Source organism: Bubalus kerabau, chromosome 5 (genome assembly GCF_029407905.1).
Source record: "Bubalus kerabau isolate K-KA32 ecotype Philippines breed swamp buffalo chromosome 5, PCC_UOA_SB_1v2, whole genome shotgun sequence".
NCBI classification, from domain to species: domain Eukaryota; kingdom Metazoa; phylum Chordata; class Mammalia; order Artiodactyla; family Bovidae; genus Bubalus; species Bubalus kerabau.
In genome coordinates, this window is record NC_073628.1 from 13,174,894 (window position 1) to 13,246,982 (window position 72,089).

The 72,089-nt window shown below is 41.8% G+C and overlaps 1 pseudogene; it reads left to right on the plus strand.

Annotated features, from left to right (window-relative positions):
• The first annotated feature begins 13,616 nt into the window (after positions 1-13,616).
• Positions 13,617-53,028, plus strand: LOC129653643 (pregnancy-associated glycoprotein 1-like; annotated as a pseudogene).
• The last annotated feature ends 19,061 nt before the right edge of the window (positions 53,029-72,089 follow it).

Genomic DNA, 72,089 nt, shown 5'->3' on the forward strand with positions numbered 1-72,089 from the left:
AGCTATCCCCTTCCTCCAGGACTCAGAATTCCCCTTTCTTGGCCTCCAGTGCTGCTGGAGAGAATGCAACACATGTATCGTGGGACCCAGAGTACACAGAGCCTTCAGCCTTTCTAAGCTTCTCCATGGGTGGGGCTACAAACTGTTTGCTTGGAGCTGCCATGGTTAGGCACTTTTGCAGTGGAAGCATCCATTCTTTCCACCTGGAGGCCTTCAGTAGATGCCTCAGCTGAGTCAGCAGGGGTCACAGGTTGATTTCCAATCAGATTGAATGGTTTGATCTCCTTGTTGTATAAGGGACTCGCAAGAATCTTCACAAGCACCACAGTTCAAAAGCTCAATTCTTTGCTATTCACCCTTTCTTATGGTCCAGATCTCACATCTGTACATGATTACTGGAAAAATCATAGCTTTGACACCAGAGACCTCTGTAGCAAAGTGAGCCTCTACTTTTTTAATACGTTGTACAGGTTTTTCATAGCCTTTCTTCCTTCCAAGGAGCAAGTGTCTTTTAATTTTGTGGCTGCAGTCAAGGTCCATAGTGGTTTTGGAGACCAAGGAAATAAAATCTGCCACTGTTTCCAGTTTTCCCTCATCCATATGCCATGATGTGGTGGGACTGGATGCCATGAATGTTGAGTATATTTTTGTGAATAGTTTTTTGAATGTTGAGTTTTAAACCAGTTTTTACATTTCCTCTCCTCATCAAGAGGTTCTTTAGTTCTTCTTTGCTTTCTGCCATTAGGGCAGTGCCATCTTCATATCTGTGGATGTTAATATTTCTCCCAGAAATCTTTATTCCAGCTTGGGATTTATGCAGTACAGCATATTGAATGATGTATTCTGTATAGAAGTTAAATAACTAGAGTGAGAATGTTCACCTTGTGATGCTTCTTTCCCAGTTTTAAATCTTTCAGTTGTTCTGTGTCTGATTTGAACTGCCACTTTTTGACCTACATACAGACTTTTCAGGAGACAGGTAAGGTGATCTGGTACTAGCATTTCCTTAAAAATTTTCCACGGTTTGTTGTGGTCCACACAGACCACAGCTTTAGCATAGTCAGTGAAGCAGACAGAAATGTTTTCTGGGATTTCCTTGCTTTCTCTATGATCCAGTGGATTTTGGCAATTTGATTTCTGGTTCCTCAAACCAGTTTGTACATCAGGAAGTTCTCAGTTCATATAGTGTTGAAGGTTAGCTTGAAGGATTTTGAGCATTACCTTGCTAGCAAGTGAGATGTGCACAATTGCATGATAGGTTGAACATTCTTTGGAATTGCCTTTCTTTTGGATTGGATTGAAAACTGACCTTTTCCAGCACTGTGGCCACTGCTACATTTTCCAAATTTGCTGACATATTTAATGCAGCATTTTACAGCCTCATTCTTTAGAATTTTTAAATAGCTCAGCTGGAATTCCATCACCTCTCCTATCATTGTTTGTAGTGATGCTTCCTAAGGCCCACTTGACTTCATACTCCAGTACATCTGGTTTTACATGAGTGACCCAAGCATCATCACTATCCCAGTCATTGTGATCATTTTTGTACAGTTCTTCTGTGCATTCTTGCCACCTCTTCTTAATCTCATCTGCTTCTATTAGATCTTTGACTTTTCTATTCTTTATTGTGCTCATCCTTGCATGAAATGTTCCTCTGGTAGCTCCAATTTTCCTAAAGCAATATATACTCTTTACAGTACTATTATTTTCCTCTAATTTTTGCAGTGTTCACTTATGAAGACTTTCTTATATCCCCTTGCTATTCTCTGGAAGTCTGCATTCCATTGAGTATATCTTTCCCTTTCTCTTTTGCCTTTCACTTCTCTTATTTTCTCAGCTGTTTTTAAGGCCTCCTCAGGCAACCCCTTTTCCTTCTCCTATTTGTTTTTCTTGGGGATAGTTTTGGTCACCACCTCCCGTACAATGTTACAAACCTCCATCCATAGTTCTTCAGGCTAACTGACGTAATCCCTTGAATCTATTTTTCATCTCCACTATAAAATCATAATGGATTTGATTTAGGTCATAGCTGAATGTTCTGCTTGTTTTCCTTACTTACTTCAATTAAAGCCTGAATACTGCTTGCTTCTGCCTAAGCATTGTTGCCAGATCACCACCCACCACTCCCAGTCGGTGTGGAGCAAAAACACACAATTTGAGGACTGTTACCCTGGGTTTGTGCTTGGCTTTTCATGTGATTAGATGTGTGACCTTGATCAAGTCCCTTAACCTCAGTTTTCTCATCTGGACAATGGGCACCATGATGATAATTCCACCTCTAGATGCATGTGTGCCTGCTAAGAACAAGTGGCCCTGAGAGGTCTTTCTGGGTTCCTGAGTCTGGAACATATATGAATTATTCTGTCACCTGGGGAGAAGGAAATCTTCTGTTTGTAAGTTATGGCTGCCATCCCCAAGGCTAACTATTGATTCAAGCCAAATGACATCTATCTCTGAACCCTGACCCAGAACTCTGACTGAGCTGATGCTTCTGTTTTCTAGGCCCCAACAAGAGCTAATGATTACTGGCTCATATTGCTGTTCCCAGCCTTACCAGTCAGCTTTTCCTTGTCAACTACTTCTAACCTGAATCCACACTGCAAGGAGAGTTGTAAGGCTCTGGTCTCTTTTCAGTTTCCCACATCTCCAGTGTAGCAAGAGGTAGTTGTTATGGCTAATTGTCATAGCAACAGCTATGGCAACCTGTACAGTCCAATCTCAGCCTGTTAAATGAAACTGCCCCATTTGGCCCCTCATGTTTACATTACCTACAGTTGCCTTAGAACCCTTCCTATGCTTGCTGTTTAACGACCAAATATGTGTAGACTTGACCTAGTTTTCTTTCCCAAGCCTGATTCCAACAATGCAATGAAGTAACCAGACATTTAGTCATCTAACTACCTACAGGAATTGACAAAAGCAAACCACCCATCCATTTCTTGCTTGCCCCAAAACAACATTGAACTGACCTGCTGAAAAAAATGTGATACATTGGCATGTACACTCCACAAGGGTCACTTTTTCTGGATTCGTTTTCCACCTAAAGCAGAATGTCTACCACAAGCCTCGCCCTCCAGCAGCTGGTCACCTGGTTTTTGCAGACTCAGCCCACTCCAGATCCCTTTAAAATCCCTCAATAAAATCTAGAGCACAACTCAGTCAAAGCTCTCTCTCCTTGAGAAAATAGTTTTTTGTTTGTTTGTTTGTTTGTTTTTAAACAATGTTTGGTAACACATTCAAAATCTTGTGCTCCTTGCCTTGGATTCAAGGACCTGCACCAGAGGATGGGAAGCCTCCCCTTCCAACAAAATATTTCTCAACTCCATCCAGGACCAGAGCCTTCACTGAATCCTGTGTCCTCATTGGTATTGTTCAGTTGCTAAGTCATGTCTGTCTCTTTGTGATTACGTGTTCGGCAACAAAACAGGCTTCCCTGTCTTTCACTATGTAAAGTTGTGTAGTTTCCTCAACTCATGTCCTTTGAGTAGGTGATGCCATCTAACGATCTCATCATTTTATTCCCTCTCCTTCTGCCCATGATCTTTCCCAGCATCAGGGTCTCTTCCAAGGAGCTGGGTCTTGACATCATTGGCCTAAGTGTTGGAGCTTCATCTTCATCATCAGTCCTTACATTGAATATTGCTCTACCACTTCCAAAAGAAAACTCATGTTTCCAATCACCTGACAATAATGAACATTGATAAAGTTTAATAGAAGAGGGATCTAGTCCTCTGGGAAATCCCAGCATTTCCACCCTGCCTTTCTCTTACCATTCTCTCCACCTGACATAGAATTACTTCCCTACAGCTTCTCCAGTTTGAAGTGGCATGCTGACCCCAAATTGTCACCTGTCCAGGAATTGTTCTTTCCTCCTTCCTTAAAGACTTCTGCCTGCTCCCTGATTGTCCTCTGTACATCAGTTCAGTTCAATCTCTCAGTCATGTTCAACTCTTTGCTATATCATGGGTGTAGCATGTAAGGCTTCCCTGTCCATCACCAACTCCCATAGCTTGTTCAAACTCATGTTCATCAAGTTGATGATGCCACCAAACAATTTCATCTTCTGTCTTCCCCTTTGTCTCTTGCCTTTTATCTTTCCCAACATCAGAGTCTTTTATAATGAGTCAGTTTTACCCATCAATTGGCCAAAGTAATGGAGGTTCAGCTTCAGCATCAGTCCTTCCAATGAATATTCAGAACTGATTTCCTTTTGGGTGGACTGGTTGGATCTCTTTGCAGTCCAAAGGACTCTCAAGATTTGTCCAACATGTCAGTTCAAATGCATCAATTCTTTGGTGCTCAGCTTTCTTTATGGTCCAACTCTCACATCCACTCACGACTTGTGGTAAAACCATAGCTTTGACTATACAGACCTTTGCTGGTAAAGTAATATCTCTGGTTTTTAGTATGCTGTCAAGGTTTTTCATAGCTTTTCTTCCAAGTACCAAGTGTCTTTTTTTTTTTTTTTTCTTCAAAGCTGCAGTCACTATCTACAGTGATTTTGGAGCCCAGAGGAAAGTCTGTCACTGCTTTCATTGTTTCTCCATGTATTTTCCATGAAATATGGAACTGGATGCAGTGATCTTAGTTTTTTGATAAGTATGTACCTCATCAAGACCATCCCCAAGAAAATAAATGCAAAAAGGCAAAATGGTTGTCTGGAGATGCCTTAGAAATAACTTAGAAAAGAAGAGAATCAAAAGACAAAAGAGAAAAGAAACACATACCAATCTGAATGCAGAGTTCCAAAGATAGCAAGAAGAGATTTTTAAAAAGCCTTCCTAAGTGATCATTTCAAAGATATAGAGGAAAACAATCGAATGGGAAAGACCAGAGATCTGTTCCAAAAAATTAGAGGTAGGGAAGGATCATTTCATGCAAAGATGGGCCAAATGAAAAACATAAATGATATAGACCTAAGAGAAGTAGAATATATTAAGAAGAGGTTGAAAGAATATACAAAAGAACTATACAAAAAGGCATTAATGACCCAGATAACCACGATGGTGTGATCACTCACCTAGAGCTGAAATGTGAAGTCAAGAGGGCATTAAGAAGCATCACTACGAGTAAAGCTAGTGGAGGTGATGAAATTGCAGTTGTGCTAATTCAAATCCTAAAAAGATGATGCTGTTAAAGTGCTGCACTTAATATGTTAGCAAATGTGGAAAACTCAGCAGTGGCCATAGGATTGGAAAGGTCGTTTTCATTGCAATTCCAAAGAAAGGCGATTTCAAAGAATGTTCAACTACCACACAGTTGCACTCATCTCACATGCTACCAAAGTAATTTCTCCAAGCAAGTCTTCAACAGTACATGAACTGTGAAATTCCATATGTTCAAGCTGGATTTAGAAAAGACAGAGGAACCAGAGATCAAATTGCCATCATTCGTTGGATCATAGAAAAAGCAAGAGAATTCTAAAAATATACCTACTTCTGCTTTATTGATCATGTAAAAGTCTTTGACAATGTGGATCACAACAGACTGTGGAAAACTTACAGAGATTGAAATACCAGGCCATCTTACCTGCCTTCTGAGAAATCTGTATGCAGGTCAAGAAGCAACATTTAGAACTGAACTTGGAACAGCAGGCTGGTTCCAAATCAGGAAAGGAGTACATAAAAGCTGTATATTGTCACCCTGCTTATTTAAATTATATGCTGAGTACGTCATGCGAAATGCCCAACTGGATGAAGCACAATTTAGAATCACGGTTTCTGGGAGAAATATCAATAACCACAAATATGCAGATGACACCACCCTCATGGAAGAGGGTGAAGAGAAACTCTTCTTCAAAAGAACTCTTGATGAAAGTGAAAGAGGAGAGTGAAACATTTGGCTTAAACTCCACATTCAGAAAATGAAGATCATGGCATTTGGTCACATCACTTCATGGCAAATAGATGGGGAAACAATGGAAACAGTTACAGACTTTATTTTGGGGGGCTCCAAAATAACTGCAGATGATGACTGCAGCAATGAATTAAAAGATGCTTGCTTGTTTGAAGAAAAACTATGACAAGCCTAGCAGCATTTTTAAAAGCAGAGACATTACTTTGCTGAAAAAGTTCAATATATTCAAAGCTATGATTTTTCCAGTTGCCATGTATGGATGTGACAGTTGGAGCATAAAGAACATTGAGTAATGAAGAATTGAAAGTTTTAAACTGTCGTGTTGGACAAGTCTCTTGAGAGTCCCTTGGACTACAAGGAGATCCAACAAGTCCATGCTAAAATAAATCAACCCTGAATATTCACTGGAAGGACAGATGCTGAAGCTGAAACTCCAATACTTTGGCCAACTGATGTGAACAACTTACTCATTAGAAAAGACCCTATTACTGGGAAAGATTGAAGGCAGGAGGAGAGGAGGATGACAGAGGATGAGATGGTTGGATGGCATCACTGACTCGATGACATGAGTTTGAGCATGATCCAGGAGTTGGTGAAGGACAGAGAAGCCTGGCATGCTGCAGTACATGGGGTTGCAAAGAGTCAGACATGACTGAGCGACTGAACTGAACTGAACATACCCCATAGCATATGCTACTTGTAATTGTCATGTTTCTCCAGCAAGACAGGGCTCCCCAAAGCCCCACACATATCCCTAGTTAGTCTGAACCCATGCACAGAAGTCACTGCCTCACATTTACAAGGCATTCAGTGAGTTCTGTTGGCAAGGGGACCTCCATTTTTGTAGATATAGAGGAACAAAGGACACATTTATCCTCCTGTCTCAAACAACTTGAAAGTAGAAGAGATAAATGAAAAAGAAGATTTTTACATCAAATGTCAGGCAGCAGAGAATGGATTCCTGAGGTGGGGAGCAAGCAAGGTGAGTTCTACAATTGCCCCGATTCTGGAAATTGTTTTCAACACATACATGGAAGGGCTATCTAGGCAGAGACAAATGGTCTCCCCAGGAAGACAGATTTGAGACTCTAGATAGTTAGAGTTCATAGGTGAGAGCTACACACAGAGAACTGTGTGAGTGTACAGGTGATACCCTTCCAGTTTTCAGCAGAGAGTTGATAGTACTGGTCAGGATTATAGGGAACAATCCTTGAGTCTCAAATTGTGCCAAGCCTAATGGTGTCCCCACCCACCTGCATGGAAGTTAATAATTATTCCCATGACATCAGTATGGCCTAGAAGACTATATTGCCTTACTAGTGGGGAATACTAAACATCTTCTAAAGGTTGGTCTTATATCAGCTAAAAAACCTGAACAGCAAGCCTTCAAAAAATACAGCAATGAGGCATGTCAGCCTTCCCAAGAAGAGAGAAACTGGGGCTATTACGAGGCTGAATATGCTCTAGACTCAGGGACGTTTACACAAACTGGTTATCACCAGGAGGATCAGGTGCCAGGGGCGCCACCAATGCCTCTGACTATCTCCATGCACTTGTTCTCAGGAGTAGAAATGCCAAGGAACTGATAGAGCAAAGAAACAAGTAATGACTCTTGTTTCATCTTGCCCCGTGTGATACCCACAATCCTTCGACCACACTACACTCTGCTCAAAAACTCTTTCCTCTTTTGCTTCCTTAAAGGTGGCTTGTGAATTACTTCAGCACCTGATTGTAAAGCCTGGTGGCTGGAACACAACTCACAATCAGCTGGGACCCAGAGATGTCCAGCCTTGTCCTGAGTTTCTGTCCTTTTTCTCCAACCAGATTCATAAAGCAAAGTCCTTAGAAAACATAAGGGTGATTGTAATTCTCTCAAGGCCTTTGAATCTCCAAGGACTATTTGGAGCATCAAAGAGGGAACACATCCCCTGCATGCAGGCTAGTCTCAGACCTCAGCCTCTCTCAGCCAAGGGTTCCCTGAGGAAACATAAGACATTTATCTAAGTTGCCAGAAGGTTGAGAAGAGAATGCTTCTCACTGTGAATGCAGGTTCATGCTATCCAGTCACTCAAAGGTCTTTATTGTCTGAATGAGGATTGGGAGCTCTGAGGATTCTGAGTTGGGAGTAAGTCAGTCACCACCTGCAAGACTGCCTCCTGGGGTCACTACAGCTGAGGCTCCCCCACTGTGCCTGGAACCCAGAAGAAACATCCCTGAATATTGCTTTCCTGCTACTACAAGAAGGTAGGTCTGCTGATAAAATCAGAACCAGACTTGAGGGGCAACGGGAAAGGAATTTCCACCCTGGTGCCTGCAGATATCTGAGAGCTGCCCATCAGTGGATGCAATTGAGCTTTCTCTCATTTTTCCCTTCCAGGAAGTCTTCTGGCCTGAGAACCAGAGTTCCTGGGTCTCAAGTCTTCACTAATGTACCTGCAGCTTTAGAGTGAGTCATACAACCCAGGGTTCAGTTTCCCACCTCTTGGATGAGGGAGACTGGACTGGCTCCAGAACACTTGTTCTCGCCTGAAGCTCAGTGCCAATCAGTGGACAAGTGGCTCAGAGGTACGTGTTGCTGAGGATGCTGAGACTGCCTGTGGTGGTCAGGGGGCTGTAACTGGTGATGTTCATGGGTCCTGGGCTCAGGACTGGGAGTGGCAGACCACTTGGAACACAGCTACTGTGACACTGAGGACCTTAAAGGCCTTGCCCACTGGAACTTACCATCATTTGGGTTCTGTGGGATGAGATCAGGTACTTAAAAGTCAGAAGTTACCCACAGGGAAGTCTGTAGATTCCTCAGCAGAACCCAAATTAGGCTGATGAATCATCTCTGCTAAAAAACTCAGGGAACTAGATATGCTAGGACTCTTAGACAAATTTTGTTGTATTTTAAATACTATTTAAAGTAAGTCATCTTTTTTTCTTTTTCTTTTTTTTATTTTATTTTTCTTTTATTATTATTATTACTATTATTATTTTTTATTTTACAATATTGTATTGGTTTTGCCATACATGACCTGCAATTTGCTCTCCTACTTGTGATGATACCCATAGTTAGAGTGGAATCAAAGGGCTCTGGGGGAGGCTGTCCCTATCCCTGTGACTCATTAGCAGTGAGTACAGCTCTCTCCCCTCCACTTCTGGAGCAGGAATTCCACCAGGATGGACATGACCTTCAAGTTTAACCAGAAGACTCAGGTACGTCTGGCCCTCAGGTAGGCACTATTTTTTTCCCAGTGCTTCTTCCTTCCCGCCTGGGTCCTGTGCAACCTGCCCACCTCCTGGTTCCTGGGTTCTGAATTCCTCCTCCGTTCTCTTGCAAATATTCAAGCAGTCCCACTTGTGGCTTCCTCTCTACCCAGGCCCAATCCCTCACCTGCAGATGGCACTAAAGAAGGGAAAACCAAGGACAGGTCTGACCAGTTCATTCTTTCTAAAAATGTCTGCATTCCTTCTGCTTCCAGACCCTGTGCTGTATCATTAACATCTCCAGCTACGTGACTCAGCTTAGCAGGGTAATGGAGATGCAGATTGTGGGGGCAGTAAGGTTGTCAGATGTGGGGGACGGTTTTCAGATGACAAGACATGAGTTGGAGTAAGGAGCATGTTGTCCTCCAACCACTCATTCATTGGGGACCTGCCTGAATCTGCCATATTGGGCTCCTCAGGGTATCTCTAAGACAAAAATTTCAAAGTGGACTTGCTATAAACTTTTTACTACAAATGATTTCAAACATAACAAATATAATAAAGAAGAGTGTTATAAACCATGTATTTTATCATTTGGCATCAATAACTACAAAACTAACCTCTTAGTCCCACAGGTTGTCATAGACTGGTGACTATGCAACATCAAGGTGATGGCCAATTGAGTTCCCAGTGAAGACATTCTTGACTTGCATCAGTCTTTCTCTTCTTGCTGTCTTCTCACATGTGATGGTTGAAGGGAAGGAGGAAGAGGGAGAATAAGAGAGAAAAAAAAAAGGGAGAGGATAAAACCATCATGAGGGACCACCATCAAAAACCCATGTTAACCTGGGTACCTCCCAAAGGCCCTACTTCCTAATACCATCACATTGGGAGTCAAGGGTGGACACAATTCAATCTATAGAAGCTATGCAGACCTGTTTTTAAATCAAGACAAGCACTCATTTCATTCTCTCTTTTACTTGTTATTCATTTTTTCCTGAAGCATTTTAGGGATGAGATGAACAAGTCACAAAATGTATATAATGAGTGTTTGGGGTAAAATAATGGAATGTTAAAAAAATTGCTCTTTGTTCCCAATAAAATGAGCATTTAATATCCAGTTCATGTACAAATTTCCCTGATTCTCAAAAAGCAGATGTCTTTTCACAGTTTATTGAAAGAATGCATTCAAATGTTGCACTTGGTTGTTCTCCTTTAAGATGAAATAACTTTTCCTCTCACAATTTTAATGTAATTCATTTGTTCAGAAACTGGGCAGAAACAGGTTGGTTTGTCTTACAGAATGTCCCACTATTGGGTTTAGAGCAGGAGTCCACAATACCAGCACAGTGGGTCAGGACCAGTACCAGTACTTGGTCTATTAGGAACCATACCTCCACAGCAGGAGCTGAGCTGCAGGGTAGTGAGTGAGGCTTCATCTATACTATAGCTGCTCCCCAATACTCTTTCATCACCCCCAGAAGAGACAATCTAGCTTGTGTTCCTGGAACTGTTTGTAGTTGCTTAACCTATTCTTAATAGAAACAAATATAGCTTAAATATTGATGATTATTTTCATTTCTCAGTGCTCAGAATTGTGAGTTTGTGCCCTAGAAATCTATCACAGTGACAAATAAGATGTTGCCTGTTAACATTTGGACACATTTGGCCAGCTTAAAATTAAATATTAGAAAACTAAGATCATGGGATCCAGCCCCATCCTTCATGGCAAATAGAAGGAGAAAAGGTGGAAGCAGTGACAGATTTCTTCATCTTAGCCTCTAAATCCACTGTGGATGGTGCCTGCAGCCATGAAATCAGAGGACATTTGCTTCTTGGCAGGAAAGCTATGAGAAACAAACATAAACAGTGTGTTGAGAAGCAGAAACATCATTCTGCCTAACAAACTGGTAGATGTTTGGCTTCTTCATTTGGATTCCTAAACTTTCTGTCCAGTCCCCATTGGTCTGTGAAGTCCCTTAGCTTTCTGGTCCTTCACGATTCCCAAGAACATTTTGTGTATTTCTTTACCCAGTCCTGAAATCAGCCATCTCTTTAAGAATCCATGCATCGTCTGATGGGAAATATATTTAGAAGCTACATGTTAGACCTCAGAATAGTCACTGGTATCAAGTTGTCATTGCTTGTAGGCTTTACTTTGGTCAGATTAGGAAATAAATATTTTCCTTAAAAAACAAAATAAAAATGAATATAATTAGTTGGTACAAACTTATGCTTTCAGTTCAAGATTTAAGACAGTAAGGTTTGAATTAAACTTCTTTATGTTATATGTGAACCTCTTTTTCTAGCCACTGAAAGGCTTACTTCAGAACATTAGTTTTAATTACTGTCTTGCTTTTACCTCTTAACATATATATGATTCTGTCACAATAATAGAAGCAATATGAGGAACTATAAGTTGTTGAATATAGTTTCAGATTTCTTTCCCGTACATAGTTTGATTTTCTTTGGTTTTGTTTTGGATGGGAAGTATTTTTGTTTTTCCTTAGAAGATATTCCACTCTGAATGCAGTCATAATTCTGAATTTTAAAGCCACTTAAGTAATGTGTGGTTATGGGCAACTAGTCACCAACTTGATGCAATTCGATTTATCAGTCTTTGTTCTCAATTTGTTCAGTTCAGTTCAGTCCTTTAGTCATATTGGTCTCTTTGCAATGCGATTGACTGCAGCATGCCAGGCTTCCCTATCCATCACCAACTCTCAGAGCTTACTCACTCATGTCCATCGACTTGGTGATGCCATCCAACCATCTCATCCTGTCTTCCCCTTCTCTTCCTGCCTTCAATCTTTCCTAACATCAGTGTCTTTTCCAATGAGTCAGTTCTTCCCATCAGGTGGGCAAATAATTGGAGCTTCAGCTTCAGCATCAGTCCTTCCAGTGAATATTCATGACTGATTTTTTTTAGGATGGACTGGTTGGATCTCCTTGCAGTCCAAGGGGCTCTCAAGAGTCTTCTCCAACACCATAGTTCAAAGGGCATATATGTGTGTCATTTGTCAGTGACATCATATTCCCCCTGTTGGGATTTAACCACCAAAACTGAATTTAAACAATGTGCAAAAATGAGTGTTAAGACACAGTGCTGCATCTATACACATCTGGTGATTAGGAGAGGCTCCTGTTGTATTCAAGGGACAGTCACTGGTAGATCTCATGCAGGAATAGGCCCTGGGAGTCCTGGATGAGTCATTAAACACCATTGTCTTTACTTTGGCTGCCACAGTTGTTTTGTCTTCGATTGGGAAGACATTTCAAAATTGTTTTTTTGGAGGTTTGTTTTGGCACACAAAATTTTTTATGGCATAGACCCTTTGAGGAAATTATATCAGAAATATATCCATTTATCTTCAGCAGTTAAATTCATTGGTTTTAATGTCCATGGTGATATTTCTTTATAAATAGAAAGGAAACACACATTTTCAGTATGCATTCAGTCTCTTTGTAAATCAACCGACATGAATTAAATTCCTCTCTGTCCCCACTGTACTCCCAACTCTAGGCGAGAAATAAAAACCTGCAGAGACTGAAGGCTGATTCCAGCACATTGCTGTGGAGATTTCATTGCCACTGTTTTTATTTTATTTTATTTTTTAATAAATTAGTTGCTAATATTAAAATCAGTACATTGTACATAAATATCCAACTTCTGACTTCTCTTGAAAACATGGGCAACTGGCCTGCTTTCCAGCATGAGTGAAGTGGAAGAAAGGCTGCTCCCAGTGGTAAGGCCTGTGCTGCCCAGGGTCCCACATGGCAACCGGGGGCCATGAGTTTGTGAGAACTAGACTGCTAGCTATCTGAAGATAAATACTATTTTTGTCTTGATCAACTTTGACTTTGAAGCCTTTAACCCAGAACCCAAAACACACTTCTCCCTTGTACGTTTTTTGGATGATATAAAATATCTTGTGTATGCATATGACATTTCTTTCAATACTGAAACCATGCAATTGAAGTATACTACTCTGCCCTAAATCTTTGATGCAGAGTGGCATCATAGGTGCCCCTGATATCTGCCATTAGACCCACTACCTAAAGCCAGTTGCATGTCCCTGGGCTGTCCCTGAAGTCTTCACTTTGCCATTTGACAACTTATCTTCCTAGCAATGTCCTCTCCAATGAAGACAGCAATGCATTTCTCATGAGGTGGCTAGGAAGATGACATGAAACCAAGAATGCTGAGCATGGCCTTTAGTCTTCATTTTCATGATGTTCTGAGCAGTTTTTTTTTTTTTTCCTCCAAGTATGCAAGGTTCTCCATCTTCTTAGATGTCCATACAGATCAGTTTGATTTTCCAACCAACCTTCAAGGAAGAGATTACAGTTCAATTCTCTGTATTCTGAGAAGCTTCAAAGTCCACTCGCCAAGGACACTGATGAAGGTTAACATTTTATCAAGACCTTTTTTTTTTTTTCCCCAGACCTATTATTGGCCTAAAGGGCTAAACTAGGGCATGTCAGAGCATATATAACTAGGCACTCTCAGTCACCACTACATGTTAAGAACCTGAACTTCCCTGAGTACTTGGAGCCAGGAAAGAAGCATGAAGTGGCTTGTGCTCCTCGACTTAGTGGCCTTCACAGATTGCAGAGTTATGTAAGTATGGAGACTAAGCCACATCATCTTCCTTTTTGTGATTTTTCTTTTCATCTGATTATTCTATTCATCAGGTTTAGAAGGGAATGGAATATTTCCCCGGCAATTTTAAAGTTCAACACTTGCTCATTGATAAGTACATTGCTATAGGAACTGTGGGTCCCAAGGGACTTGGTGTAGATTTGCATAGCTGCACAACTCTTCGGGTCCAGTCATGTCATGACCTATTGAAACTGGAGCTCCTTGCAATTGTTCAGAGCACAGTCAATGCAGATGTAGGTGTGGTCCTGTGGAATAGTACTTTTCTACATTTTATATAGCATGTTCTCTTTGTTCCCTCTCTACTTCATGTCTATGTCTGCATCTCTGTATCATTGTCATTTATCTCTCCATCTCTTTGGAAGGCTCTGAGTGTATTTCTCTCTTGCTGTTTTCTTTTAATTTTTCATTTGACTCATCCTTCCTTCTTGAGCCTCTACATTTCCCTAATGTTTTCCCTATCTCCTGGATTATTTTGTCAACTATGTTTTCTTTTTCAAATTGGAGAAAGATTCGGAGAGCTACTTATACACTGTTTTATATCTGACAAGCAGTGTGACCACAGCCAATTCACAGGACTCTTGCATTTCTAATTCCTCCCTTGTAAAAGAGACAGGAATCCCCCTTCTACCTCCTTCACTGAGCTTCTATGAGAAGGATACAGTGGGGTGGCAACAGCAATGCTAGTGGCTGTCATGTTGAGACTTCCTATTTATCAGGCGCCTTATATGCATCACTTCACTATCCCCAAGATATCCTATTTGGAGGATTTGAATCGTTACATTCCACCATTTTACCGAAGGGGACACTGAGACCCTACATGGTCATATGGCTTACCCAACATTACAGAACAAAATCTTTATTCAAATCTATGTATTTTCCATAGAATATGCATAAAAATCTTATAATAAGGTGACTCATAAAAATGATTGGAAAGTACACAGTGCCATTACAATGACAGTTATACCTTAACACTGAAAGATAATTTTAGCATCTTCTTTGTTTTCTTTGTCAAATGTTCAGTGAAAGAATACCTCTAAGGAAAGTGAAGACGGTGAGAAATACCCTCGGTGAAAAAAAACATGCTGAACAATTTCCTGAAGGAGCATGCTTACAGACTGTCCCAGATTTCTTCTCGTGGCTCAAATATAACTATTCACCCCGAGGAACATCATGGATGTGAGTGTTTTGGGAGGATGGTGCTACACAGCGCCCCCTGGTGCTTTAACCTAGCACTGGGGCTCATATGGAGGTATCACGTAAAGAGTAAATACATGTCAATTCAAAGGGTCACCTGTGTGGTGTTGATTGGATGTGGTCTGAGTTTAAAGGGAGTGACTGCAGTTGATCAAGAAGGACCTCCTGGAGAAGGGGTGCTAAGCTTGGTTTGAAGAGACTACAGAGCTTCCCAAACGAAGGCACCAGGACTTCCCTGGGTGTCCAGCGGTCCTGGAGGCCCAGTGGTTATGCCTCTGGGCTTCTCATGCAGGAGGTTCCACTTCAAAACCTGGTCATAGAATCAATATCCTGCATACAATGTAGCACAGGGAAAAAATAAATGCAAGCACCTCTGTGATCAAATGCTGTGAGCTGCACAGTGGTTATAAAGTTATCTCAAGAGATATGTGACACTCAAAGGGAGGTAGCAATGTGGGAATAGAGGGTAGCCAGTTCTGCATTAACCCACTGCCTCCTTCTCCCTGTAGATGCTCTACGTGGGTAACATCACCATTGGAACACCCTCTCAGGAATTCCAGGTTGTCTTTGATACAGGCTCATCTGACTTGTAGGTGCCCTCCCTCTTTTGCCCCAGTCCTGCACTGCAAATGGTGACTGAAGCCATGAAATTAAAAGACGCTTACTCCTTGGAAGGAAAATTATGACCAACCTAGATAGCATATTGAAAAGCATAGACATTACTTTGCCAACAAAGTTCTGTCTAGTCAAGGCTATGGTTTTTCCAGTGGTCAGGTATGGATATGAGAGTTGGACTGTGAAGAAAGCCGAGTGCTGAAGAATTGATGCTTTTGAACTGTGGTGTTGGAGAAGACTCTTGAGAGTCCCTTAGACTGCAAGGAGATCCAACCAGTCCATTCTGAAGGAGATCAGCCCTGGGATTTCTTTGGAGGGAATGATGCTGAAGCTGAAACTCCAGTACTTTGGCCACCTCATGCGAAGAGTTGACTCATTGGAAAAGACTCTGATGTTGGGATGGATTGGAGGCAGGAGGAAAAGGGGATGACAGAGAATGAGATGGCTGGATGGCATCACCAACTCGATGGACATGAGTTTGAGTAAACTCCGGGAGTTGGTGATGGACAGGGAGGGCTGGCCTGCTGCTATTCATGGGGTCACAAAGAGTCGGACACGACTGAGCCCCTGACTTGAACTGAACTGAACTGAGCCTGTTGTGAGTACAGAGACCCCGTACCCTGACCATCTTTCACTTGCTATGCCACCCTGTTTCCACCTTTGGCACCTGATGACACTCATCTCTTGTGTCTGCAGCTATACAAGTTAAGTTTAGACATTACAATTCTTCCACCTTCCAGCCTACACAAAAGACCTTCAGGATAGCTTATGGATCTAGAAACATGATGGGATTTCTTGCTTATGACACGGTTTGGGTAACATATAAACAGAAGCTGAGTCAGGACTGGTTATGGAGTGACCACTGCTTGCAAGACAGATGCAAGACCATCTGACAGGACCCTTCCTAGCCTAACTCCCATAGATATTGGCCATATTACCCACAGGATCATGTCTCTGGGGAGCAGTGCCCCTGGTGACACAGGAGCAGATTAGCTAACCCAGAGAGTGGCTTGAGGTGTGGACATGCAGCTCCTCTGCCCATGAGCAGTTCAAGGTTCATTTTTCTGGGAGCGAGAAGAGGGGAAAAAAGCACACACTTTTATATTCACAGACTGTTCCAGGCACTTTCAGGTGATAACTGGTTTAATCCTGCAACAACCCCACACAGCAGTTACTCTGATTAGCTCATGAGACATATGAGGAAACTGAGGTGCAGACAGCAAGGGCATTGCTGAGGGCACACATGTGGTAAAAGGTGTACTTAGGCTGGCTTTTCAGGACTGAAGTTGCTGTGGGGTGTTTGGGGACAGAGTAAAACTGACCTGGGGACTCTGGGGCAGTCAAGGACTTCAAGTATTCAGAATGGGAAACTGGAGGCCAGAGATGTCAGGGGGCCTGATAAATGAGTTCTCACTCTAGGGGACCTTTAAGAGTCTAATGAAACCTATGGCCTGCCTCTCCAAAGTACTTGAGTAGGTCCCCTCTCTCTCTTTGTCTTTCATACACACAGAAATACACACATGTCCCCAGAAGTGAATTTCCAAGCAGTAATTTCATAGAACCCTGTAAGTAAGATTGCATTTTTGGCTTCTGTCTTCCAAGACAGATGCAGAATCCATCCACAGTACCTTACAGAGAATGCAGTCCATTCCTGTCATTAGGTCATGTCCAAGAGAAGGCTATCTTGCTCTCAATCGTTTTGTCCACAAGGTGGCACCAATGGGTCCTGGCCTGACTCTTGGTTGCCCCACCTGGACAGAAGCCACAAGGCCAATTTGACTCACTCAGGTGGTGTTTTTCAGAGGGGCAGATGTTTTAAAATTCACATCCTCTCACAAATGGAACCCAAATTCCCCTCCCAGCTTGGTCTAACCATCTGAGGTCCACCAGACACAGCCCAGCCTCAATTCTTTGAGGATGTAACAGCAATGCACCCCAGGTCAGTCATAGCCCCACTTCACATATCTGTAAGTGGGAACACTCTTCTCTCCCACAGATTGGGGACCTTGTAAGCACTGACCAGCCATTCGGTCTAAGCCTGGCGGAATCCAGGTTTGAAGGTATACCTTTTGATGGCATCTTGGGCTTGAACTACCACAACATATCCTTCTCTGGAGCCATCTTGATCTTTGACAACCTAAAGAATCAAAGTGCCATTTCTGAGCCTATTTTTGCCTTCTACTTGAGAAAGTAAATCAGAGATGGACAATCACTTTCTCCAAATTAGCTGTAAGATACTTTCAGTTGCATCAGAATTATAGAACACTTGATAAAGAAGTATCCTGAGAGATAACCTAACCCAGGATAACTATGGCCCCAGAGCCCTACCTGGTATCACCGCTGGTTTTTATAAATAATGTTTTATTGGAACACATCCCTGCCCCTGGGCTCAAGACCAGTAACTTGGTCTAGGGGGGTGAGTGAGGAGGAAGATTAATGGAAGGCAACACAAAACAAGTTGGAGGAAAAAGCTGTATGATTTGCTTATGAATTTGATAAGGAAGGAAGGAGAAGGATGGTGGATATCTGTCCTTCCTCATTAGGACTGGGAGCCCAGGACCAGCTACCCAATTTTCAGGAGCCAATGAATAATAAAAGTGCGGGACACAAAACAAAATGTGTGATCCCTTGTTCAAGAAATATTAGTCATTTTAAGACAGGGAGAGCAGAGGTGGGGGTCCTTTCTGAGTGTGGGGCCCTTTGGACAGTAGAGGTCACAGGCTAGTAGAGTCAACTCTGGGTGACCTGACCCCACATCCTTAGCACACTCAGGCTTTGATTTTCCTGAAAAATGACAAGCTGGACAAGGGGAAAGCAAAAACTCTTCAGAACTGTGTCATCTGAGGGTTTCTGAGCACACAGGTAGCAGGAGGTCCTGGGCCTCTTCAGAAGACATAGTGGGTGGAGCCCAGCCATGTGACTCAGCTTCTAACCTCCTCTTTGACACTCATTAGCCTGTTACTGACCTCAGTCTGGATCTCAATTGCTCCTAGCCTTGATTTCTGCATCTGTAAATGGAGACCTTATTAGGGCCTTGGTGGGTAGACAAGCACAAACACAAGCTCTCCAACAGTGCTGTTGTTACTGTCCTCCAAAGATCTCCCCTTCTTTTCTCTCTACAGATGCAGTGTGGTGATGTTTTGTGGGGTGGACAAAGCCTACAACCAGGGAGCACTCAACTGAGAACCATTGATCCAAGCGGGAGACTGGCCTATACACATGGACTGGTAAGCCTCTACCTCTGAGGGTCAGCCCTAGTGATGCTCCACATCTGTACACGGACACAGGCAGACACACACAAATGGATTCTCAGACACATAGTGACATAGACATATACACCACCCACAATGACACAGACAGACACACAGACACATGTAAACACACAAGCAGACACATATAAACAGAGACACATATAATCACGCATAGCTAGTCAGAGACACAAAAGCACAATTAGAGACACGTACAAACACATATACAAACAAACATATAAACACATAGATACGCAAACAACCCATGGGTTCATAATCCCCAGGCCTTCTGAGCATGGCTCTGATCAGGGTCCTAAAAGGATTCGGAGTGGTCTGTTCAGCTGGGAGAGGGCTGCACGCACTGCCCTATGAGGCATGGAGCATAGTTAGAGGACTCTACAGTCTGGTGAACAGAGGATCAGGGAGGATTATACCAGCCTGAACAGATTTATAAGATGACCAACTGTCCAGGGATACCTGGGACCAAGGAAGTTTCAATACAGATAAATGTCAGTTTAAAAACAGGGAACATCCTGAGCTAATGGGGAAAACTGGTCTCCTTAGGAAGCAGCTACCCAGCAGTGGAGAGAGGCTGGCTGCAGTCTTAACACTTGAAAGCAACTAATAAAAAAGACACCACACATACCTGGACATACACTGGGGCAGGGGCTATAACAGAGAATCAGGAAGGTGGGATCCAGGAGTGACCTGAGGACAAGAGGCATAATTGATAGGATTCTGTGTGATACCCTCAGACAAAAGCTGACTTGTCCTTTGGAGTTTCCGTGGGCTAGCCATGTATTTCTTGGCCAGGGTCTCAGGGTCTGAACTGGTTTGTAGGAGCAGTGCTGGGAGACACCTTCTGCCAGAGGCGCCCCTCTCTCCCTCCATTATGAGAATCTACTGTCCCTGCAAATCTCCAACTTCACTCTGTGGTTGACTCACTATTTGTTTCCCACCAGATACAGCTCTCTGGATGTTTTTCATTTGTTATTTTCACAGTCTTCATTCACTCACTAAACAGACAAGCCTTGGGCATCCACTGTGTGCCAGGCACTTTAGGGAGGCAATGAGAATAAAACTCGCCCTCACATCTAAGAAGGCAGATGCACAAGAAATGACACACACACATAGTGAATTGTGACTTTGGTACATGCTAGATATGAGAGGCACCCCACTCTAGTACTCTTGCCTGGAAAATCCCATGGACAGAGGAGCCTGGTAGGTTGCAGTCCATGGGGTCGCTAAGAGTCGGACATGACTGAGTGACTACACTTTCATTTTTAACTTTCATGCATTGGAGAAGGAAATGGCAACCCACTCCAGTGTTCTTGCCTGGAGAATTCCAGGGATGGGGGAGCCTAGTGGGCTGCCGTCTATGGGGTTGCACAGAGTCGGACACGACCTAAGTGACTTAGCAGCAGCAGCAGCAGCAGCATACATAAGAAAGGGTCTACAGAAATTGACCAAGACAGGAGACTGATAAACACTGAGGGAAATTCTTCTGTGAATCAATGACAATTAAGGTGGAATCTGGAAGATGAGAAGAAATTTGCTAGTCAAAGGTGAGGGGACTCTTCTAGGAAGGAAGTCCAGCTTGTGTCAAGATACAAAATATCCTGGTGTGTTCAAGTACTGCATTAAAGGATGTCAAGGAAGATGCCATGTCAAGAGCAAAGAAAAGAGTCAGCGCAAAAGATGGAGGGCTGTTTAAGAGACAGTTGGGAAGGCGGCAGCTCTGGGGAGACTGAGAGTGGCCTTGATGCCCGCTTTGTCACACTGCCTCTCAGTATCTCCATGAAAAGAAAGGTTAATGCTTCTGGTGGCTGCGAGGGCCTTGTGGACTCTAGGACATCACTGATCCTTGGCCCAAGAAGACTGGTCAATAACATCCAGAAGCTCATCAGCGCCACACCACAGGCTTCCATGGGGAAGGGTCATGCCCCAGAATCACTCCCAGTCTCCACACACAAGAAGGATCTCCAGGGCCAACCTCTCTCCCTCTCTCTAACAACACTACGTTTCATGTTTTGGGATCAATACCCTGCCCTCTATTATCTTCACTATAAATGGCATCAAATACCCAGTCCCAGCTCAAGCCTACATCCTCAAGGTGAGGGGAGAACCCTGAGGAGTGGTTCTCAAATAGAAACTTGCAGGAATCCTTGGGCTGCTGCTGGGAGGAGGCCACCCTCTGAAGGCCATCTGGCACTATTGCAGATGCAGCTGAGCCCTGTTGCTGGGCCAGAGCCTCCCACAACATGAACCACTTGAGAGTAAAGGGCCACCTGGGACACTGATCATCCTGAAATAAATGTGGAGACCCTACACCATGCTGGCATGGTGGGAGTCACAAGGAGAGCGGAACACTATGGTCCTCAGTCCTCAAAGAGCTTTAATTCAATCTGAAACCTCAGATTCATGAACATGAAAGTCAGCTCTAGTGGTCACTGTAATAGGCCATGTGACAAGGAGAATGGCTGTGGACATTCACAGTGTGTTTTCCCACCATAGGGATTAACAGTCTCCCTTCCCATCTCGCAGTTTTCCTGGTTTGGATGATAAATTACGTGGTCACCCTAGTTCTCTGATGCATCTTCCCCTTGCTCTGGCCAGGTGCTTCCTTTGTGAGTTGGGATACCTGACTCCTCTGGGGGATGCTGGATGCTAATGTGAATAAAGGGTGCACAGTGACTGCTCAGCCTCGGCACAGGGTGGAGGCTTCATGTCAGCTCCCTGTGGAAGTTCAGAGCTGGCTGATGGGCTCAAAGAAGGCTTTGAGGAAGGGAGGGAATTTCAGGAATTCAAAAACTGTAAACTCATGGAGCCATGTGGAGGGTTGCTTGGTTCCAGGCAAAACTTCACTGGATTCCATGCAAATGACATCCCAAGGTGCTCTGCACTGGGGCACTGGGGACTTCCTAGGGTGATGAGGGCTATGGACTGAATGGTGGGGATGGGGAACCAAAGTATGTTACCCACCCAAGCCTGGAGTGGCCAAAGAGGGTGAATGTGGGCCGAAGGAAACTTCCCAGAGTTCCTGAGTTAAGTCTTCAAGAACATGTTGTGGGCACTGCTCTATTTAAGATGGATAACCAACAACATGCTACTGTGTAGCACAGGGAACTCCACTCAGTTATATGACAACCTGGATCGGAGGGGTATCTTTGGGACCAGGATACACGGATACATATGGTTGAGACTCTTTACTGTCCACATGAAGCTCAGAATATTGTTAATCAGCTATACTCCAATACAAAATCAAGGTTTTTTAATAAAGTATGGATTGTGGGGACACAGGAGGAGAACCAGCATTCTCTGCAGAGAAAACAACGAGCAGGAATCAGAAGGAAAGAAACAGGGAGTGAGGAGAACTATGGACACACTTGTTCTTTTCTAAAAATTTTATTGAAGTATGGCTGATCTTCAGTGTTGCATTAAGTTCTGCTGCACAGCAATGTGATTCAGTTACACACTTAAAAAATATACATTCGTTTAAGGATATTCACTGGATATTGAATATAGTTCCCTACTCTCTACAGTAGGACTTTGTTTATTATCATTTTGCTGTATCCCCAGCTCCCAGTCCTCCCCTCCCCGACACCCTTCCTCCTGGCAATCCCATGGTCTTGTTCTGTTTTGGTTTTGGATGAACTCTTACATCCCCTGCTGCTCATAAAACCCTTTGATACTTACCAAAACAGGGAAATAAAACCAATAATTATGCTGGGTCTGAATATTGGCGGGAGTTGCAGGTAAGAGCTCAGGCTGACTGAGGTGTGTGTCTCGGACTCCTCCAGGATTCTAGAGGCCACTGCTATACCACCTTTAAAGAGAACACTGTGAATATATCTACAGAGACCTGGATCTTGGGTGACGTCTTCCTGGTGCAGTACTCTCGGTTTATGATTGAGGAAATGACAGGATTGGCCTGGCACAGGCAGTGTAAATGCTTGGTGTGGTTCAGGAATCAGTAAGGCTCCTCTGAGCAATCACTCACACTTAGGGCACTCTTGCCCAGGATGCTGGTGAACTGTATTTGGTGGCTTGCAAACCCTATTCTCATTAAAGAATAAAGGATTTCACTCATAATGGTGCTGAAACAAATGGGTGTCTCTGTTTGAGTCTGGGAGGTGTACAATGATCGGAAGGATCTAGAACAAAGTCTGAATCACAGTTGAGAGGAGCCCACCTCCAACTAGCTTCAAGGAAAGGGAGACTCATTGAAATGATTCTGGGAATACAGGACACAAAATCAGAGCAAATACAAAGATCTCAGTGAATGGACCCAAGAAATCAGAAGTTATCATTTCTCTCTCACCCTGGCTCTTTCCCTTCCCTCTTCTTTGATCGTCTTAGCCTGAAAACTTTCTTGCTTAAGGCTCCTACACCTAGTGAGGGAGTCCAAGCTATCTTCCCTAGGGTTTTATATCCCAAAGGCATCTCCTAGTAAGGAAAGAAGCTCGAAGCCATTAGAGTTCAAGGGTGTTCTCTGACTGACCCACCTCAGTTCACATTACAGCCCTAGATCAGCCATCCTGGCATGGCCATGGGGTCCTATGATTGGCTTTACATGGTCATTGGCCCTGGCTCAGCAGCACACATGATTTTCAGTTTCCTCCAGAAGTACATGACTGAAACTGGGGAGAGACAGCCCCAAGGATAATGCCTGGGGGATGGTCTGGTCCATGGAAGAGTTTGTGATGGCCCACCAACTCCACCATCTCCTCATTCAGAGGAATTATAAGGGGTAATGAAATAAACTCTCTTCATCCCATCTCAGATGATCTTATCTCTGGGCTTGTCCTCCAGGGGAGTTTGGGTGAGGTACTTCATGTAGAGCTGATTCTCTTTTGTTTCCACACCTTAGTCACCAGCTCTCTGCCGCCTGCCTTCTCTGTCCTTTCCAGTCCTTCTTGGTAAGTGGTGGCCCCAGTGGATCACTGAGCCATCCCCCTCCTCCAGGGCCAAGAATTCCCCTTCGTTGGCCTCCAATGCTGCTGGGGAGAATGAAATGCAGGTATTAGGAGACCCAGGGTACACAGAGCCTTCAGCCTTCCTGAGCTTCCTCCAGGGGTGGAGCTACAAACTATTTGTTTGCAGCTGCCATGGTTAGGCACTTTCGCGGGGGAAGCATCCATTCTTTCCACCTGGAGACCCTCAGTAGATGCCTCAGTTAAGACAGCAGGGGTCAGATGTTGATTTCCTTTCAGATTGACTGGTTTGATCTCCTTGTTGTATAAAGGAATCTCAAGAATATTCTCAAACACTGCAGTTCAAAAGCTCAATTCTTTGGCATTCACCCTTTCTTAAGGTCCAGATCTCACATCTGTATATGATTACTGGAAAAATCATAGCTTTGACACTACAAACCTCTGTACCAAATTGAGTCTCTGGTTTTCAGTACACTGTCCAAGGTTTTCAAAGACTCGTCCTTTCTAGGAGCAAGTGTCTTTTAATTTTTTGGCTGCTGTCAAGGTCCATAGTGATTTTGGAGCCCAAGAAAATAAAATCTGCAACTGTTTCCACCTCTCCCTCATCTACATGCCATGAAGTGATGGGACTGGATGACGTGAATGTTGAGTATTTTTTTGGTAATAGTTTTTTGAACGTTGAGTTTTAAACCTGCTTTTTTCACCTCCTCTCCTTATCAGTTTGTCTTTAGTTCTTTGCTTTCTGCTATTAGTGTGGTGTCAATGGCACCTCACTCCAGTATTCTTGCCTGGACAATCCCATGGATGGAGGAGCCTGGTGGGCTGCAGTCCATGGGGTCGCTAGGAGTCGGACACGACTGAGCAACTTCACTTTCACTTTTCACTTTCATGCATTGGAAAAGGAAATGGCAACCCATTCAGTGTTCTTGCCTGGAGAATCCCAGGGACAGGGGAGCCTGGTGGGCGGCCGTCTATGGGGTCGCACAGAGTCGGACACAACTGACTTGACTTAGCAGCAGCAACAGCATCTTCATATCTGTGGATGTTGATATTTCTCCCAGTGATCTATATTCCATATTGGGATTTATGCAGTCCAGCATATCAAATTATCTTTCCAACATACAAGTTCAATAACTGGAGTGACAATGTATACCTTGTCATGCTCCTTTCCCAATTTTAAATCATTTAGTTTTTCCATGTCTGATTCTAACTGCCACTTTTTGACCTACATACAGACTTTCAAGAGACACATAAGGTGATCTGGTACTTCCATTCTCTTAAGACTTTTCCACGGTTTGTTGTGGTGCACACAGTGAAAGGCTTTAGCATAGTCAGTGAAGTAGATGTCGATGTTTTTCTGGAATTCCCTTGCTTTCTCTATGGTCCAATGGATGTTAGTAATTTGATCTCTGGTTCTTCAAACCAGTTTGTACATCTGGAAGTTCTCAGTTCATGTACTGTGAAGCTTAGCTTGAAGGATTTTAAGCATTACCTTGCTAGCAAGTGAGATGAGCGCAATTGCATGATAGGTTGAACATTCTTTGGAATTGCCTTTCTTTTGGATTGGAATGAAAACTGACCTTTTCCATCACTGTGGCCACTGCTGAGTTTTCCAAATTTGCTGATATATTGAATGCAGCACTTTTACAGTCTCATTCTTTAGGATGTTTTAAACAGCTCAGCTGAAATTCCATCACCTCCACTAGCTTTGCTTGTAGTGATGCTAAGGCCCACTTGACTTCATGCTCTAGTATACCTGGCTTTACATGAGTGAACCCAACATCATCTCTATCTGGGTCATTATGACCATTTTGGTATAGTTCTTCTGTGCATTCTTGCTACCTATTCTTAATCTCATCTGCTCATCTGTTAGGTCTTTGAATTTTCTGTACTTTATTGTGCCCATCTTTGCATGAAGTATTCCTATGGTATATCCAGTTTTCCTGAAGAGATCTATACTCTTTACAATTTATTATTTTCCTCTAATTCTTGAACTTTTCACTTACAAAGACTTTCTTATCTCTCCTTGCTATTCTCTGAAAGTCTGCATTTCATTGGGTATATCTTTCCCTTTTTGTTTGCTGTACACTTCTCTTATTTTTCAGCTGTTTTGACGGCCTCCTCAGGCAACCACTTTGCCTGCTCACATTTGTTTTTCTTGGGGATGGTTTTGGTCACTACTTCTTGTACAATGTTACAAACCTCCATCCATAATTTTTCAGGCTACCACACCTAACCCCTTGAATCTATTTTTCATCTCCACTGCATAATCATAAGGGATTTGATTTAGGTCATAGCTTAATGGTCTAGTGGTTTTCCTTACTTTCTTCAATTGAAGCCTGAATATTGCTTGCTTCTGCCTAAACAATAGTGCCAGATGACTACCCACCACTCCCAGTGGGTATGGAGCAAAAAACACAATTTGAGGACTATACAGCAGAAGTGAGAAATAGATGTAAAGGACTGTATCTGATAGACAGTGTGCCTGATGAACTATGGATGGAGGTTTGTGACATTGTACAGGAGACAGGGATCAAGATCATCCCCATGGAAAAGAAATGCAAATAAGCAAAATGGCTGTCTGAGGAGACCTTAAAAATAGCTGTGAAAAGAAGAGAAGTGAAAAGCAAAGGAGAAAAGGAAAGACATAGGCATCTGAAAGCAGAGTTCCAAAGAATAGCAAGCAGAGATAAGAAAGACTTCTTCAGCCATCAATGTAAATAATAGAGGAAAACAACAGAATGGAAAAGATTAGAGATCACTTCAAGAAAAATAGAGATACCAAGGGAATATTTCTTGCAAAGATGGGCTCAATAAAGGAAATAAATGGTGTGGACCTAACAGAAACAGAAGATATTAAGAAAAAGAGGCAAGAATACACAGAGAAACTGTACAAAAAGAGCTTCACGACCCAGATAATCATGATGGTGTGATCACTCACCTAGAGAAAGACATCCTGGAATGTGAAATTAAGTGGGCCTTATAAAGTAACACTACAAACAAAGCTAATGGAGGTGATGGAATTCCAGTTGAGCTATTTCAAATCCTGAAAGACGATGCTGTGAAAGTGCAGAACACAATATGCCAGCAAATTTGAAAACTCAGCAGTGGCCACAGGACTGGAAAAGGTCAGTTTTCATTCTAATCCCAGAGAAAAGTTATGCCAAAGAATGCTCATATATGGCACAATTGCCCTCATCTCACATGCTAGTAAAGTAATGCTCAAAATTATCCAAGCCAGGCTTCAGCAGTACATAAACAATGAAATTCCAGTTGTTCAAGCTGGTTTTACAAAAGGCAGAGGAACCAGAGATCAAATTTCAAACATCTTCTGGATCATAAAAAAAGCAAGAGAGTTCAAGGAAAATATTTATTTCTGCTTTATTGACTATGCCAAAGCCTTTGACTGTATGGATCACAACAAACTGTGGAAAATTCTGAAAGAGATGGGAATACCAGACCACCTGACCGGCCTCTTGAGAAACCTGAATGCAGGTCAGGAAGGAACAGTTAGAACAGGACATGGAACAACAGACTAGTTCCAAATAAAAAAAGGAGTATGTCAAGGCTGTATATTGTCACCCTGCTTATTTAACTTACATGCAGAGTACATCATGAGAAATGCTGGGGTAGAAAAAGCACAAGGTGGAATCAAGACTGCCAGGAGAAATATCAATCACCTCAGATATGCTGATGACACCACCCTTATGGCAGAACGTGAAGAGGAACTAAAAAGCCTCTTGATGAAAGTGAAAGAGGAGACTGAAAAAGCTGACTTAAAGCTCAACATTCAAAAAACGAAGATTATGGCATCTGGTCCCATCACTTCATGGGAAATAGATTGGGAAACAGTGGAAACAGTGTCAGGCTTTATTTTGGGGGGGGCTCCAAAATCACTGCAGATGGTGACTGCAGCCATGAAATTAAAAGACACTTACTCCTTGGAAGGAAAGTTATGGCCAACCTAGATAGCATATTCAAAAGCAGAGACATTACTTTGCCAACAAAGGTCTGTCTAGTCAAGGCTATGGTTTTTCCAGTGGCCATGTATGGATGTGAGAGTTCAACTGTGAAGAAAGCTGAGCACGAAAGAATTGATGCCTTTGAACTGTGGTGTTGGAGAAGACTCTTGAGAGTCCCTTGGACTGCAAGGAAATCCAACCAGTCCGTTCTAAGGAGATCAGTCCTGGGTGTTCATGGGAAGGACTGATGCTGAAGCTGAAACTCCAATACTTTGGCCACCTGATGTGAAGAGTTGACTCACTGGAAAAGACCCTGATGCAGGGAGGGGTTGGGGGCAGGAGGAGAAGCGGACGGCAGAGGATGAGATCGCTGGATGGCATCACCAACTCGATGAACGTGAGTTTGAGCGAACTCCGGGAGTTGGTGATGGACAAGCAGGCTTGGCATGCTGTGATTCATGGGGTCACAAAGATTCGGACATGACTGAGCCACTGAACTGAACTGATCCTAGGTGTGTTCTGGCATTTCACATACTTAGCTGTGTGACCTTGATCAAATCCCTTAACCTCAGTTTTCTCATCTGGAAAATGGGCACCATGATGATACTTCAACCTTTTAGATTGCATACGTCCCTGCAAGGAGCAGGTGGCCCTGAGAAGGCTTCCTGGGTTCCTGAGTCTGGAACAAATATGAATTATTCTGCCACCTGGGGAGAAGGAAATCTTGTTTAGAGGTTATGGCTGCCATCCCCAAGGCTAAATATTGATTCAAGCCAAATGACATCTATTTCTGGACCATGACACAGAACTCTGACTGAGCCGATGCTTCTGTTTTCTGGGCTCCCAAAAGAGCTAATGATTACTGTCTCAGATTACTCCCTTCCTCAGCCTTACACGGCAGCCTTTCCTTGCCAATTACCTCTAGCCTGAAATCACACTGCAAGGAGCATTGTAAGGCTTCTGGTCTCTTTTCAGTTTCCCACATCTCCAGTGTAGCAACAAGTAGCTGTTATGGCTATTTGTCATAGCAACAAGTATGGCAACCTGCACAGTCCTATTTCAGCCTGTTTGGCCCCTCATGGTTAAAATACCTAAAGTGGCCTTAAAAACCTGCCTATGCCTGCTGTTTATCAGGAAATATGTGTGGACCTGATATAGTTTGCTTTCCCAAGCCTGATTCCAACCATGCATTGAAGGAACCAGACATTTATTCATCTACCCACAGAAATTGACAAAAGCAAACCAACCGTCCTGCATTTCTCACTTACCTCAAAACAATATTGAAGTGATCTGCTGCAATAATATGATACATTGGCATCTACACTCTAGATGGGACACCTTACCTCTGGATTCATTTTTCACCTAGTGCAGAATGTCTACCAACAGCCTGGCCCTGCAGCAGCTGGTCACCTGGTTTTTGTAGACATAGCCCACTCCAGATCCCTTCCACATTTGTCACTAAAATCTAGAGAACAAACTCAGTCAAAGCTCTCACTTCTGCAGAAAACAGCTTTTGTTTTTTTAGAAAACAGTGTTCAGTAACACATTCAAAATCTTGTGCTCCTTGCCTTGAATTCAAGGGCTTGTACCAGAGGATGGGAAGCCTCCCCTTCCACCTAAATCTTTCTCTACTCCCACCAGGGCCAGAGGCTTCACAGGACCCTGTGTCCTCACTGGTATTGTTCAGTTGCTAAGTCATGTCTGACACTTTGTGATTACATGTATGGCAGCAAAACAGGCTTCCTTGTCTTTCACTATTTTGCAGAGTTTCCTCAATCTCATGTCCACTGTGTCGGTGATGCCATCTCATCATCTCATCCTTTTGACATCTCTCCTTGTGCCAACAATCTTTCCCAGCAGCAGGGTCTCTTGCAATGATGTGGCTCTTCACATAAGTTTGCCTAAATGTTGGAGTTCATCATCAGCATCAGTCTTTGCTCTACCACTTCCAAAAAAAAAAAAAAAAACTCATGTTTCCAATCACCTAAAAATATTGAGCATTGATTAATAGAACAGTGATGTTGTCCCCTGGGAAATCCCAGCACTGCTTCCCTGCCTTTCTCTTACCATTCTCTGAACCTGGCATAGAATTGCTTCCCTACAGCTTTTCTTGTTTGAAAAGGCCTACCAACCTATCATTGTCAGCTATCCAGAAACTGTTCCTTCCTCCTTGCTTAAAGACTTCTGCGCGCTCCCTGATTGTCCTCTGTACATTAGTTCAGAGGACTTGCTAAATCATGCTAACTTCTTGCTGTATCATGTGGTGCAGCACACCAGGCTTCCCTGTCCATCACCAACTTCCAGAGCTTGCTCAAACTCAGGTTCATTAAGTTGGTGATGCCACCCAACAATTTCATCTTCTCTCTTCCCCTTTGCTCCTGCCTTTGATCTTTCCCAGCATCGGGGACTTTTCTAATAAGTCAGTTCTTCCCATCAAGTGGCGAAAGTATTGGAGGTTGAACTTCAGCCTCAGTCCTTCCAATGAATATTCAGGATTTATTTTCTTTAGGGTGGACCGGATGGATCTTCTTTCATTCCAAGGGATTCTCAAGAGTCTTGTCCAATACCACAGCTATAAAAGCATGAATGCTTTGGTGCTCAGCTTTCTTTATGATCCAACTCTCACATCCATCACAACTTCTGACAAAACGATAGCTTTGACTACACAGACCTTTGCTGGTAAAGCAATATCTCTGCTTTTTAGTATGCTGTCTAGGTTTTTCATAGCTTTATCTTCCAAGGATCAGCGTCTCTTTTTTCACAGCTGCAGTCACTATCTGCAGTGATTTTGGAGCCCAGGAAAATAAAGCTTGTCACTGTTTTCATTGTTTCTCCATGTATTTGCCATGAAATAATGGAACGGGATGACATGATCTTTGATTTTGTGATCTGTACATACCATATCAAGACCATCCCTAAGAAGAAGAAATGCAAAAGGTTGTTTGAGAAGGCCTGACAAATAACTTACAGAAGTACAGAAGCAGGACACAAAGAAGAAAAGAAAGACATACCCATCTGAATGCAGAGTTCCAAAGAATAGCAAGGAGAGATTTTAAAAAACGCTTGGGGCTAGTGCACTGGGACGACCCAGAGGGATGGTATGGGGAGGGAGGAGGGAGGAGGGTTCAGGATGGGGAACACATGTATACCTGTGGCGGATTCATTTTGATATTTGGAAAAACTAATACAATTTTGTAAATTTTAAAAATAAAAAAATAAAAATAAATCATCACTGGATATTGAATTATATATATAAAAAAAAAGCCTTCCTAAGTTATCAGTGCAAAGAAATAGAGGAAAACAACAGAATGGGAAAGACCAGAGATCTTTTCAAGAAAATTAGAGATAGGAGGGAATATTTCATGCAAAGGTGGGTACAATAAAGGACAGAAATGATATGTACCTAACAGAATCAGAAGATATTAAGAAGAGGTTGAAAGAATACGTAGAACTGTACAAAAAAGATATTTATAAACCTGATAACCACAATGGTATGATCACCCACCTAGAGCTAGACATCCTGAGGTGCACATCAAGTGGGCCTTCGAAGTATCACTAGGAGCAAAGCTAGTGGAGGTGATGGAATTGCAGTTGAGCTATTTCAAATCCTAAAAGATGATGCTGTTAAACTGCTGCACTCATTATGCTAGCAAATTTGGAAAACTCCGCAGTGGCCACAGAACTGGAAAGGTCATACTCATTCCAATCCAAAAGAAAGCTGATTTCAAAGAATGTACATCTCCCACACTGTTGCACTCATCTCACATGCTACCAAAGTAATTTCTCCAAGCAAGTCTTCAACAGTACATATACTATGAAATTCCATATGTTCAAGCTGGATTGAGAAAAGGCAGAGGAACCAGAGATCAAATTGCCAACATCCTCTGGATCATAGAAAAAGCAAGAGAATTGCAGAAAAACACCTACCTCTGCTTCATCGAATTTGCAAAAGCCTTTGACTGTGTGGATCACAACAAACTGTGGAAAACTTACAGAGATTGGAATACCAGACCATCTTATCTGCCTTCTGAGAAATCTGTATGCAGGTCGAGAAGCAACAGAAAGAACTGAACAGGAAAAAACAGCCTGGTTCCAAATCAAGAAAGAAGTATGTCAAGGCTGTATATTGTCACCCTGATAACTTATATGCAGAGTACATCATGAGAAATGCCCAACTGGATGAAGCACAAACTGGAATCAAGATTTCCAGAAAAAATATCAATAACCTCAGATATGCACATGACACCACCCTGATGGCAGAAAGTGAAGAGGAACTAAAGAGCCTCGTGATGAAAGTGAAAGAGGAGAGTGAAGCATCTGGCTTAACCTCCCCATTCAGAAAATGAAGATCATCGCATTTTGTCTCATCATTTCATGGAAAATAGATGAAGAAACAATGGAAACAGTGAGAGACTTTATTTTGGGAGGCTCCAAAATCACTGCAGATGATGACTGCAGCTATGAAATTAAAAGATGCTGGCTTGTTTGGAGAAAAGATATGACAAACCTGGACAGCATTTTTAAAAGCAGAGACATTACTTTGCTAAAAAAGTTCAATATAATCAAAGCTATGATTTTTCCAATTGTCATGTATGGATTGACATTTGCACCATAAAAAGTAGCAATGAAGAATTGATGCTTTTGAACTGTGGTGTTGGACAAGACTCTTGAGAGTCCCTTGGACTGCAAGAAGATCCAACCAGTCAATGCTAAAGGAAATCAACCCTGAATATTCTTTGAACGGACTGAATCTGAACTTTAAGCTCCAATACTTTGGCCAACTGACGTAAAGAACAGACTCATTAGGAAAGACCCTGTTGCTGGGAAAGATTGAAAGAACAATAAGAGGACGACAGAGGATGAGATGGTTGGATGGCATCACTGACTTGATGGACATGAGTTTGAGCAAGCTTCTGGAGTTGGTTAAGGACAGGGAGGCTGGCGTGCTGCAATCCATGGGGTTTCAAAGAGTTGGATATGACTGAGCGACTGAACTGAATTGAACAAACCCCATAGCAAATACTATTTGTAATTGGCATGTTTCTTCAGCAAGACTGGGGCTCCATAAGGCCCCAACACTTATCCCCAGTCAAGTCTGCACCCATGCACAGAAGTCAGTGCCTAGCATTCACAATGCATTCAGTGAGTTCTGATTGCAGGGGGACCTCCATTTTGGTAGACATAGAGGAGCAAAGGACACATTTATCCTCCTGTCTCAAACAACTCCAAATGAAAGAGTAGTTTTTTTTTTACATCAAACATCTGGCAGCAGAGAATAGATTCCTGGGGGGAGGCGGGTGGGGAGCAAATAAGGTGAGTTCTAAAATTTCCCCAACTCTAGAAATATATTCCAACACATACATGGAGGGGGTATCTAGGCAGAGACAAACAGTCTCCCCAAGAATAGAGATTTGAGACCCTAGACAGTTAAGAGTTCACAGGAGAAAGCTACACAGATAGAAATGTGGGAAGGTACAGATGATACCCCTCCAGTTTTCAGTGGAGAGTTGATCGTACTGGTCTGAATTATAGGGAACAACCCTTGAGCTTCAAATTAAGCCAAGTCTAATTGTGTCCTCACCTACCAGAGTGGAAATTATTCATAATTTCCATGACATGTATAGGGCCTTGAAGACAATATTGCCTTGCTAGTGGGGAATAATAAACTTCATCTAAAGGCTGGTCTCATCTCAGATTAAAAAAGTGAACAGCAAGCCTTCAAAAATTACAACTGTTTCCAAGAAACTAACAGTGTTTGCAAACAGTGCCAGGAATAATTTAGAATATTTAAAAAACATCCAGCATCCAAAGGGAAAAATGACCACATTCAACATCCAATTTAAAATTTCCATATAAATTGTGAAAGTATTTGTCCTAGTTCCTTCACAAATTTGTAAAGTAATTATCCCCTGATTAAGATATATAAATTTAAAAAGAAAATTTCCAGATGTGCAAAGAAGCAAGAAAATATCCAAAATAAGGAAAAATCAATCAGTAAAAACACGCTCAATCACCACAAACAAATTCAGATGATATTTGCTGAGTTTTTCACATACACCAGTGAAAAATCGTTTCCTCCTCTTTTGCACTTCTGGCTCTTTTCAACCGACCATGGCTCTTGTGCCACGTCTTGGAATCTTGGTCCTCTGTCACTTGCAGTGATGACCTAGTTCCGTTAGTATATTGCAATTATCCTCAGATTAAGATCAGATCAGATCAGTCACTCAGTCATGTCCAACTCTTTGTGACCCCATGAATCACAGCACTCCAGGCCTCCCTGTCCATCACCAACTCCCGGAGTTCACTCAGACTCACATCCATTGAGTCAGTGATACCATCCAGCCATCTCATCTTCTGTCATCTCCTTCTCCTCTTGCCCCCAATCCCTCCCAGCATCAGAATCTTTTCCAATGAGTCAACTCTTCGCATGAGGTGGCCAAAGTACTGGAGTTTCACCTTTAGCATCATTCCTTCCAAAGAAATCCCAGGGCTGATCTCCTTCAGAATGGACTGGTTGGATCGCCTTGCAGTCCAAGGGACTCTCAAGAGTCTTCTCCAACATCACAGTTCAAAAGCATCAATTCTTCGGCGCTCAGCCTTCTTCACATTCAAACTCTCACATCCATTCATGACCACAGGAAAAACCATAGCCTTGACTAGACGAACCTTTGTTGGCAAAGTAATGTCTCTGCTTTTGAATATGCTATCTAGGTTGGCCATAACTTTCCTTCCAAGGAGTAAGCGTCTTTTAATTTCATGGCTGTAGTCACCATCTGTAGTGATTTTGGAGCCCAGAAAAATAAAATCTGACACTGTTTCCACTGTTTCCCCAACATTAAGATAAATAAATTTAAAAAGAAAAAAAAAATTCCGGATGTGCAAAGAAACAAGAAAATATCCATAATGATGGAAAAATCAATTAGTAAAAGCACAGTTAAAAATATACATTACATAATTAGCAAGGAAGGACATTAAAATGGTTACTACAGCAATAATCCTTATATTCATGAAGCTGAAGAGTATTGAGTATGTTAAATAGAGACACGGAAAATATTAATGGAAAGGATGTGGGGAAAAATTAATTGTCCATCACAGAACTTTGAAACAACTTTAAGAATACTACAATATATGTAGATGGAATCCAACAGGAAGTTAGAGACAGGAGAATAGAGAAAAGAACTTCATAATTACTGGCTGAAAAATGTCCAGATATGCTGAAAGCTTTAAACCCACAAACAGAGAAGCTCAGTTAACTCAAGGAGAAGAAGTATGACAACTATACAGAGGCACATCATAATTCATTGCTTAAAACAATCACCAAAGAAATGTAACCAGAAGCAAAAACAGACACAGTAGAACAAAAAATGGGGATGACAGCAGACTAGGCATATGAAACAACGTTAGCCAGAGGACACTGGCACCACATCTTAGAGTGCTGAGAGAAATAGAATTGACTCAGAATTCTATACCCAAGAAAAATGCATATAAATAAAACAAGATAAAATACTTTCTCAGACGTACAACAACTACAAGACTGCATTACCACCAACAGACCAATGTAATAAATGTTTTATAAAAGGTCTCAAGTCAGAAGGAATTTAAAAGAAAGGGGAAATCTGCATATACAGGGGGAAGGAACAGTAGCCAAATGATCAACATGTAATATATATTAAAAGGTAATTATAATGACTTTCCCAGTGGTCGAGCGGTTAAGGATCTGTTTTGCAATGCAAGGGATACTGGTTTGTTTTTTTGCCAGAGGAGTAAAATCCCACATGCCACTGAGCAACTAGGCCTGCATGTCTGAAATAGAGTTTACATGCTGCAAGTACTGAGCTTGCCCTCCTCAAATAGAGAGTCCCTACCACAAGGAAGATCCTGCATGCCACACTAAGACCCAACACAGCCAAAGAAATGATAAATGTATAATTTAATATTTATTAATAATTACCATAATTAATAATGATAGACTGGAAAGTTAACAATGCATACTATGGATCTTAAAATTACTTTTAAAAAGTTACAGTTAATAAAGTGACAAAATCTATACAAGGGAATCATAAAACCTACTCAGTCACAAAAAAGTCAGGGATAAAAAGAGACATGGGAAGAAAGAACATGGGAGAAACTGAAGATAAAGAGCAAGATGATAGAATTAAACCCAACTAGAGTTAACCCCTCAGATGTGAACCCAGACTGAAGATATACCCCAGGCCCCAGACGACAGCAGATCCCCATACACTGCTCTCTACAGCCAAAACAGAGCCTTCCAGCCTCCAGGGCCCCATGTTCCTGGGCACAGAACAGCACCAAAATTTTATATGGAACAGTAAATTAGAAGCCTTCAATCATATAAAGTACATCCTCTGTTTATAAAGAAATGACATTAGAAATCAATGTTCACTGGACAGAAGAAGAAAAGTGCTAGCATAGTGTGGACCTTCCCTCCTTTACTACTCTAATTCTTTCCAGGAAGGACCAGAAAAATGGACATGACTTACATCTCTTTAATACTAGATACACTTGACCTGGGACACATGTTCGATTTTCATGGTTCATTCTCCTCTCTTTGCTCATAATGAGCAACAGAGACTGCTCCTCTAAATCACAGCTCAATCACTACAAACATATCCAGAAGATATTTGCCGAGTCTTTCACATAAACCATTGAAAAGTTGTTTCCTCCTAATTTGCACTCCTGGCTCTTTTCAACCAACCATGGCTCTTTTGCCACATCCTGGAATCCTGTCCTATGTCACTTGCGGCAATGTTCCCATACAGCGGGCCTCAATTATGCTCAATGGAATTTCTATTCAGAGTGGCCATAATACATGCAAAAATGGAAACAACAGGCAGCTCCTTACGCTCCTCTCTTGTTCATTCACTACATACAATCACTCAACACCTGAATAGCAAGTCTGTTACAAACAAACCTTCAAATTGAAAACTTTCCAACATGAAAAGTTCATTTGCATGTGCAATCACATCAGTTAGTTCACAGATCTGACGCATATTGTCATGGACACATCCTAGACAAGTGGGTGTGCTTTTGTGTATTTTATTGTACAGAACTGTATGGAGAACAGCAAGTGTTAGTCGCTCAGTCGGGCCTGACTCTTTGCAACCCCATGAACTGCAGCCCACCAGGATCCACTGTCCATGAGATTTTTTCCAGCAAGGGTACTGGAGTGCATTGCCGTTTCCTTCTCCAGGGGATCTTCGCAACCAGGGGATTGAACATGGGTCTCCTGCACTGCAGGCAGATTCTTTACTGACTGAGCTACGAGGGAAGCTGATGGAGTACAATAGTGCAGTATTTTTATTTCAAGCCTGCGATGTCTGAAAGGAAGCATAAATGCAGTGGTAATCTAGATGATACTACTATTCTATTTTTAAAAGTGTGCTTAGTTGCTCAGCTGCATTCAACTTTGGCAACATATGGACTGTAGTCAGCCAGGCTTCTCTTGCCATGGGGATTGTCCAGACAAGAATACTGGAGTGGGTTGCCATGCCCTATCCAGGAACTGCAAGATTAAAAGTGTTTCTTTTATTTTGTGTGTTTGTTTTTTATGGATTATTTGTGTGAAAACTAACATAAAGCTATTAAACTGCAGTAACATACAGCCATTTGTCTTAGTTGGCTGTCTAAGTAACTTTGCTGGACTTAAGAAGAAATTGGGATTTTTGAACACCCTTTTGAAATGTAACTTGTTCACACACAGGGGACTTACTGTCCTGCTAAGACCTGTGGATCCAAAAGTAAGTGCATCCCTTCCAGGTCCAAGGAAGTAACATTCTTGGTTGGGAGTTTAGAGGAAATGTGAGATCTCCATAATTCTAGACATATCAGTCCTTCAATAGACCTTGATCATGAGAAACTAATATTAAAGTAGAAATAGTCATTGTGTTTCTACCCATTTCAAGAAAGTGTTACTAACTCCTCAGTACTGCATCTTGAAATGCTGGTGAATGGTTGGTGAAGTGATGTGAACAGAAAGAAGGAAGGTGAGACAGGAAGGTCAGAATATGAGGTAACAAAGATAAGATATTTAGAAGCTGAAGAATTGAGAGAGATTTGGGACCTGAGTTGGAAAAGCAGTTTACAAAACAAATTGGGTCCTGTGGTATGTATAATCCTCACTTCAGTCCTTAGAAGATCTCTACTGACCAGTCTGTCCTTTTTTTTTTTTTTTTTCCTGGAGCACAGTTCAGATCCATCAAGCTGTGTTTCATTGCTGCTCCTTCCTCCTGGCTCCCACACTGTGCCCAGCTGTTCAGCCTAATATATTCAGAAAAGATTTGTTCTTTAAGGCAGACACTGCTGGCTGCCTACAAAATGATCTATTCTCTGCTTCTCTTTCAAAACTGAAAATAGTTTGTTATATAGCCATGAGCCCAGTAGCTACAGGACTGCATTTCCTTCCCACCCGTGCTCTTGGTCATGACTGGTGACTGAGATGCAAGCAGACCTGTAAGAGGGATTTCTTGGAAGACTGCTTTCAAGGAGCTGATTTAGCTGAGAGATGAGTGTCTTCCCTTCCCTACCTTCTTCCTAACTGCTCCCTTGATTTTAGTTGTGGTAGCTGGAACACCTGCAGTTGTATTGGACAATCATGTAACATTGGAGATAGATACCACCCAAGCTCTCACTGGCCCACCTCCATCTTTATTTCAGTGGGAGAGAAAAATCAAGTTTGTCTTGCTAAAGTTATGGTTGTTTTAGTTTTTTGCAATATGCATCCAAGCTAATCCTGATACTACTATGTGTTTAATGTGATCTAGCCTTATTATTTTGTTGGGTTTAGTGAATATATTTATATTTTACATTTCTCTTATTTTTTATTTAATAAATTGATTCACCCAACACAGGTACACCTAAATTGAATTACTGAAAAATTATTATTATAAGAATACTTTCCTGTAGATTTTGCATTTTTATACTTTCTTATCTTCTTTCCTTTCTTGTTTTCTCCATATTTGAACAGCCCGGGCCATTTCGTTTCTTACAACCTCATCCATATCCATATCTGCAAGCCAAAACAGACTGAAAGCTGTGTGGGAGAACCAAAGAAGAATGAATTACAGGCACATGAATGAAGGGTGGTGGCCCTTGTTACTCATCATGAATGTTCTATAGTATGATCACATTCCCCTTCCCTTCTGTGGACCCACTACCCCCAGATATGCCATGACCATGAAGATACTTAATTTCGTGGAATTTGAGTAGAGATGGTATGTCACTTCCAAATGGAAGTATTATTTTCTGTCCCACTAGCTGGAATGCAGATGTAATGACAGGGGCTAGAACAGCCATATTAGACCAGAGGTAAGTAGCACAGGTGGAAGATGTGACAAGAAATAAGTGGGTCCCCATTTCTGTGGAGAGACCTGCACTATTATTATATAAAAGATAATTGAAATTGTATTGTATTTAAGACAATGTTATTTAAGGTTCAATTACAGTACTTGAACCTGTAACCTAACACTCATAATGGAATAATTGATCATTGTGTTAGCCTTGTCTTAACATTAGAGTCTGGTATAATGAGACAAGATTTACTGATATATACTTACAGGTGAGTTAAGTGTGGGTTTTAGAAACTCAAGCAAGAACAAGTGACATGGGGCGAGGACAGCTTTAAGATGCTGTAGGAACACTTGGGAGGGGAACCTAAATCAGTCCTGGTCTCACGAGTTTGCTTGAAGTAGCTGACAACCCTCTATTGGTCTCCTTAAAAATAGGCCATGGTGCCAAGTTTCATGTAAAAGTTATGTATTTCAAATCCTTCCAGAGTATTTTCCTTTTTGATCCACTGCTTAAGATATGCGTTTGAGACCTGGCTTGGGAAGATTTTAAATACCCCAGGCAACTAAACCGGCAGGCCACAACTACTGAGACTGAGTGCCCTAGAGCCTGTGATCTGCATCAAGAGAAACACAGGCTTGAAAAGCCAGTGTACTGCAAGTACAGAGTAGCCCCAACTCTCTGCAAATAGAGAAGTCCTGAGCACCAATGAAGACCTAGTGCAGCCAAATTTTTTACAAAAAAAAAAAAAAAAGGGGGGGGGAAATTTACAATAATACAAGAATTGTGGGAGACTTTAATATCCCACTCACACCTATGGATAGATCAGCTAACCAGGGAAATAACAAGGAAACACATACTTTAAATGATACCTTAGACAGGTTAGACCTAATTGATATCTATAGGACATTTCACCCCAAAACAATGAATTTCACCTTTTTCGGAGGTGCACATAGAACCTTCTCCTAGATAGAGCACATCCTGGTCCATAAATCTAGCCTTGGAAAATTCAAAATAATTGAAATAATTCCAAGCATCTTTTCTGGCCGCAATGCAATAAGATTAGATGTAAATTACAGGAGAAATACTATTAAAATTCCAACATATGGAGGCCAAACAACACACTGCTGAATAACCAACAATTCACAGAATAAATAAAAAAGGAAATCAAAATACGCATTCAGTTCAGTTCAGTTCAGTCACTCAGTGGTATCCGACTCTTTGCGACCTCATGAATCACAGCATGCCAGGCCTCCCTGTCCATCACCATCTCCTGCAGTTCTATCAAATTCACGTTCATCGAGTCGGTGATGCCATCCAGCCATCTCATCCTCTGTCATTCCCTTTTCCTCCTGCCCCCAATCCCTCCCAGCATCAGAGTCAACTCTTCGCATGAGGTGGCCAAAGTACTGGAGTTTCAGCGTTAGCCTCATTCCTTCTAAGAAACACCAGAAACGAATAAAAATGAAAACACAACAACCCCAAAACTATGAGACACTCTAAAAGCAGTGTTAAGGGGAAGGGTCATAGCAATACAGGCTTACCTCAAGAAACAAACAAACAAAAAAAAAAAGGCAAATAAATAACCTAACTTTACAGCTAACACAACTAGAACAGGAAGAAATGAAGAACCCCAGGGTTAGTAGAAGGAAAGAAAACTTAAAAATTCAGGCAGAAATAAATGCAAAAGAAATAAGGGAGACCATAAGAAAAATAAACAAAGCCAAAAGCTGGTTCTTTGAGAGGATAAATAAAATTGACAAGCCATTAGCCAGACTCATCAAGAAACAAAGGGAGAAGAATCAAATCAACAAAATTAGAAATGAAAATGGAGAGATCACAACAGATAACACAGAAATACAAAGGATCATAAGAGACTACTATCGGCAATTATATGCCAATAAAATTGACAACTTGGAAGCAATGGACAAATTCTTAGAAAAATAAACTTACCAAAACTGAACCAGGAAGAAATAGAAAATCTTAACAGACCCATCACAAGCACAGAAATTGAAACTGTAGTCAGAAATCTTCCAGCAAACAAAAGCCCAGGACCAGACGGCTTCACAGCTGAATTCTACCAAAAATTTAGAGAAGAGCTAACACCTATCCTACTCAAACTCTTCCAGAAAATTGCAGATGAAGACAAACTGCCAAACTCATTCTATGAGGCCACCATCACCCTAATACCAAAACCAGACAAAGATGCCACCTGTAGGCCAATATCACTGATAAACATAGATGCAAAAACCTTAACAAAATTTAGAAAGAGAATCCAACAACATATTAAAAAAATCATACATCATGACCACGTGGCCTTTATCCCAGGGATGCAAGGAGTCTTCAATATCCACAAATCAATCAACATAATACACCACGTTAATAAATTGAAAAATAAGAACCATATGATTATCTCAATAGATGCAGAGAAATCCTTTTAAAATACTCAACATCAATTTATGATAAAACCCTCCAGAAAGCAGGAATAGAAGGAACATACCTCAACATAATAAAAGCTATATATGACAAACTCACAGCAAACATTATCCTCAGTGGAGAAACATTCAAAGCATTTCACCTAAAGTCAGAAATAAGAGAAGGGTGCCCACTCTCATCATTACTATTCAACATAGTTTTGGAAGTTTTGGCCACAGCAGTCAGAACAGAAAAAGAAATAAAAGGAATCCAGACTAGAAAAGAAGAAGTAAAACTCTGTCTGCACATGACATGATCCTCTCCATAGAAAACCCTAATGACTCCACCAGAGCTAATTAATGCATATAGTAATGTTGCATAATATAAATCAACACACAGAAATCCCTTGCATTCTTATACACTAATAATGAGAAAATAAAAAAGAAATTAAGAAAACAATTCCATTCACCATTGCAATGAAAAGAATAAAATGCATAGGAATATATCTACCTAAAGAAACAAAAGACTTATATATAGAAAACTATAATAAACACTGGTGAAAGAAATCAAAGAGGACACTAACAGATGGATAAATATATCCATCTGTTATATATATATATATATATATCCGTGTTCATGGATCAGAAGAATCAATATAGTGGAAATGAGTATACTATCCAAAGTAACCTATATATTCAGTGCAATCCCTATCAAGCTACCAATGGTATTTTTCACAGAACTAGAACAAATAATTTCACAACTTGTATGGAAATACAAAAAACCTCGAATAACCAAATCAATCTTGAGAAAGAGGAATGGTACTGGAGGAATCAACCTGCCTGACTTCGGGGTCTACTACAAAGTTAAGGACCAAGGTAACCAAGTTTAATAAATGGCTACCCTTCCACTGCCAACCCAGAAGAAACAGCCCTCAATATTTCTTTCCTGCTGCTACATGGAGGCAGGTCTGTGGATAAAATCGGAGCAAGACTTGAGGGGCAAAGGGAAAGGAACTTCCACTCTGGTGCTTGCAGACATCTGAGAGCTACCCAGCAGTGGATGCAATTGATCTTTCTCTCATCTTTCCCTTCCTGGAAGTCTCCTAGCCTGGGAACCAGAGTTCCTGGGTCCTGAGTCTTCACTAACTTACCTTCAACCTTAAGGTGAGTCATACACCCAAGGGTTCAGTTTCCTATCTCTTGGATGAGGGAGACTGGACTTGCCCCAGAACACTTGTTCCAGACTGAAGCTCAGTGCCAATCAGTGGACAAGTGGCTCAGAGGTGGGTGTTGCTGAAGATGCTGAGGCCGCCTCTAGTGGGCAGGGGGCTGTAATTGTCTGGTGATGTTCATGGATCCTGGACTGGGAGTGGTAGACCACCTCGCACACACCTACTGTGACACCTAGGGCCTTAGAGGCCTAGCCCCCTGGAACTTACCATCATCTGGGTTCTGTGCGATGAGATCCAGTAGTTATAAGTCAAAAGATACCAATGGGGAAGCTTGTAGAATCCACAGCAAAACACAAATTAGGCTAACAAATCATCTCTCCTAAAAAACTCTGGGAACTAGATATGCCAGGACTCTTAGACAAATTTTGTAGTATTTTAAATACTATTTAAAGTAGGGCATCTTTTGAATGACCTGCCATTTTCTCTCTGCCTTGGGATGATACCCACAGTTAGAGTGGAATCCAAGGCTCCTGGGGGAGGCTGTCCCTTTCTGTGACTCTAGCAGTGAGTACAGCTCCATCCCTTCCATATCTGGAGCAGAAATTAAAGCAGGAAGGACAAGACCTCCAAGTTTAACAGGAAGACTCAGGTAGGTCTGGCCCTCAGGTACGCACTATTCTTTTCCCAGTGCTTCTTCCTTCCCTCCTGGGTCCTGTGCAAGCTGCCCACATTCTGGTTATTGGGTTGTGAATTCCTCCTCCCTTCTCTTGCAAATATCCATGCAGTCTCACTTGTGGCTTCCTCTCTACCCAGGCCCTATCCCTCACCTGCTGATGGCAATACAGAAGGGAAAACCTAGGAGGTGTCTGCGCAGATGATTCTTTCTAAAAATGTATGCATTCTTTCTCCTTTCAGACCCTGTCCTTAATCATCAAGATCTCCAACTAGATGACTCAGTAGCTTAGCAGGGGACTGAAGATACAGATAGGGTTGGAGGTAAGGTTGTCAGGTATGGAGGGGATGGTTTTCAGATGACAAGAGAAGAGTTGGAATAATGAGCACGTGGTCCTCCAATCACTCACTCATTGGGGACCTGCCTGAATCTGCTATCTTGGGCCCCTCAGGGTATCACTAAGACAGAAACTTCATTCTATAAACTTCTTCAGATCAGATCAGATCAGTTGCTCAGTCGTGTCCAACTCTTTGCGACCCCATGAATCACAGCACACCAGGCCTCCCTGTCCATCACCAACTCCCAGAGTTCACCCAGACTCACGTCCATCGAGTCAGTGATGCCATCAAGCCATCTCATCCTCTGTCGTTCCCTTCTCCTCTTGCCCCCAATCCCTCCCAGCAGCAGAGTCTTTTCTAATGAGTCAACTCTTCGCATGAGGTGGCCAAATACTGGCCAAATTCAGCTTTAGCATCATTCCTTCCAAAGAAATCCCAGGGCTGATCTCCTTCAGAATGGACTGGTTGGATCTCCTTGCAGTCCAAGGGACTTTCAAGAGTCTTCTCCAACACCACAGTTCAAAAGCATCAATTCTTCGGCGCTCAGCCTTCTTCACAGTCCAACTCTCACATCCATGCATGACCACAGGAAAAACCATAGACTTGACTAGACGAACCACTGTTGGTAAAGTAATGTCTCTGCTTTTGAATATGCTATCTAAGTTGGTCATAACTTTCCTTCCAAGGAGTAAGTGTCTTAATTTCATGGCTGTAGTCACCATCTGTAGTGATTTTGGAGCCCAGAAAAATAAAGTCTGACACTGTTTCCACTGTTTCCCAATCTATTTCCCATGAAGTGATGGGACCGGATGCTATGATCTTCGTTTTCTGAATGTTGAGCTTTAAGCCAACTTTTTCACTCTCCACTTTCACTTTCATCAAGAGGCTTTTGAGTTCCTCTTCACTTTCTGCCATAAGGGTGATGTCATCTGCATATCTGAGGTTATTGATATTTCTCCCAGCAATCTTGATTCCAGCTTGTGTTTCTTCCAGTCCAGCGTTTCTCATGATGTACTCTGCAAATAAGTTAAATAAACAAGGTGACAATATACAGCCTTGACGAACTCCTTTTCCTATTTGGAACCAGTCTGTTGTTCCATGTCCAGTTCTAACTGTTGCTTCCTGACCTGCATACAAATTTCTCAAGAGGCAGATCAGGTGGTCTGGTATTCCCATCTCTCTCAGAATTTTCCATAGTTTGTTGTGATCCACACAGTCAAAGGCTTTGGCATAGTCAATAAAGCAGAAATGGATGCTTTTCTGGAACTCGCTTGCTTTTTCCATGATCCAGCGGATGTTGGCAATTTGATCTCTGATTCCTCTGCCCTTTCTAAAACCAGCTTGAACATCAGGAAGTTCACGGTTCACATATTGCTGAAGCCTGGCTTGGAGAATTTTGAGCATTACTTTACTAGCGTGTTAGATGAGTGCAATTGTGCGGTAGTTTGAGTATTCTTTGGCATTGCCTTTCTTTGGGATTGGAATGAAAACTGACCTTTTCCAGTCCTGTGGCCACTGCTGAGTTTTCCAAATTTGCTGGCATATTGAGTGCAGCACTTTCACAGCATCATCTTTCAGGATTTGGAATAACTCAACTGGAATTCCATCACCTCCACTAGCTTTGTTCATAGTGATGCTTTCTAAGGACCACTTGACTTCACATTGCAGGATGTCTGGCTCTAGGTCAGTGATCACACCATCGTGATTATCTGGGTCATGAAGATCTTTTTGTACAGTTCTTCTGTGTATTCTTGCCATCTCTTCTTAATATCTTCTGCTTCTGTTAGGTCCATACCATTTCTGTCCTTTATCGAGCCCATCTCTGCATGAAATGTTCCTTTGGTATCTCTGATTTTCTTGAAGAGATCCCTAGTCTTTCCCATTCTGTTGTTTTCCTCTATTTCTTTGCACTGATCCCTGAAGAAGGCTTCTTATCTCTTCTTGCTATTCTTTGGAACTCTGCATTCAGATGTTAGTTCTGAAAGGTCTTGTAGGTCTTCATAGAACCGTTCAACTTCAGCTTCTTCAGCGTTACTGGTTGGGGCATAGACTTGGATTACTGTGATATTGAATGGTTTGCCTTGGAAATGAACAGAGATCATTCTGTCGTTTTTGAGATTGCATCCAAGTACTGCATTTCAGACTCTTTTGTTGACCCTGATGTCCACTCCATTTCTTCTGACGGATTCCTGCCCGCAGTAGTAAATATAATGGTCATCTGAGTTAAATTCACCCATTCCAGTCCATTTCAGTTCGCTGATTCCTAGAATGTCGACATTCACTCTTCCCATCTCTTGTTTGACCACTTCCAATTTGCCTTGATTCATGGACCTCACATTCCAGGTACCTATGCAATATTGCTCTTTACAGCATCAGACCTTGCTTCTATCACCAGTCACATCCACAGCTGGGTATTGTTTTTGCTTTGGCTCCATCCCTTCATTCTTTCTGGAGTTATTTCTCCACTGATCTCCAGTAGCATATTGGGCACCTACTGACCTGGGGAGTTTCTCTTTCAGTATCCTATCATTTTGCCTTTTCATACTGTTCATGGGGTTCTCAAGGCAAGAATACTGAAGTGGTTTGCCATTCCCTTCTCCAGTGGACCACATTCTGTCAGATCTCTCCACCATGACCCGCTCGTCTTGGGTTGCCCCACGGGCATGGCTTAGTCTCATTGAGTTAGACAAGGCTGTGGTCCTAGTATGATTAGATTGACTAGCTTTCTATGAGTATGGTTTCAGTGTGTCTGCCCTCTGATGCCCTCTTGCAACACCTACCGTTTTACTTGGGTTTCTCTTACCTTGGGCATGGGGTATCTCTTCACGGCTGCTCCAGCAGAGCACAGCCATTGCTCCTTACCTTGGACGAGGGGTATCTCCTCACCACCGCCCTTCCTGACTTTCAACGTGGGATAGCTCCTCTAGGCCCTCCTGCACCCATGCAGCCACGGCTTCTTGGATGTGGGGTTGGTCCTCCTGGCCACCGCCCTTGGCCTCGGGCATGGGGGTGTGGGGTAGCTCCTCCCGCCCACTGCCTCTGGCCTTGGGCTTAGGGGGGTTGGGTAGCTCCTCCAGGCTGCCGCCCCTGACCTCAGACGTGGGGTAATTCCTCTCATCGCCACCCCAAAACAATTTCAAACATAAGAAATATAAGAAAGAAGAGGGTCATGAACCATATATTTCATCATTCAGCATCAATAACTACAAAACCAACCTCTTAGTCCCAGAGGTAGTCCTAGACTGGAGACTATGCAACATTAAGGTGGTGGACAATTGAGTTCCTGGTGAAGACATTCTTGACTTGCATCAGGTCTTTTTCTTCTTGTTATGTTCTCATTTGTGGTGGGGGAAGGGAAGTAGGAAGCGGGAGAATAAGAAAGAAAAAGAGGGAGAGGATAATCCCATCATGAGGGACCAACATCAAAACCCCAGGTCAACTTGCAAGGCCCTACTTCTTAATACCTTCACATTGGAAGTCAAGGGTGGACACAATTCAATCCATAGCAACTATGCAGATCTGTTTTTAAATCAAGACAGACCCTCATTTCATTCTCTCTTTTACTCTTTTTTCATTTTTCCTGAAGTGTTTTATGGACGAGATGAACATTTCACAAAACATACCTAATGAGCATTTGGGGTAAAATGATAGGATGTGAACAAAATGCTCTTTTGTTCCCAATAAAATTAATATCTAATATCCAGTCCATGTACAAATTTCCCTGATTCTCAAAAAGCAGATGTCTTTTCAGTTTATTGAGAGAATGTAGTCATATATTGCACTTGGTTGTTCTCCTTTAAGACTAAATAACTATTCCTCTCCCAATTTTAATGCCATGTATTTGTACAGAAACTGGGCAAAGGCATAGTGGTTTGTCTTACAGAATGTCCCAGTATTGGGCTTAGAGAAGGAGTCCACAATACAACACATAGGGTCAGGACCAGTACCAGTCCTTGATCTATTAGGAACCAGACCTCCACAGAAGGTGAGCTGCAGGCCAGTGAGTGAGGCTTCATCTGTATTATAGCTGCTCCCCATCACTCTCTCATCATCCCCAGAAGGGACAGTCTAGCTTGTTTTCCTGGAAATGTTTGTAGTTATATAACCTATGCATAATAGAAACAAAAATAGCTTAAATATTGATGATTATTTTCCTTTCTAAGTGCTCAGAATGGTGAGTTGCTGCCCGAGCAGTCTATCACAGTGACAAATTAGATATTGCCTATTAACATTTGGACACATTTAGCCAGCTTAAAATTACATATTACAAAACTAAGATAATGGGATCCAGCCCAATCCTTCATGGCAAATAGAAGGAGAATTTTTCAGAGGGGCAGATGTTTTAAAATTCACAGACTCTCTCAAATGGAACCCAAATTCCCCTCCCAGCTTGGTCTAACCATCTATGGGCCACCGAAGACAGAGCCCAGCCTCAATTCTTCTCTGAGGATCTTAAGGCAGTCCACCCCAGCCCAGCCCTAGCCCCACTTCAGGTATCTATAAGTGGGAAACTCTTCTCTCACACACACTGTGGACCTTTTAAGTACTGACCACCTGTTCCATCTAACCTTCATGGAATCCTGGTTTGAGATGCCTTTTGATGGCATCTTTGGTTTGAACTACCCCAACATGTCCTTCGCTGGAGCCATCCCCATTTTGACAAGCTGAAGAATCAAGGTGCCCTTTCTGAGCCTGTTTTTGCCTTCTATTTGAGCAAGTAAGTCTGAAATGGACAATCTCTGTCTCCAAATTAGCTGTAAGATGCTTTCAGTTACAAGAAAATTATAGAAAACTTGATAAAGAAGTATCCTGAGAGATAATCTAACCCACCAAAACTATGGCCCCACGGCCCTACCTGACATCACTCCCTGGTTTTTATAAATAAAATTTTATTGGAACAAAACCCTGATCCTGGGCTCAAGACCAGTAACTTGGTCTAGGGGGATGAGTGAGGAGGAAGGCTAATGGAAGGCAACAGGAAACAAGTTGAAGGAAAAGGCATTAGGATTTGCTTATGAATTTGATAAGGAAGAAAGTAGAACAATGGTGGATATCTTTCCTTCCTCATTATCATTTCATTTGGAACCCAGGTCCAGCTACCCAATTTACAGGAGCCAGTGAAAAATAAAAGTGTGGGGCACAAAATTGTGGGGCCCCTTGTTCAAGAAATATTAGGTATTTTAAGACAGGGAAAGCAGAGTTGGGGTTTCTTCTGAGTGTGGGGCCCTTTGGACAGTAGAGGTCACAAGCCAGTGGAGGCAATTCTGGGTGACCTGAATCCACACCCTTAGAACTTGCAGGCTTTATTTTCCTGAAAAATGACAAGGTGGACAAGGAGAAAGCCAATATGCTTCAGCATGGTGTCCTCTGTGTGTCTGAGCACTCAGGTCGCAGATGGTAGGGCATCTTCAGAAGATAGAGTGGGTGGAGCCCAGCCAGATGACTCAGCTGCTAACCTCCTCTGTGCCACTCATTAGCCAGTAACCGACCTCGGTCTGGATCTCAATTGCTCCTAGACTCGATTTCTGCATCTGTATATGGGGACCTTATTAGAGCCTTGATGGGTGGACTAGCACAGCTCTCAGACAGTGCTGTTGTTACTGTCCTCCAAGGATCCCCTCCTCTCTTCTCTCTACACATGCAAGGCAAAAGGCAGTGTGGTGATGTTTGATGGGGTGGATAAATCCTACTACCAGGGAGTGCTCAACTGGGTACCACTGATCCACACAGGCGACTGGAGTGTACACATGGACCAGTAAGCCTCTCCCTCTGAGGATCAGCCCAAGTGATGCTCGTGCTACTGTACATGGACACAGGCAGACACACACAAATACATTTTCAGACACACAGTCACACAGACATATACACCACCCACTTCGACACAGACAGACACACAGACACATGGAAACACACAAGCAGACACACAAAAACATACACAGGCACATCTAAACATGCATAGCTAGTCAGAGACACACAAGCACTCACAGAGACACATACAAACACATATACAAACAAACACACAAGCAGATAGATATGCAAATAACCAATGGGTTCATAATCCTCAGGCCTTCTGACCAGGGCTCTGACCAGGGACCTAAAAGGGTCTGGAGAGGTCTGTGCAGCTGGGAGAGGATTGCACCCATTGCCCTGTGAGGTATGGAGCATGATTAGAGTACTCTACTGTGTGGTGAACAGAGGATCAGGGAGTATTTCTCCAGCCTGAACAGAGATATAAGATGACCAACTCTCTGGGGCTACCTTGGACATAGGAAGTTCTCAGTACAGATAAATGTCAGTTTTAAAACAGGGAAAGTACTGAACAAATGGGGAGAACTGGTCTCCTAAGGGAGCAACTACTGAGCAGGGTAGAGAGATTTGCTGAAGTCTTAAGACTTGAAAGCAACTAATAAAAAAGACACCCCATGTTCATGGGCACACAGTGGGGCAGGGGCTATAACAGAGAATCAGGAAGGTGGGATCCAGGAGTAACCTGAGGACCAGAGGCATAATTGATAGGATTCTGTGTGATACCCTCAGACAAAAGCTGACCCGTTCTTTGGAGTGTCTGTGGCATTGTCATATATTTCCTGGCCAGGGACTGAGGGTCTGAGCTGGTTGTAGGAGCAGTGCTGGCAGACACCCTCTCCCAGTGGAGCCCCTCTCTCCCACCACTATGAGAGTCTACTGCCCTCACAAGTCTCCATCTTCACTCTGCGATTGACCCGTTATTTGTTCCCCACAAGATACAGCTGTCTGGGTATTTCTCATTCGTTATTCTCACAGTCTTCATTCACTCACCAAACAGACAAGCCTTGGGAATCCACTGTGTGCCAGATACTTTAGGGAGGCAATGAGAATGAAACTCACCCTCACATCTAAGAAGGCAGATGCACAGGAAATGAGACACACACATAGTGGATGGTGACTTTGGTACATGCTAGAGATAAGGAAGTGTTTACAGAGATTATCAAGGAAGGAGACTGATCAACACCAGGGGAAAGACTTCCCTGAAACCATGACAATTAAGCTGGAATCTGGAAGATGAGAAGAAATTTGCTAGTCAAAGGGGAGGGGGATCCTTTAGGAAGGAAGACCAGCTTGTGTCAAGGTGCAAAAGAGCCTGGTGTATTCAAGAACTGCATTCAAGAATGACAAGGAAGGTGCCATGTCAGGAGCAAAGGAAAAGAGGGCAAGAGACAAAGGGCTGTTTAGAAGACAGTCGGGAAGGGGGCAGCTCTGGGGAGACTCAGAGTGACCTTGATGCCTGCTTTGTCACACTGTCTCTCAGCATCTCCATGGAAAGAAAGGTTATTGCTTATTCTGGAGGCTGTGAATCCCTTGTGGATACTGTGATATCAGTGATGCTTGGCCCGAGAAGACTAGTCAAAAACATCCAGAAGCTCATCGGTGCCATGCCACGGGGTTCTGTGGTGAAGGGTCATGCCCCAGGGTCACTCCCAGTCTCCACGCACAAGAAGGATCCCCAGGGCCAACCTCTCTCACTCTCTCTCTAACAGCACTACATTTCATGTTTTGCAGTCAATACCCTGTCCTCTATTATCCTCACCATCAATGGTATCAACTACCCAGTTCCAGCTCAAGCCTACATCCTCAAGGTGAGGAGAGAAGCCTGCGGGTTGGTCCTAAAATAGGAACTTGAAATAACACTTGGCCTGTTGCTAGGAGAAGGGCGCCCTCTGCAGGCCAACTCTCACTATTGCAGATGCTGCTGAGCCCTGTGGCTGGGCCAGAGCCTCCCACAACATGAACCACTTGAGAGTAAAGGGCCGTCTGGGACACTGATCATCCTGAAATAAATGTGGAGACACCACGCCATGTTGGCATGGTGACAGTCACAAGGAGAGGGGAACACTCAGATCCTCAGTGTTCAAAGAGCTTCAGTTCAATTTGACCCTCAGATGGATGAACATAGAAAGTCAGCTCTAGCAGTCCCTGAAATAGGCCATGTGACAGGGAGAATGGCTGGGGACAGTCCCAGTGTGCTGTCCCACCATAGGGATTAACAGTCTCCCTTCTCTTCTTGCAGTTTTCCTTTTTTGGATGATAAATTATGTGGTCACCCTAGTTCTCGGATGCATCTTCCCATAGCTCTGGCCTGGTGACCCCTTTGTGAGTCAGGCTACCCGACCCCTTTGTGGGGAGGCTGGATGCTAATGTGAATAAAGTGTGCACAGTGACTGCTCAGCCCCGGCACAGAGTGGAGGCTTCATGTCAGCTCCCTAGGGGAGTTCAGAGCTGGCTGATGGGCTTAAAGAAGACTTTCAGGTAGGGAGGCAATTTCAGGAATTCTAAAACTGTAAATTCATGGAGCCATATGGAGGGTTTCTTGGTTCTAGGCAAAACTGCACTGGATTCCATGCAAATGGCATCCCAAGGTGCTCTGCACTGGGGCACTGGGGACTTACTCGGGGTGATGAGGGCTATAGACTGACGGGTGGGGATGGGGAACCAGAATACGTTACCCAACCAAGCCCGGAGTGGCTAAAGAGGGTGAGTGAGGGCCAAACGAGACTTCCCAGAGTTCCTAAGTTAAGTCTTCAAGAACGTGTTGCGGGCACTGCTCTATATAAGATGGATAACCAATGAGTTACTGTGTAACACAGGGAACTCCACTTAACTATATGACAACCTGGATAGGAGGGGTATTTTTGGGACCAGGATACATGAATACATATGGTTGAGTCCATTTACTGTCCACCTGAAACTCAGACTATTGTTAATCAGCTATATTCCAATACAAAATAAAGGTTTTTAATAAAATATGGATTGTGGGGATGCAGGAGGAGAACCAGCATTCTCTGAAGAGAAAACAAGGAGCAGGATGCAGAAGGAAAGAAACAGGGAGATATGAGAACTATGGGCACTCTTTCTTTTCTAAAAATTTTATTGAAGTGTGGCTAATCTTCAGTGTTGTGTTAAGTTCTGCTGCATAGCAATGTGACTCAGTTATACACATATGAAAATATATATTATTTTTCATATTCTTTTTCATGTGGTTTATGACTGGATAGTTAATATATTTCCTTATGCTCTACAGTAGGACTTTGTTGTTTATCATTCCTCTGTATCTTGAACTCCCAGTCCTCCCCTCCCCCACACCCTTCCTCATGGCAACCTCATGTCTTGGCCCTTTCTGGTTGTGGATGAACTCTCATATCCCCTGCTAATGAGAAAATCCCTTGATACTTACCGAAAGAGGGAAATAAAATCAAGAATTGGGCTAGGTCTAGATATTTGTGGGAGTTGCATATAAGGGCTCAGGCTGACTGGTGTGTGTCTCTGACTCCCCCAAGATTCTAGAGGCCACCTCTATACCACCTTTAAAGAGAACGTAGTGAGGATATCTAGAGAGACCTAGATTCTGGGTGATGTCTTCCTGAGGCTGTATTTCTCAGTCTTTGATCAAGGAAATGACAGGATTGCCCTGGCACAGGCAGTATAAATGCTTGGTGTGGTTCAGGAATCAGTAAGGCCGCTCTGAGCAAACACCAAATCACACTTAGGGTACTCCTGCCCAGGATGCTGGTGAACCTTATTTGGTGGTCTGCACACCCTATTCTCAGTAAAAAATAAAGGGTTTCACTCGTTATGGTGCTGAAATAAACAGGTGCCTCTGTTTGTGTTTGGGAGGTGTCAAATGATCGGGAAGGATCTAGAGCAAGTCTGAATCACAGTTGAGAGGAGCCCACCTCCAACTGGCTTCAAGGAAAGGGGAGACTCTCTGAAATGATTTGGGGAATCCAGGACACAAGACTCAGAGCAAATACAAAGATCTCAGTGACTGGACACAAGAAATCAGAAGTCATCAGTCCTCTATTTCACACCTCACTCTTTCATTCCCTCTTCTTTGATGGTTTTAGCCTGACAACTGTCTTCCTTAAGGCTTCTACACCTAGTGAGGGAGTCCAAGCTACCTGCCCTAGGGTTTTATATCCTGAAGTCATCTCCAATAAGGAAAGAAAAGATTAAAGACATCAGAGTTCAAGGGTGTTCTCTGAATGATCCACCTCAGACCACATGTGCAGTCCTAGATCAGCCATCCTGGCAGGGCCATGGGGTCCTATGACTGGCTTTCCATGGTCTTGTGGCCTGACCCAGCAGCACACATGATTGTCAATTTCCTCCAGAACTACATAACTGAAGCTGGGGAGAGGCAGCCCCAAATAAAGTGACTGGGAGATATCTAGGTCATGGAAGAGTTTGTAATGATCCACAAACTCCACCACATGGTCATTGAGGGAATTATAAGGGGTAATGAAATAGACTCTCTTCATCACATCTCAGATGAACTTATCACTGGGCTTCTCCTCCAGGGGATTTTGGGTGAGGTACTTCATGGAGAGTGGGTTCCTTCTTGTTCCCACTCCCCAGTCACAAACTGTCTGCCACATATGCCTGCTCTGTCCTTTCCAGTCCTACTTGGTAAGTGATGGCCCCAGTGGATCCCTGAGCCATCCCCCTCTTCCAGGGCCCAGAATACCCCTTTCTTGGCCTCCAATGCTGCTGGGGAGAATGCAATGCATGTATCAGGAGACCCAGGGAACACATAGCCTTCAGCCTTTCTGAGATTCTCCATGGGTGGGGCTACAAACTGTTTGTTTGGAGCTGCCATGGTTAGGCACTTTTGCAGTGGAACTATCCATTCTTTCCCCCTGGAGGCTCTCAGTAGATGCCTCAGCTGAGACAGCAGTGGTCAGAGGTTGATTTCCTTTCAGACTGGTTTGATCTCCTTGTTGTATAAAGGACTCTCAAGTATCTTCTCAAGCACCACAGTTCAAAAGCTCAATTCTTTGGCATTCACTGTTTCTTATGGTCCAGATCACACATCTGTACCTGATTACTGGAAAAACCATAGCTTTGACTCTACAGACCTCTGTAGCAAAGTGAGTCTTCACTTTTTAATACAATGTGCAGGTTTTTCATAGCCTTTCTTCCTTCCAAGGAGCAAGTGTGTTTTAATTTTGTGGCTGCCGACAAGGTCCATAGTGATTTTAGAGCCCAAGAAAATAAAATCTGCCACTGTTTCCACTTTTCCATCATCTATATGCCATTAAGTGGTGGGACTGGATGCCATAAGTATTATCTTTTTGTGAATAGTTTTTTGAATGTTGAGTTTAAGCTGGTTTTTTCATCTCCTCTCCTCATTGCAAGGCTCTTTAGTTTTTCTTTGCTTTCTGCTATTAGGGTAGTGTCATCTTCATATCTGTGGATGTTGATACTTCTCCCAGCAATCTTGATTCCAGCTTGGGATTTATCCAGACCAGCATATTGAATGATGTATCTTACATATAGGTTAAATAACCAGAGTGACAATGTATACCTTGTCATGCTCCTGTCCCAATTTTAAATCTTTCAGTTGTTCCGTGTCTGATTCTAATTGCTGCTTTGTGACCTCCATGCAGACTTGTTAGGAGAAAGGTAAGGTGATCTGGTACTCCCATTTCCTTAAGAATTTTCCACAGTTTTTTGTGGTCCACAGTGAAAGGCTTTAGCATAGTCAGTGAAGAAGATGTAAATGTTTTTTTCTGGGATTCCCTTGCTTTCTCTACGATCCAATGAATGTTGGCAATTTGATCTCTGGTTGCTCAAACCAGTTTGTATATCTAGAAGTTCTCAGTTCATGTACTGTTGAAACTTAGCTTAAAGGATATTGAGCATTATCTTGCTAGCAAGTGAGATGAGTGCAATTGCATGATAGGTTGAACATTCTTAGGAATTGCCTTTCTTTTGGATTGGAATGAAAACTGACCTTTACCAGCACTGTGGTCGCTGATGAGCTTTCCAAGTTTGCTGACATATTGAATGCAGCACATTTACAGCCTCATTCTTTAGGAATTTTTAACAGCTCAGTTGGAATTTCATCACCTTCCATAGCATTTCTTGTAGTGATGCTTCCTAAAGCCCACTTGACTTCATACTCCAGTATCTTTATGTGAGTGACCCCAGAAACATCCCTATCCCGGTCATTATGAACATTTTTATAGTTCTTCTGTGCATTCTTGCCATCTCTTTTTAATCTCATCTGCTTCTGTTAGGTCTTTGACTTTTCTGTCCTTTATTGTGCCAATCTTTGCATGAAGTGTTCCTCTGGTATCTCCACTTTTCTTGAAAAGATCTATACTCTTTACAATTCTGTTTTCCTCTAATTCTTGCACTGTTCACTTATGAAGACTTTCTTATCTCTCCTTGCTATTCTCTGAAAGTCTGCATTGCATTGGGTATATCTTTCCCTTTTTTCCTTTGCCTTTCACTTCTCTTATTTTCTCAGCTATTTTTAAGTCCTCCTCTGGAAACCACTTTGCCTCCTCACATTTGTTTTTCTTGAGGATGGTTTTGATGACCACCTCTTGTACAGTTTTACAAACCTCCATCCACAGTTCTTCAGGCTACCAGACCTAATCCCTTGAATCTATTTTTCATCCCCACTATATAATCATAAGGAATTTGATTTAGGTCATAGCTGAATGTTCTAGTGGTTTTCCTTACTTTCTTCAATTTGAACGTGAATATGGTTTGCTTCTGCCTAGCATTGCTTCCAGATCACAACCCACCACTCCCGGTGGGTGTGGAGCAAAAACATACAATTTTAGGACAGTTACCCTGGGTTTGTGCTTGGTTTTTCACATGCTTAGCTGTGTGAGCTTGATCAAGCCTCTTAACCTCAGTTTTCTCATCTGGAAAATAGGCACTATGATGATGATTACAGCTTCTAGATTGCATGTGTGCCTGCAAAGAGCAAGTGGTCCTGAGAGGGCTTTCTGGGTTCCTGAGTCTGGAACAAATATGAATTATTCTGCCACCTGGGAGAAGGAAATCTTCTGTTTAGAGGTTATGGCTGCCATCCGCAAGGCTAAATATTGATGTTTCTGAACCCTGACCCAGAACTCTGACTGAGCCTATGCTTCTGTTTTCTGGGCTCACAAAAGAGCTAATTATTACTGTCTCAGATTACTCCCTTCCTCAGCCTTACGAGTCAGCCTTTCCTTGTCAACTGCTTCTCCCCTGAAATCACACTGCAAGCAAGGTTGTAAAAGTTCTTGCTCTCTTGTCAGTTTACCACATCTCCAGCATAGCAAGAAGTAGCTGTTATGGCTACTTTTCATAGCAACAACTATGGCAACCTGTACAGTCCAATCTCAGCCTGTTAAGTGAATCTTTCCCCATTTGGCCCCTCATGTTTAAAGTACCTATAGTTGCCTTAGTAATCATCCTATGCTTGCTGTTTAATGTCAAAATGTGTGTGGACCTGATGGAGTTTTCCTTCCCAAGCATAATTCCAACCATGCAATTAAGTAACCAAACATTTAGTCATCTAACTACCCACAGGAATTCACAAAAGCAAACCACCCATCATGCATTTCTTGCTTGCCCCAAAACACCATTGAACTGATCTACTGAAACAATGTGATACATTGGCATGTACACTCCAGAAGAGACACTTTTTCTCTGGATTTGTTTTCCACTTAGTGCAGAATGTCTACCATAAGCTTGGCCTTCCAGCAGGTGGTCACCTAATTTTTGCAGACTCAGCCCACTCCAGATTCCTTCCACATCCCTCAGTAAAATCTAGAGAAAAGACTCAGTCAAAGTTCTCACTCCTGCAGAAAGCAGTTTTTTGGGGTTTTCTTAGAAAACAATATTTGGTAACACATTCAAAATCTTGTGCTCCTTGCCTTGGATTTAAGGACCTGCACCAGAGAATGGGAAGCCTCCCCTTCCACCTAAATCTTTCACCACTCCCACCAGGGCCACAGGCTTGACTGGACCCCAAAGACTTCTGCCTGCTCCCTAATATCCTCTGTAAATTAGTTCAGTTCAGTCTCTCAGTCATGTCCAGCTCTTTCCTATATCATGGGGTGCAGTATGCCAGGTTTCCCTGTCCGTCACCAACTGCTGGGGTTTGCTCAGACTCATGTTCATCAGGTCGGATATGCCACCAAACAATTTCATCTTCTGTCTTCCCCTTTGCTTTCTGTCTTTAATCTTTCCCTTCATCAGGGTCTTTTCTAATGAGTCAGTTCTTCCCATCAATAGGTCAAAGTATTGGAGGTTCAGCTTCAGCATTGGTCCTTCCAGTGAATATTCAGGACTTATTTCCTTTCGCATGGACTGGTTGAATCTCCTTGCAGTCCACGGGACTCTCAAGAGTCTTATCCAACACTACAGTTTAAAAGCATCAATTCTTTGGTACTCAGCTTTCTTTATGGTCCAACTCTCACATCCACTCACGATTTCTGGTAAAACCATAGCTTTGACTATACAGATCTTTGCTGGTAAAGCAATGCCTTTGCTTTTTAGTATGCTGCATGGTTTTTTCATAGCTTTTCTTCCAAGGAGCTAGGGTCTATTTTTTTTTTTTCCAAAACTGTGGTCACTATCTACAGTGATTTTGGAGCTCAGGAAAATAAAGCCTGTCACTGTTTTCATTGTTTTCCCAGGTATTTGCCATGAAGTCATGGAACTGGGTGCCATGATCTTCATTTTTTGATCTGTACATACCACATCAAGACCATCCCAAAGAAAAATAAATGCAAAAAGGCTAAATGGTTGCTTGAGGAGGCCTTACAAATACCTTAGAAAAGAAGAGAAACAAAAGGCAAAGGAGAAAAGAAAGACATACTCATCTGAATGCAGAGTTCCAAAGAATAGCAAGAAGAGTTTTTAAAAAAGCTTTCCTAAGTGATCAATGCAAAGAAATAGAGGAAAACATTAGAATGGTAAAAACCAGAGATCTCTTGAAGAACATTAGAGATATGGAGGGAATGTTTCAGGCAAAGATGGGCACAATAAAAGAGAGACACCGAATGGACCTAACAGAAGCAGAATATATTAAGAAGAGGTTGAAAGAATACATAGAAGATCTGCACAAATAGATATTAATGACCAGGATAACCACAATGGTGTGATCACTCACCTAGAGCTAGACAATCCTGAAATGCGAAGTCAAGGGGTCTTCAGAAGCATCACTAAGAGCAAATCTAGTGGGTGTGATGACATAGTAGTAGAGCTATATCAGATCCTAAAAGATGATGCTGTTAAAGTGCTGCACTCAATATGCCAGCACATGTGGAAAACTCAGCAGTGACCACAGGACTGGAAAGGTTGTTTTCATTGCAATCCTCATAAAGGGTGATTTTAAAGAATGTTTAACTACCACACAGTTGCACTCATCTCACATGCTACCAAAGTAATTTCTCCAAGCAAGTCTTCAATGATGCATGAACTGTGAAATTCCATATGTTCAAGCTAGATTTAGAAAAGACAGAGGAACCAGAGATCAAATTGCCAACATTCGTTGGATGATAGAAAAACAAAGAGGATTCTAGAAAAACACCTACTTCTGCTTTATTGACCATGCAAAAGCCTTTGACTATGTGGATTACAACAAACTGTAGAAAACTTACAGAGATGGGAATAGCGGACTACCTTACCTGCCTTCTGAGAAATCTGTACGCAGGTCAAGAAGCAACAGTTAGAACTGAACATGGAACAACAGACTGGTTCCAATTCGGGAAAGGAGTAGGCAAAGGCTGTATATTGTCACCTTGCTTACATAACTTATATGAAGAGTACATCATGAGAAATGCCCAACTGGATGAAGTACAAGCTGGAATCAAGATTGCTGGGAGAAATATCAGTAACTTCAGATATGCAGAAGACAACACCCTCATTGCAGAAATTGAAGAGAAACTAAAGAGCCTCTTGATGAAAGTGAAATAGGAGAGTGAAACATCTGATTTAAACTTCACATTCAAAAAATGAAGAGCATGGAATTTGGTCCCATCACTTCATGGCAAATAGATGGGGATAAAATGGAAACAGTGAGAGACGTTATTTTCAGGGTCTCCAAAATCACTGAAGATGATGACTGCAGTCATGAAATTAAAAGATGCTTACTCTTTTGAAGAAAAACTATGACAAAATTTTACATTTTTTTTAAAAGTAGAGACATTACTTTGCTGAAAAAGTTCAGTATAATCAAAGCTATGATTTTTTCCAGTTGTCATGTATGGATGTGACAGTTGCACCATAAAGAATGGTGAGCAATGAAGAATTGATGGTTTTGAACTGTGGCATTGGACAAGACTCTTGAGAGTCCCTTGGACTTCAAGGAGATCCACCCAGTCATCCTAAAGGAAATCAATCCTGAATATTAATTGGAAGGACCAATGCTGAAATTGAACCTCCAATACTTTGGCCAACTGATGTGAAGAATGATTCATTAGAAAAGACCCTGTTACTGGGCAAGATTGAAGGCAGGAGGAGAGAGGATGACAGAGGATGAGATGGTTTGATGGAATCGCCAACTCGATGGACATGAGTTTACCCAAGCTCCAGGAGTGGCCAAGCGAGCCCTGGGGTGCTACAGTCCACAGGGTTGCAAAGAGTCTGACATGACTGAGCGACTGAACCGAACAGAACATACCCAGAGCGAATACTATTTGTAATGGGCATGTTTCTCCAGCAAGACTGGGGCTCGCTATGGCCCTAACATATATCCCCAATCAAGTTTGCACCCATGCACAGAAGTCAGTACCTAGCATTCACAAGGCATTCAGTGAGTTCTAATTGCAGGGGGACCTCCATTTAATCAACATAAAAGATTAAAGGACACATTTATCCTTCTGTCTCTAATAACTCCAAAGTAGGAAAGACAAATGAAAGAGCATTGTTTTACATCAAATATCTGGCAGCAGAGAACGGATTCCTGATATGGGGAGCAAGCAAGGAGAGTTCTACAACTGCCCCAACTCAAGAAATAGTTTCCAACACATACATGGAAGTTGTACCTAGGGAGAGACAAACAGTCTCCGCAGGAAGAGAGATTTATTACAATATAGTTAGAGCTCACAGGAGAGCTACATACAGAGAGCTGTAGGAAGGTACAGTTGATACCCTTCCAGTTTTCTGCAGCGTTGATAGAACTGGTCTGAATTATAGGGAACAATGCTTGAGTCTCAAATTGCACCAAGTCTAACTGTGTCCTCACCCACCAGCATGTAAATTACTCATTTTTAATGTAAATTTATTTATTTTATTTGGAGGCTAATTATTTTACAATATTGTATTGGTTTGCCATACATTGACATTAATCCACCATGGGTGTACACGTGTTTCTCATCCTAAACCCCCCTCCCACCTCCCTACCTATATCATCCCTCTGGGTCATTCCAGTGCACCAGCCCCAAGCATCCTGTATCATGCATTGAACCTGGACTGGCGATTCATTTCACATATGATAATATACATGATTCAATGTCATTCTCCCAAATCATCCCACCCTTGCCCTCTCCCACAGCATCCAAAAGACTATTCTATACATCTGTGTCTCTTTTGCTGTCCCGCATACAGGGTTATAGTTACCATCTTGCTAAATTACATATATATGTGTTAGTATACTGTATTGGTGTTTTTCTTTCTGGCTTACTTCACTCTGTATAACAGGCTCCAATTTCATCCACCTCATTAGAACTGATTCAAATGCATTCTTTTTAATGTCTGAGTAATACTCCGTTGTGTATATGTACCACGGCTTTCTTATCCATTCATCTGCTGATGGACATCTAGGTTGCTTCCATGTCCTGGCTATTATAAACAGTGCTGCGATGAACATTGGGATACACATGTCTTTTTCAATTCTGGTTTCCTCGTTGCGTATGCCCAGTAGTGGGATTGCTGGTTCATAAGGCAGTTCTAGTTACAGTTTTTTAAGGAATCTCCACACTGCTCTCCAGAGTGACTGTACTAGTTTGCATTCCCACTAACAGTGTAAGAGATTTCCCTTTTCTCCACACCCTGTCCAGCATTTATTGCTTGTAGACATTTGGATAGCTGCTATTCTGACTGGTGTGAAATGGTACCTCATTGTGGTTTTGATTTGCATTTCTCTGATAATGAGTGATGTTGAGCAACTTTTCATGTGTTTGTTAGATTCAATTCAATCCCTATCAAGCTACCAATGGTATTTTTCACAGAGCTAGAACAAATAATTTCACAATTTGTACAGGGAACAAAAACAAAACAAAAGACAAAAAACCTTGAATAGCCAAAGCAATCTTGAGAAAGAAGAATGGAACTGGAGGAATCAACCTTCCTGACTTCAGGCTCTAGTGCAAAGCCATAGTCATCAAGAAAATATGGTACTGGCACAAAGACAGAAATATATATCAATGGAACAAAATAGAAAGCCCAGAGATAAATTCACGCACCTATGGACAACTTATCTTTGACAAAGGAGGCAAGAATATACAATGGAGAGAAGACAATCTCTTTAACAAGTGGTGCTGGGAAAACTGGCCAATGACTTGTAAAAGAATGAAAGTAGAATACTTTCTTACACCATACGCAAAAATAAACTCAAAATGGATTAAAGATCTAAATGTACAACAAGAACCTATAAAACTCCTAGGGAAAACATAGGCAAAACATTCTACAACATAAATCACAGCAGGATCCTCTGTGACCCACCTCCCAGAATGTTGGAAATAAAAGCAAAGAAAACAAATGGGACCTAATTAAAATTAAAAGCTTCTGTACAACAACAGAAACCATAAGCAAGGTGAAAAGACAGCCTTTAGAATGGGATAAAATAATAGCAAATGAAACAACTGAAAAGAACTAATCTCAAAAATATACAAGCAATTCCTGCACCTCAATTCCAGATAAATAAATGACCAAATCAAAAATTGGGCCAAGGAACTAAACAGACATATCTCCCAAGAAGACATACAGATGGCTAACAAACACGATGGCTAACAAACACGATGGCTAACAAACACGTGTGTCTTTCAATTCTGTTTTCGTTGGTGTTTACGCTCAGCAGTGGGATTACTGGGTCGTATGGCAGTTCAATTTCCAGTTTTTTAAGGAATCTCCACACTGCTCTCCAGAGTGACTGTACTAGTGTGCATCCCCACCAACAGTGTAAGAGTGTCCCTTTTTTTCCACACCCTCTCCAGCATTTACTGCTTGTAGACTTTTGGATAGCAGCCATTCTGACTGGCATGAAATGGTACCTCATTGTGGTTTTGATTTGAATTTCTCTGATAATGAGTCATGTTGAGCACATTTTCATGTGTTTGTTAGCCATCTGTATGTCTTCTTTGGAGAAATTTCTGTTTAGTTCTTTGGCACATTTTTTGAATGTGTCGTTTATTTTTCTGGAATTGAGCTGCAGGAGTTGCTTGTATATTTTTGAGATTAATTATTTGTCAGTTGCTTCATTTGTTAATATTTCTTCCCATTCTGAATGCAGTCTTTTCACCTTGCTTATAGTTTCCTTTGTTGTGCAGAAGCTTTCAATTCTGATTAGTTCCCATTTGTTTTCTTTTTGCTTTTATTTCCAATATTCTGGGAGGTGGGTCATAGAAGATCCTGCTGTGATTTATGTCGGAGAGTGTTTTATCTATGTTCCACTCTAGGAGTTTTATACTTTCTGGTTCTACGTTTAGATCTTTAATCCATTTTGAGTTTATTTTTGTGTATGGTGATAGAAAGTGTTCTAGTTCCATTCTTTTACAAGTCATTGGCCAGTTTTCCCAACACCACTTGTTAAAGAGATTGTCTTTTCTCCATTGTATATTCTTGCCTCCTTTGTCAAAGATAAGGTGTCCATAGGTGCGTGAATTTATCTCTGGGCTTTCCATTTCATTCTGTTGATCTATATTTCTGTCTTTGTGCCAGTACCATACTGTCTTGATGAGTGTGGCTTTGTAGTAGAGCCTGAAGTCAGGCAGGTTGATTCCTCCAGTTCCATTCTTCTTTCTCAAGATTGCTTTGGATATTCAAAGTTTTTTGTATTTACATACAAATTGTGAAATTATTTGTTCTAGCTCTGTGGGGGGAAAAAAAAAACACATTGGTAGCTTGGTAGCGTTTCCATTGGATCTATAGATTGTTTTGGGTAGTATAGTCACTTTCACTATATTGATTTTTCCGATCCAGTGTGTTGATTTTGTAACCTGCAACTGTACCATATTCACTGTTGAGCTTTAGTAATTTTCTGGTGGAGTCTTTAAGGTTTTCTATGTAGAGGATCATGTCCTCTGCAAACAGTGAGAGTTTTAATTCTTCTTTTCCAATTTGGATTCCTTTTATTTCTTTTTCTGTGCTGACTCGTGTGGCCAATACTTCCCAAACTCTGTTGAATAATAGTGGTCAGAGTGAGCACCCTTGTCTTGTTCATGACTTTAGGGGAAATGCTTTCAATTTTTCACCATTGATAATAATATTTGCAGTGGTTTTGTCATATATAGCTTTTTTTATGTTGAGGTATGCTTCTTCTAGTCCTGCTTTCTTGAGAGTTTTTATCATAAATGGATTTTGAATTTTGTCAAAGGCTTTCTCTGCATCTATTGAGATAATCATATGGCTTTTATTTTTCAATTTGTTAATATGGTGTATTACATTGATTGATTTGTGGATGTTGAAGAATCCTTGCATCCCTGGGATAAAGCCCACTTCGTCATGATGTATGATCTTTTCAATGTGTTGTTGGATTCTGATTGCTAGAATTTTGTTAAGGATTTTTGCATCTATGTTCATCAGTGATATTGGCCTGTAGTTTTCTTTTTTGTGGCATCTTTGTTAGGGGTTGGTAGTAAGATAATGATGGCCTCATAGAATGAGTTTGTAAGTTTACATTTGTCTGAAATTTTCTGGAAGAGCTTGAGCAGGATAGGTGTTTGCTCTTCTCTAAATTTTTGGTAGAATTCAGCTATGAAGCCATTTGGTCCTGAGCTTTTGTTTGCTGGAAGATTTCTGATTACAGTTTTAATTTCCATGCTTGTGATGGGTCTGTTAAGATTTTCTATTTCTTCCTGGTTCAGTTTTGGAAAGTCGTACTTTTCTAAGAATTTGTCCATTTCTTCCAAGTAGTCCATTTTATTGACATATAATTGCTGATAGTAGTCCCTTATGATCCTTTGTATTTCTGTGTTGTTTGTTGTAATCTCTCCATTTTCATTTCTAATTTTATTGATTTGATTTTTTTCCCTTTGTTTCTCGATGAGCCTGGCTAATGGTTTGTCAATTTTATTTATCCTCTCAAAGAATCAGATTTTGCCTTTGTTGATTTTTGCTATAGTCTTTTTGTTTCTTTTGCATTTATTACTGCCCGGATTTTGAAGATTTCTTCCCTTCTACTAACACTGAGGCTCTTCATTTCTTCCTTTTCTAGTTGCTTTAGGTGTAGAACTAGGTTATTTATTTTACTTTTTTCTTGTTTATTGAGGTATGCCTGTATTGCTCTGAACCTTCTCCTTAGCACTGCTTTTACAGTGTCCCACAGGGTTTGGGTTGTTTTGTTTTCATTTTCATTCGTTTCTATGCATATTTTGATTTTGTTTTTGATTTCGTCTGTGACTTGTTGGTTATTTATCACTGTGTTTAGCTTCCATATGTTAGCATTTTTATTAGTTTTCCGCCTGTAATTGAGATCTAATCTTACTGCATTGTGGTCAGAAAAGAAGCTTGGAATGATTTCATTTTTTTTTTTTTTGAATTTACCAAGGCTACATTTATGGACCAGAATGTGATCTATTTTGGAGAAGCTTCTGTGTGTACTTGAGAAAAAGGTGAAGTTCATTGTTTTGGGGTGAAATGTCCTATAGATATCAATTATGTCTAACAGGTCTATTGTATCATTTAAAATTGGTGTTTCCTTGTTAATTTTCAGTTTAGTTGATCTAGCCATAGGTGTGAGTAGGGTATTAAAGTCTCCCACTATCATTGTGTGCCGGAGTCCAGCTCCAGCAGCCAGGGAATCAGCCTGAAGGCTGAGAGGTATCGGCAGACAATCATTTATCCTCTGACTCAAAGTACGGAACTACATGTTTATTTCAAGCTTCAGGTTTTCTTTTATACTTTCACCAAAGCATTAGGTCAGAGGTTTGACATTTTTAGTTTTCCCTACCCAGATTTATTGTCTCCAGAAATCATTGTTGTCGTACAGTAGCAACTGTCATACAGTTGCTTCAGTAATTCTCTTAGAATCCGCTTTACTATCTATTATCTACTTTATCTTATGTGTCCTATACTTAACTTGTGATTACATTGTAACTCATGCCACATTCCTCAGTTTATTTCTTATCTTTCTAAATCCTGTTTTCCCCTAGCATCTTAAGATCATTATCTCCTAAAAAGGCTTCTAGAAATTCTTAACTATTCCTAAACCCTAAACTCAGTAAACTTCTTTAGCCATAAATATTTCCCTCATAAACAGGTCTCAGAAAACAATCCTTCCCATGGCCTCAAGCTGCGGTCAATGGGCTCATCCTGGAATATTCTTTGTAAAGATCCTTGAACAAATGGCAATGGTTACTTTATAGATTATTTTCTGGGCACAACTGCAGAAGGCTTTGTGTTTTCTCATGTTTCTCTCAAGAACAATAAGCACCTTAAAATTCTTTTCAGTCAACTCAGCAGAAGAAAGGAAAGAACAAGTCAGAATCACAAGACCTAACTCTTTCATTGGAGAAGGCGATGGCACCCCACTCCAGTACTCTTGCCTGGAAAATCCCATGGATGGAGGAGCCTGGTAGGCTGCAGTCCATGGGGTTGCTAAGAGTCAGACATGACTGAACAAGTTCACTTTCATTTTTCACTTTCATGCATTGGAGAAGGAAATGGCAACCCACTCTAATGTTCTTGCCTGGAGAATCCCAGGGACTGGGGAGCCTGGTGGGCTGCTGTCCATGGGGTCGCACAGAGTCGGACACGACTGAAGTGACTTAGCAGCAGCAGCAGCAGCAGCAGCAGCAGCAACTCCTTCATCCTGGTTCATGCCTGCGGAATGAGGAGAGGGTGTTAAGCCCATGCCTCCATTTTGTCAGTCATGCCAAACGTGGCTCCCGACAATTGTGTTATTGTTAATTTCCCCTTTCATACTTGTTAGCATTTGTCTTACATATCGCAGCACTCCTATGTTGGGTGCCTTTATATTTATAATTGTTATATCTTCTTCTTGGATGGATATTTTGATCATTATGTAGTGTTCTTCTTTGTCTCTTTTCACAGCCTTTGTTTTAAAGTCTATTTTATCTGATATGAGTATTGCTACTCCTGCTTTCTTTTGGTCTCTATTTGCATGGAATATCTTTTTCCAGCCCTTCACTTTCAGTCTGTATGTGTCCTTTGTTTCAAAGTGGTTCCCTTTAGACAACATATACAGGGGTCTTGTTTTTGTATCCATTCAGCCAGTCTTTGCCTTTTGTTTGGGGCATTCAACCCACTTACAATTAAAGGTAATTATTGATAAGTATGATCACGTTGCCATTTACTTTATTATTTTGGGTTCGAGTTTCTACACCCTTTCTGTGTTTCCTGTCTAGACAAGATCCTTTAGCATTTGTTGGAGAGCTGGTTTGGTGGTGCTGAATTCTCTCAGCCTTTGCTCATCTGTAAAGCTTTTGATTTCTCCTTCATATTTGAATGAGATCCTTGCTGGGTTCAGTAATATGGGCTGTAGGTTTTTTTTTTTTTAATCACTTTAAGTATGCCCTGCCATTCCCTCCTGGCGTAAAGAGTTTCTATTGAAAGATAAACTGTTTTCCTTATGGAAATCCCCTTGTGTGCTATTTCTTGTTTTTCCCTTGCTGCTTTCAATATTTGTTCTTTGTGTTTGACCTTTGTTAATTTGATTAATATGTGTTTTGGGGTGTTTGGCCTTGGGTTTATCCTGTTTGGGACTCTCTGGATTTCTTGGACGTACGTGCTGATTTCCTTACCAAATTTAGGGAAGTTTTCAACTTTTATCTCAAGTATTTTCTCAAGGTCTTTCTTTTTGTCTTCTTCTGGGACTCCTATGATTCTCATATTGGGGCATTTAACATTGTCCCCGAGGTCTCTGAGATTGTCCTCATTTCTTTTAATTCATTTTTCTTTTTCCTCTGTTTCATTGATTGCTACCATTCTATCTTCTACCTCCCTTATCCTATCTTCTGCCTCCATTATTCTACTGTTGGTTTCCTCCAGAGTGTTTTTGATCTCATTTATTGCATTATTCATTATATATTGGCTCTTTTTTATTTCTTCTATGTCGTTGTTAAACCTTTCTTGCAACTTCTCAATCCTTGTCTCCAGGCTATTTATCTGTATTTCCTTATTGTTTTCAAGATTTTGGATCATTTTCACTATCATTATTTGGAATTCTTTATCAGGTATATTCCCTATCTCTTCCTCTTTTGTTTGGTTTGGTGGACATTTATTCTGTTCCTTTACCTGCTGGGTATTTCTCTGCCTCTTCTTCTTGTTTATATTGCTGTTTTGTGGTCACCTTTCTGAATTCTGTCAGTTTGTGGAGTTCTCTTTATTGTGCAGTTTCCTGACTTTGGGTCAGTTTGGACAGGTGGCTTGTCAAGGTTTCCTGGTTAGGCAAGCTTGTGTTGGTGTTCTTGTGGGTGAAGCTGGATTTCTTCCCTCTGTAGTGCTGTGAACTGTCCAGTAATAATTTATGAGATGTCCATGGGTTTGGAGTGACTTTGGGCAGCCTCTATATTGAAGCTCAGGGCTATGTTCCTGTGTTGTTGGAGAATTTGCATGGTATGTCTTTCTCTGGAACTTGTTGGCCCTTGGGTGATGCTTGGTTTCAGTGTAGGTATGGAGGTGTTTGATGAGTTCCTATTGATTAGTGTTCCCTGGAGTCAGGAGTTCTCTGGTGTTGTCATGATTTGGAGTTAAGCCTCCCACCTCTGTGTTTCAGTCTTATTCTTAAAATAGCCTCAAGACTTCTCCATCTATACAGCACCAATGATAAAACATCTAGGTTAAAGATGAAAATTTTCTCCACAGTGAGGGACATCCAGAGAGGTTCACAGAGTTACATGGAGAAGAGAAGAGGGAGGATGGAGATAGAGGTGACCAGGAGGAGAAGAGGGGGAATCAAAAGGGGAGAGAGCAAGCTGGCCAGTAATCCCTTCATTATCTGCTCTCCACAGTCTGGAACCCTCAGAGATGTTCAGAAAGTTACACAGAGAAGAGAAGAGGGAGGAAGGAGACAGAGGTGGCTGGGGGGATAAATGGGGGAATCAAAAGGAGAGAGACAGATCCAGCCAGTAATACGTCCCCTAAGTGTTCTCAGCAGTCCGTAACACACGAAGAGATTCACAGAGTTGGGTAGAGAAGAGAAGGGTTAAGGAGGAGATAGAGGCAACTTGGTGAAGAAAAAGAAGATCCAAAGTGGCAGAGAGTAATCAGGCCAGTGATCTCACACCCGAGTAAAATTGGTTACTCAATATTGGGTTCTTAAAGGTACAAAATTGAAAACAAATACCAAAAAGCAAAGGTTAAAAATCTAGAGTAGAAGTTGGATTCTCAAAAATACAATATTAAAGAAAAAAACTCACAAAAATTATATATATATATATATAAATTTTGCTTTAAGAAATAGGGTCTTTTTTTTTTTTTCAAAGTAATACTAGGTTATAAAAATGAAATTTAAAGAAATAGTAGAGGATTTAAAAATTAAAATATTAAATTTAAAGAATGAAAATAGTAAAAATATATCTAGGACTTTGTCTGGTGTTGTTGTGGACAGTGTGGGGTCAGTTCACTTTCAGATAGTTCTTTGATCCAGCTTATACTTCTCAAGATCTATAGGCCCCTTCTTATGTAGTCAGTGCTAACTGCAGGATTTTAATCTATTGCATCTGTCACTTCCAGGGTGGTTCCCTCTGTTTTAGCTTCTTCTATTTGCTGGTCTCTTCAGTGTCTAATTTCTGCCCTGAACAAGCAGGTGGTGGTGGACAATTTTTTAGGCCCTCTTGTTCCCTCGTTCTGTGGGGAGGGAGGAACACTGCAAACAAATATCACTGGCGTGTGTGGGGAGTGGTCCCAGTGTCTCAGGCACACTGTGTTTGCCCCTGCTCATGACGTGTGTGCTTTCCCAGTCTGTACTCTTCAGGCTCTTGGTTGCTCTGCCAAGAACTGCCTGAGGTGGGCCCTGGGTTGCATGCACTTCCCAGGTCTAAGCCGCTCAGGTTCAGGTAGTCAGGTACTCCTCAAAGGTGCAGACTTGGTTGGGCCTACGTTATTGTGCCCTTCCCATGTCTAAGCTGCTCAGTTGACCAGGTGTTTGGTGAACGTGGTCACCCGTACTTATTGCCTCTCCCATCCCTGCTGCTCAGTTTTCTGTGTGTACAACCAGCACACCTTCTCAGGAGGATATTGACCATCCAGAATCCCAAAAAGACTTGGTTAGCAATGAGGCCTGCTTGCAGTTAGGTAGATGATGCCTCTCTGGGGCCACGATTGCCCCCTTCTGGCTCTGGCTGCACTCGCTCCCCTGTCCCTGGCAGGGGATGGGCCAGTCCGCAGCTGGCTACCTATGCTCAGTCCTTTGTTCTGTGAGCAGGCCTGGTGGTGTCTTAGTTTAGGGCTTTTCGCTGGAGTAGCAATCACAGGGTCTGGTTTGCTATCTCCAGTTAGTTCCCTCAGATTGCCCTCAGGGCATTCAGGCCCTGTCCTTACTCTGAGCAATGCAGCCCGCACCTCCCTGCCCATTCCCTGCTTGCTAGTGGTGGATGCAGGGGTCTGCACTGCTTCTCTGTTTGGAGTTACCTTTGGGCATGTAATCTGTGGGCTTAAATTATTTATTTATTTTTCCTCCCAGATATGTTGCCTTCTGAGATTCCAAGGCTCGCCACAGACTCGCCAGTGAGAGTGTTTCCTGGTGCTTGGAAGCTTCTCTCTTTTTTAAGACTCCCTTCCCGGGATGGATCTCCATCCCTACCTATTTTGTCTCTCTTTTTATCTTTTTCATTTTTCCCTACCTCCTTTCAAAGACAATGGGCTGATTTTCTGGGTGCCTTATACCTCCTGCCTGCATTCAGAAGCAGTTTTGTGGAATTTACTCAGTGTTCAAATGTTCTTTTGATAATTTTTTGGGGAGAAAGTGTTCTCTCTGTCCTATTCCTCTGCCATCTTAGGACTGTCCCTGAAATTACTCATAATTCCCATGAGATCAATAGGACCCTGAAGACAATATTGCCTTGCTAGTGGGGAATAGTAAACCTGGTCTAAAGGCTAGTTTAATCTCAGATTAAAAAACTTTACAGCAAGCCTTCAAAATGCAATTGTTTCCAAGAAATTAACAGTGTTTTCAAACACTGAAAGGAGTGATTTATAAAAATTAAAAAACATCCAGCATCCAAAGGTAAAGTGACCACATCCACAATCCAATTTAAAATTTCCATATAAATTGTGAAAGTATTTGTCTTAGTTTCATCTCAATATTGTAAGGTAATTATCCTCTGATTAAGATAAATAAATAAATTTAAAAAGAAAAAAAAATCCAGATGCATAAAGAAGCAAGAAAATAGCCATAACGAGGGAAAAAATCAATTTGTAATAACACAAGTAAAATATATATGACATAATTAGCAGGGAAGGACATTAAAAGCTTACTACGTCAATAATCCTTATATTCATGAAGCTGAAGAATATTGAGTAGTTAAATAGAGACATGCAAAATAGAAATGCAAAGACTGTGGGGAAAAATTAATTGTGCATCAGAGACCTTTGAAATAACTTTAACAGTGCTAAAATATATGTAAATGGAATCACACAGGAAGTGAAAGACAGGAGAATAGATCAAAGAACTTCATAATTACTGGTTGAAAAATGTCCAGCTATGATGAAAGCTTTAAAGCCATTAACACAGAAGCTCATTTGACTCAAGGACAAGAAATATGACAACACTACAAAGGCACATCATAATTCATGGATTAAAACAATCAACCAAAGAAATGTAAGCAGAAGGAAAAACAGACACAGTAGAACAAAAAATGGGGATGACAGCAGATTAGGCAAATGAAAGAAATAATGTTAGCCAGGGTACACTGGCACCACATCTTAATTGCTTAGAGAAATATAATTGACTCAGAATTCTATACCCGAGAAAAATACATATCAAAAACAAGATAGAATATTTTCTCAGACAGACAACAACTACAAGATTGCATCCCCACCAACAGACCAATGTAATAAATGTTTTTTAAAATGTCTCAAGTCAGAAAGAATTTAAAACAAGTGTAAATCTAGATCTACAGGGGGAATGAACAGTACTCAAAATGATAAATATATAATATGTATTAAAAGGTAAATATAGGGACTTCCTTGGTGGTCCAGTGCTTTAGGAACTATCTATCTATTAGATAGATCTATCTATCTAATGCAAAGCATTTGCAAATGGCAAAGGTTTGTTCCTTTGCCAGAGAACTAAGATGCCACATGCCACTGAGCAACTATGCCAGCATGTCTCAATTAGAGTTTACATGCTGCAAGTACTGAGCTTGCCCTCCTCAAATAGAGAGTCCCTATCACAAGGAAGATCCTGCATGCCACACTAAGACCCAGTACAGGCAAATAAATGAATAATAAATACATAATTTAATAATTATCATAATTAATAATGATAGACTGGCAAGTTAAAGATGCATTCCATGGACCTTAAAACTACTTCAAAAACAGTTATAGTTAATAAAGTGACAAAGGATATAAAAGGGA